General features: G+C 46.2%; 1 protein-coding gene across 1 annotated transcript; it reads left to right on the top strand.

Moving 5' to 3' along the window:
- The first annotated feature begins 37,879 nt into the window (after positions 1-37,879).
- On the top strand, positions 37,880-61,060 carry LBH (LBH regulator of WNT signaling pathway). The gene is made up of 3 exons (XM_054566108.1): positions 37,880-38,119; positions 40,626-40,728; positions 60,643-61,060. The coding sequence occupies exons 1-3, from the start codon at positions 38,094-38,096 to the stop codon at positions 60,829-60,831; spliced, it is 318 nt and encodes a 105-aa protein (XP_054422083.1). The 5' UTR covers positions 37,880-38,093; the 3' UTR covers positions 60,832-61,060.
- The last annotated feature ends 10,614 nt before the right edge of the window (positions 61,061-71,674 follow it).

Raw genomic sequence — 71,674 nt, 5'->3', positions numbered from 1 at the left:
GACTCCTGTAGTTACAGAAGCAGCTTTGTCTGACTTCAAGGTCCCAAGACATGCAATTCCTTTGTCTTTTGATCTGCCCATTCTTCTGGCAGGAGCTCCTGATTTATTTACCCTAGGCTTCTTTTTTTTTTCCCCTCAAACCCATTTGGTTCATAATTATTATCTGCACAATTACCATAATAAAGCAATTGAGTTAGGCTCTTCCAAGCCCTGTGAAACAAAGGCTGGCTCCTGTTACTTGAGCCTTGAGAAGCAGCTGGGGAAACCATCAAAGCCTGCCTCCCCCACCCCAGGTAGCAGGAACAAGGGCTCCTTGTCCTTGCGAGATCATTGGCTGTCCTGGTGACCTGGTCACCTTGTTTCCCCCTAGAAGTGGGTGTCCCTAGTTCTTGACCCAAATCCCCTTGACAGCCACAGCACTGTTTCTGCGTCTAGTCTTACCCACCCCCCAACTGCTTCAACCTCGGTTATGTTTGAAAAACAGCCCGTGCCATGGTAGGAGCGTGCATCAGACTGCTAGGTTCAGAGCTAAGGGCCACCGGGTACTCACTTCGGGCTCATTAGGGAACAGTAACATTTTTGTGCTTTGGTCTTTTTGTCTGTAGAATGGGGATAATAGTGTCTCCCTCACAGGCCTGGCATGAGATTGAAGGAGTCAGAGCACTTATATTGTGTAAAAGAGTATCTGGTATGTAGCAGTCCTTGCTGGCCACTGTCCTGCTTCTATGCCATTTATCTGTGGTCTCTCCACCACGCCTGGGCTCTGATTAGGTCTTTTGTCACCGTCCAATGTCTTCTTCCAGGATGGAGAGTTCACATAGGTCTCTGGCTTCCCTCTTGTCTGTCTAAACGTGGCTGCCTTTGGCTAAGAAGCACTGCTGCAAGACACAAAGCTTGGCACATAATAAGTGTGAAGCCCGCTTCCATGAGAAGGGGCTGTGGTTAGGCCAACACCCCCAGTCTCTTGGCTTCTCTTGTTTATAGCAAGTAGTCTTTTCTCAACATTGAAGAGGAAGCAACATCAACCACAAACATATCAAGAATGACACTCCATGACTGGGTAAAGGAGGATTCTGAGAATTACAATAAGAGGCGAATACTTTTTCTGCAGTGATGTTTTATAGGTTTGCCCTTCACTCTCCTTGATCTGAAATTTGATTCCTTGAAAGCCATTCTGGTTGTTGACCTTTTTCCACCCCAACACCCCTGAGTGGCCCGCTCCATGGCTAATAGCCTCTGAGGAGGCCAGCAGACCTCGGGCTGGGGTATAATAATCTCAAGGGCAGGGTTAACTTGTTAAAAAAAAAAAGTCAGCTTCTTCATTTTCCTCAAAGGGAAAGAATTTAAGAGTGTGTTTCCAAGGTTCATCTGTTCGCCTAATAACAATAATAATTACCTTAATGTTGTTCAATAGGAGATTAGTTTAACAAATTATGGTACAGGCATGGTACATGATGCAGCCATTAAATTAAATGAAGTAGAACAATACACTGTATTTAATTAATCATTACACTGCTCTAAAGCTGTAATGCGGGTGGCTTTGCAAGAGTTACAACTTGGGGGAAAGGGGTTGCCACTAAGGATTTTGGAACCAAGGGGAAATGCCCATGCCTAGCTACATCTTGAAGTAAAATCACGTCCCTGGATGTGAGCCAAAATTGCATTTTCATCCTGGCCACCTAACAGGGGAGGGAGAGAAGACCCCACGTGGACGCGTTTCCTGGAACACCTCTGGAAAGCCAAAGGGACATTGTAGAGATGAGGCTGAGGCTGGAATTACAACTTCTAAGAGACGGCACGTTTCAGAACTAGATGTTCCAAGTAGAGAACAATTATGTGAGTCACCAAATTGAGGAAGTCTCTGAGACTCCCTTGCGGAATCAAGAGTCGGCTGCTCAGGCTGGTTCTGGGCCAGCAACCTGCCTGCCCTCCAGCCACTGCCTTGGGGACCAAACACCTGGGAAGTACCAGAACAGACTCCCTTCCTCTGGAAACATTTGCAGGGATCCCTGAGCTGGAAGGAGAGAGAAGGTTTGGGAAGGGGTTAGAACATGCTACAGAAACAGCACAGGGCAAGAGGCACCAGAACAGGGAGACGCCGCCGCCCATGTGAGCATTTCCAAGGCCCTGCCCAAAGGGGAGTTGGCAGGAGGGCATTTCTGGGTGGGTCGCCCTCACTGCTCTGACATGAGCATATGGCAGGATAGATAGCACCTGGGATGGACATGTCAAAATCATAACCGTACAGCAGAGACTGGGGAGTGTTGATGTCTCCCAAAATGACTATGGTGAGCTTTCTGCCTGGGTCCGAAAGAGCAAGGCTGGCAGGTCCAGGCATGCCTTGCGGAGCTCCCGCTGCAATGGCACCCAGCCCACAATTAGCAAACCACAGGGTACTGGCTATCATTCTCGTTCTGAGGTACCGTCTAATGTGAGTGCCAGTTAACGGAGGAAGAAAGAGAAGCAACTCTAGCAGCCAGTGAGAAGCAGGACGGAGAACAAAGCTCAGCTCTGAGGTGTGGAGGCAGGCCCCTGTCAGAGTGGAGGGTGTTGTGGCTCCACCCTGAGGACAGATCCCTGTCATTCCAGCTCTCAGGAGGCATAGACAAGCAGGCTCCAGGCCCGGGACTCAAGCATTGGGTAGGAGTCTCTAATTTTCTGCCCAAATGTCAGAGCAGTCAATAAAAGAGAAGATTGTACTCTAGTCACTTACCCACTGACATTTCACAGTGAGGGGGGATAGAAATCGCTTTTTAGAAGCTGTCTATTGCTGCGTAACAAGGTAGCCCAGTACTTAGCAGCGTAAGGCAATCATGATTTATTTTCTCCCATGTCATGGCTCAGAAATTCATACACAGAGGATGATGTGAGGATGGCTTGTGTCTGCTCCACCATGTCAGGGGCCTTAGATGGAAGGAGCAAAGCTGGGGCTGGAATGACCCGAGGACTCATCTACTCACGTGGCTGATGTTGATGCTGACTATTATATACTTATATATATAAAAGTGTCATATAGTGTCACTTCTGCCACATTCTGCTTGTTTGAAGAAAGTCGTTAGTCCAACCCATATTTAAAAGGAGGAGGATTAGAGTCCATCTTTTGGAGAGAGGAATGTCAACAAATTTGTGAACCTGTTTTAAAACTATCGCAGGCCTCGTTGTTACATGGATTGTGACAAATAGGAGCACATAAAGGCTGCTTGCTCCCCACTTTCCCACCATAACTAAACTGTTGAAGCTCAAAGACAGTAGGAATTGAAAGGTACCATTAAGACTTTTACTCTCATGACGACGTTCCATCCCCAGGTTCTTTTGTGAGAAGAAAGTAAGATGGGTTTATTCCGGCTCCAGCCAGAAGTACCCAAAGCATTCCCAGAGGGGATTAGCTATGCTCCTAAGAAGACTGTGATGTAAAGGAGGGACGTTTTAGGCTATAAAGAGGGAGAGTGAATAGGAGACATTGTTGGACATTAGACACTCCTTTGGGAAGGCCCCACAAAAAATCAACAGAGGGCAAGGTGAACTGGACAAAATCTATTAGCATGTGAGCAAGAATCTTTTTAATGTCCAGAGTTTGACCTTGGCCTCTGGAATAGCCAGCTATTTAGATTACAATTGACTGAACACAGTTACTTAACTTGAATGAGCCTTAGTTCCCTCATCCTTAAAATGCGAATGGTAACAACTTCCATCTCACAGGGTCTAAGTGAGAATTAAGTTAGCTGATGCAGGTAATGCACAGTGCCTGGCATGTGGCACATCATCTTCATGTTGGTTGTGGTTACCATGTCACCAGTCCCTCTCCTCCGCCACCTCTAAAAGAGACTCCGTTCCTTTCCCTTAATGAAGCTCTGGGGGTTTCTGCCATGCACGGGAAGTTTCTATGAGTCTATGTGAGAGGAGAGACGGAACAAGAGAAAAGGAAGAGGAACAGGGACTATTGAAGATGAAGCACAGGAAAGCTCAGGTGCCATGGATGGGAGAGAAAAGCAGGACTTTCTAAGACAAACCTTTCATGTGGTTCAAAGAACACAATTACGAACTTGAGATCATTTTAAATTAACCTTTGGTTGTTGGGGATATTTCTTTGGTTAGGACACTGCTTGGAATCTAGACCGTGTGGAGATGTTTTTTATGTATTGTTTTTTAACTAAGGCTTAGAACTGTTAATGTAGCTTGCTTTTGTTTTTGCATAGAAATTTCTAGAAGAAATACAAGCAACCAATAACAGTAGTTTTATCTGGGCTGAAAAAGGCTATTTTTTATTTTATCCCTTTGGGTCTATGAAGTTTTTCATCAACCTGGGCACGTATCACTTTCTCAGCCTATTTAACATAAATTATTATTTTTGTAAATAGACATTTATTAAATACCCATTACATATCTGTGTTAGGAATTTTATATGCATTGTACCTGATTCTTACAACAACTTTGCAAGATTGAGTTTGTCATCTCATGCTATGGATGAGCAAATTAAGGTTTGAAAGATGAAGTGAACATGTTAGGGTTCTCCAGAGAAATAGACAGAATTTATACATTATTAATATTAGAATATGTATATAATAGCACATACACACACACACACACATAATAGAATATATACAAGAGATTAATTGATTTTCAGAAATTGGCTTCTATGATTATAGGGAGTGGTAAATCCAAAATCCAGAGGACAGGCCAGCAGCCTGGAAGCTGGGCTAAGAGTCTATGCTGCAGCCTCGAGTGAGAGTCCAGCAGGGCAGCAGGCTGGGAACTCAGGCAGGGTTTGTATGTTGAAGCCTTGAGAATTTCTACTGGAAACCTAAGTCTCTGCTCTTAGGGCCTTCAACTGATTGATCGGGTGGTATGCTTACATTGAGTTGGGTTGTGATTATTGAGGTACATTCATATGCAAAAATTCATTAAGATCTGTAAGCTCTGCTATCTGTATGTTATAACTCAATAAGAAAAGGCAAAAATTTTTTAAAAACCATATCAAACAAAAGAAGCCACTATTTTTCTTCTTTTCAGCTGCAAGAAGGTAATTCCCACAAAAGTCAGGACACTTCTGCCTTTGGGGAGAAGACAAGGGGTTGTAATTAGGAAAAGGCAGGAAAAAGTACTATGCTATTTCTTGACCCAGGAATGTTCACAAGATGGTTACTTACAGTAATACATTAAATTCTTCATAACATTTATGCTTTACACATTTTTATGTATATAACTATGTTTTACAATTTAAAGAAAGAGTTTTAAACAATCACACAGGGAATATTGTTGCTTTCTTGATGCAGCTGCAGATTTCAGGCTCCGGGAAGGGCTGCCAAGTAGGTAGCTTCAGCTCAAAGGGCCAGCTCCTGGGTCAGGCTCTGTGGCTCCTCCCTGCAAAGACCCCTCCTTCACCTGTCCCTCAGCCCATTAGGGCACCTGGAAATTGCCCCTCCCTTACTTCAGAGCTCCTGATTAAGACAAGGTGCATTTTATTGTAGAAAGCTCATTCCATTTCACATAAGAAGCGGCATTTTCTTCCTTTGTCTGATGTGTTGATTAGATTTCAGACAGGATTAGTGGGGTTGATGCCATTAAGTAAAAAGTCATCTCCTTTGGAAACAGCTCAGAAAGTCTGGATTCCATTTTTAAAAGCCTCAGATCCCATTAAGATGACATATTGAGAACCGCGTGGATTCAGATTCAATGGGAAAAGTCAGAACTCCAAGTACCAGCAGACTTGTGTGGATACCTGGGGGTGGAGGGAGGAAGGTGATAAATGAGGACAGCATCATTTGGCTGTAAGATCAGAGAATTCTCAGCCACTCTCTTCCTCAAGAACAAGTAATCAATAAATCATGTACTGCCCATCTGCCATGGAATAGCTGAATAAATTACAGTACACCCACAGCATGAAATAGTGTGCATCCACTTAAAAAGTATAAATTAGAGTTACGCCAATGGAGTTGGATTTCCATCAGGTATTGTTAAGTGAAAAAGGCAAGATACTTTAGCTTTTAAAGCATCTAAAATATAGTCCTATTATATAAAACAATGAGAAACAACCTTCCCATTTATGCACATGAATAGTTACATACATGTATATGTGTCTGTATATGAGTCTACATGTGCTATATGGAGAAAAATGTAAAAAGAAACATACCAGGTTGTTAATATCAGTTAACTCCCCCCTACCCCCTGCCCCCCGCCGCCCAGCAGGATTTTGGGTGGTGGTAGGTGCCGAAGAGGGTGGAGGAGAGAGGAAAAGTGGACCCAAACAAAAGGGAACAATGAGAACAGCCAAGTATGATGTCATCAAATTTATGGGTTTGTGTGAAAGTGAACAAGGGGGCAGGGAGTTATACTACATATTACATCTCTTCTGTCTCTAGCCCTGCCCCAGGCATTGTGAAGAACAGAGGAAGGCTCTGTCCACCACACTCTTTAGGGAAACAAGGCATAAGCCCTTGCAGCACTTGGTGAGCAAGTCAATGTGATCTGACGTTTCAATTCTCTGTCTTCTTTATTCCCACCTATCTTACTGCTTACCTAACAAGCCTTTCCTGAGCCCACAGTAGGTGCTGGGCATAATCACTGCCCTAATAAACATGTTCAGTAGTAGAAAACACAGTATACTTAGAGATGGACACATAGAGGTACAAAAATAAGTAAATATTTATTGAAGTGGGACAAAATAGCTACAATTTGGACAGAGAGAGGTACTCTATGAGATTTTGCCTTTATGGTCTTTGTAAACCACTACATAAAGCTCCAAAGGGACCTTGGTAACTATCTAGTCTAATGCCTATATTTTACATATGTAGAAACTGAGGCCCAGGGACAGTAGGTAAGAGTAGTCACTTCTAGTGTCCAGGAGAGTAGAGACCACAACCCACAGTTCAAGGATGAGTTTTGTTTCTTTCCATCATACTATGAAATCTTCAGGTGAAACTGAGAATAAATAATGCCTGAGAGTGAAGCATTTGATGTTTTTGTCACCTTTCATATAAAGCAGCTGATAGAATAAGGAAAACATGGTGCTATAGATTGAGTTGTGTCCCCCAAAAAGATATATTCAAGTCTTAACTTCTGGAACACATGAGTGTGACATTATTTGGAGATTGGGTCCTTATAGATATAATTAAGTTAAGATGAAGTCATACATTAGAGTGGGTCCTAAATCCAATATAAGTGCTGTCTTTATTTAAAAAAAAGGGGGGGCTGGAATTTGGACACAGAGACACAGGTGCACAGAGCAGAAGGTCATATAAAGTCTAAGGCAGAGACTGGAATGACATATCTACCAGAAAGGAGCCCTCAGGATTGCTGGCAACCACTAGAAACTAGAAGAGGCAAGGTCAGATTCTCCCTAAAGTAACATGGCCTCCAGAACCGTGAGAGAATAGATTTCTATTGTTTTAAGCCACCAAGTTGGTCATGGCAACCACAGGTAGCTAATATATATGTCCTGAAATTAGTTAGATATGGGGTAAAAATCTCATTTTTGTTATTTACTAGATAGATGACCTTGGGCACATCCACCAACTTCTTTGATCTTTGGATTTGTTATCTGTAAAATAGGACAATGGCAGCACCTTACCTGCTATCAGGATTAAACCAAGCAACTCAGTTACAGCTCCTAGCTCCTGACCCCTTGGCTGAACCCGGGGAAAGGGACTGAACGGGCTGGGCTGGGGGAGGGCAGCAGGTCCTGAGTTCCCCTTTCTTCTTCACCTTACAATGCGGTGGGAAGCAAGCCTGGCCAGCTCTTTATGTTTTCGACTGTAATTAACCTCCATTCGTGGCTGGCACGTTGGAAGATAATGATGCCGTTAGCTGAAGTTTGCCCCTCCCTGACGTCAGTCACTACTTCATTCTTTGTCTAGAGAGTGATGCTCCAGAAAGATTGGGCTCAAGCTGATAAGGGAGAGGATTGGTTTGAGACAGGAGACTCAGTGCTGTTCCTGGTTTGGGGACTTGTCCTGTAACCTTGGTATTTGCATCTAGTGGGAATAACACCACCACCTTCTGCCACAAATGGCATTAATAGAAACAGATGAGTTTTTTCAAAAAGCCCTTTGAATAATGGGACAGAGTTAATAAAACAGAACCTGATTTAGTTATAGATAGAGATGGACTTTCGGATTCAGCTCCTAGAGTAGAAGAAAGACAGAACTCTTTCCTTTTTGTATGCACCTGTCAAATCTTTTTTGAACAATTGCTAGGGTCTGAGGACACAGAGAGAATAAGACTCAGTTCACAGTCCTCAGGCCTGACAGTGTGGTGCGGAAAGGCCGGGTCTTGTAAGCTCATGGGCTCACGAGAGCATTCAGAAGCTGTGATCCTGCAGAGAAAGACCTGGAGTTTTCTGGAGCTGGAGATGGCAGGAAAGGCTTTTAGAGAAGGAAATTTATGCCATCTTTTCATTGCCAGCTGTAAGAAGTGATTCTGGTCTCCAGGTTGCCAGAAAGGGTATCTCAAGTTATGGAATCACCTCCAATTTATCCACGCCATGTAAAAAACCCTTTATCGCCTTCTTTGCCTTGTGCTTTCTTAAAAAATAAGGTGCCTGGAAAACTTAGGTCCACATAGAAATTTGCACATGGATGTTTATAGCAGTTTTATTCATAATTGCTAAAACTTAGAAGCAACCACAATGTCCTTCAGTAGGTGAATGAGTAAATGTGGTATATCCAAACAATGGAATATTATTCATCACTAAACAGAAATTAGCTATCAAGTCATGAAAAGACACGGAGGAAACTTAAATGCATATGATTTTGTGAGAGCAGCCAATCTGAAAAGGCAACATACTGTATGATTCCAAGTATATGACATTCTGAAAGAGACAAAATGATGGAGACAGAAACAGGATCAGTGGTTGCCAGGGTTTAGGGTGAGGGGTGGAGGGATGAATAGGTGGAGCACAGAGGATTTTTAATGTTGGGAAAATACTCTATGTGATACCAAAGCAACATATATGAGCCATTATACATTTATCCAAACCCGTAGAATGCACACCAGCAACAGTGAACCCTAAAGCAAACCTCAGACTCTGGCTGATAATGACGTGTCAATGTAGGTTCATAGATTGTAGCAAATGTACCATTCCTGGGCGGGCTGTTGATATGGGGGAAGGCATACATGTGTGGGACAGACGGATATGGAAAATCTCTGCACGTTCTACTCCATTTTGCTGTGAACCTAGAACTAATCTAAAAATTGCAGTCTCTCTTTAAAAATGAGATGCCAGTGCTCATTCCTTGATAAACTGAAAAATGCCTGTCCCAGACCTCCCCTCTTGAGTCACCGAACTCTTCCTGTTCGCAGTAGCCAGCGGGTGGGATTACAGTGAGGGCGGTGTGGGGGAAGAGAGGTCCACATAAGAAGGAAGGAATGCTGGCTGGGTTCCCATGCTTATTAATTTGAAAACACAAAGATGCTCTCCCAGTGTCTTGTGTGAGAAAGGGTCAGGAGGGAGGGCTTGTTAGCATGAGCACACGCCACTGCGTGCTTCAGTGAACTTATTTTTAGCAGATCTATGGCAATGTCACCCTGAAAGTGCCTGGATGGTGGCAGAACACCCTCCTGAGGGTGAAAGGGTCAGTAATTCCAGGGCTGTGGTCTGGGCGGCAGAGAGCGGCGCAGAGATGAGGGAGGGAAAACGTCGCAGTGGCCCTGAATGAACAAAAGCCCGTGTCTTGAAGGCGGTAAAACCAGGGGAAGGGGTTGTTCTCTCTCCTTCTCCCTATCTCCCCCATCGCCTCCTTATCGTTTATGGAGCCATGCTAAGCCCTTCACATGCAGTTCTTAGTTTTTTATTTAGTCTGAAGATGCCCTCACTCCTTTCTGGAGCCGTGGGACGCTGAGCCTCAGTTCCCACCTGTGAAATGGGGGCCGTAACTCCCTGGTGAGGGAGAACATGGAGAATGGAACCAATTCAGCTTTGAGTAGGGAACTCTGGGTGTGGCTTCTGGCTCTTCTGCTCTTCGGGTCGCTTTTACAGTCTGTCTTTTACTCTCACCCCTCAAGCCAGGGTTGCGTCCGATTTTGATTGTTTGGCTGGCACTGGGTAGGAAATGAAGCGTTGCTCAGTAATACCCAGCTCTGCTTCTTAAGTAATTCGGGCCCGAGCCCAGGCAGTGGTGGGCGGTTGGTTCGGGGAGCCAGGGCACTCTGGCTCAGGGCTGCTGGGCCCTGAGTCGCTCCCAGCCCTCCCCTCTTGTGCTCGACATGGGCTCTCCCCGCTGTGGAGAGAACACCTCATGGCAGGGCACAGGCACTGTTCCAGACTTGGCTCCTTGGCGCCTTCCTCATAAGAGCCCTCCAGGCGGGGGCCTCGGCCAGGGGGCCGAGGATCCATGTCCCGGAGGCCAGTGCATCTGAGGTTTTTTCTTGGCTGGAATTCAGAGCCGGGAGAAGGCAGCTGCATCTGGGCCAAGGTGAGCCTGTCTGGCTGGAGGTCTCTGGACTACCAGGAAGGGAAGGGCACCCGGAGCTGCCAGCCAGGCCTGGGGGTGAAGGAGGGCAGAGATCGCTGACTTGCATGGGAACTCTGCCCAAGGTGCTCCTCAATCCAAGATATTAGCCCTGGCCTGAGGGTGGTCAGCCACACAGTCTTAAACCTCCACGGTTTTCACTCCAGTGCCAAGGCCATCCTTTCATTTTAAAGAGTCTTTTAGAGAGAGGGGAAGGGAGGAAGAAAGAAAGGGAAAGAAACATCGACATGCAAGAGAAACATCAATTGCTTGCATCTGCACGCCCCCAATCAGGAACCTGGCCAGCAATTCAGGCCTGTGCCCTGACTGGGTATCAAACCGGCGACCTTTCAGTTTGCAGGATGACACCCAACCCACTGGGCCACACCAGTCAGGGCCATCCTTCATTTTAAAAGGAAGAAGAAAAAAAAAACCCAGTATCCCCTGAGGATTTGCTATGTTCCATGTATTTTACAATATGTGGGAGGCCAAGAGAAACAGAAGGCCTAGCTTAAGGTTATGGGGCCAATAAACTAAAGAGCTAGGACTAGAATTGCCTCCTTTTCTATCCCTGGGTGGTACAGAGGCAGGTACAGTAGGGAAAAGATCACAGACCTTGGGTTCCCATGCAGCTCTGCTGTGTTAGTAATTCTTTGAACCCAGGGCCTGTGCTCACGTCCTGAGAGCTTCGGCTTTCCTCCTTTGTAGACCGGCTACCTGCCTAGTAGGGTGCCTCTCAGAGTAACAGGGATGGTGCTTGCCAAGGGCCTGCCATCATGTCTAACCCACAAGGAGAGGCCCACTAGAGCCAGTTACAACATTCACCGCTTTCTCTTCTGTCACCTCTACTGAGAGCCCCGATGGGGAAGCCCACCCGGGTAAGGACCACAGCGATGAATCTCTGAAACGAATTCCATCATTCCCAAGAGCACCCACCCCCACCACCACCGCATATTCACCACCAGCCCAGCAACAACTTGGCAGGAACACCAGAGAGAAGGCTCAGGACCCTCCGCTACTTTCCTCCTTCCTAAATAGACCCTATCCCCAGACAAAGGAAGGACAAGGCGCTGGCTCAGAGCTAGGGGTGAGGAGAAGGTAACTGGACATGTCTTTGACCCATGTGACATTTCATCCTGCTCCTTCTTAAGGATCTCCAGTGAGCAGAGGGTTGACCGTGCCCCGCCCTGCTGGTGCCGAGGGCTTTGCAGGCGCAGGAGTTTGGCCGAACATTCCCACCACCCCCTTGACAGTCAGCCCTGGGGCTCCCTTTAAAAGCTTTGGACTGAGCACAGCCACCTTGAATGCGATCACATCACAGAGGACCAGCCAAGCCCTGAGAGCCACTTCCCAGTCAGCCTGGGAAACGTTTCTTTTTCTATTTGCAGAATCACAGATGTTGACTTTTGATCTCTTCCTCTCTTCCTCTGGGCCTCAAATCAGCGATGACAGCTATTTCATTTCTTTTTTATTTTTTTCCCTATAAAAAGGAAAAGCCAGGAGGGCTTAAGAAGGTTGTTAACATATTGAAGGGGTTATTACCTATTAGCTCCCAGGGTGACAACAAGAAGACCTGGCCCTCTCCACGTGAAGCTGGTGGCAGCTGTCAGAAGGAGGCTGAGCGGGGCACCTGTTAGGCAGTGTTTCTTAATCTTTCCTGTGTTTGCAAACCAGCCGGGGTTCTCATTACCACACCGGTTCAGATTCAGTAGGTCTAATAAGCTCCATGCTGCTAGTTCAGGACCATGCTTAGAGAAGCAGGTGTGGAATTTCTTCCTGTCTCTACCTTGCTCTAGTCCTGAAATGCGATGATCGATAAATCCTTCATGTGCTGGGTCTGTGCAGGTGAGATGCTGGCCAAGCAAGTTTCTCTCCGCAGACACTTTAATAGAATTAATACCCACACTTAGATTTTTATCATCCCTGCTCTGTCGAAACAGAAGGACATCCAGACATACACAGATGTCTAAAGAATCTGTCCCAATGTGTCACCTGAAGACTCTTAATGGGGGAGGGAGGGTATCTTCGTTCTCTCCATTCCATACCTTTGGCTTATTTGGTTTTTCTTTTTAATGAAATTTAACTCAATCATTATGATGTTATGCTATATATATATATATATATATATATATATATACACACACACACACACATATATATATATATTTTTTGCTATTGCATGAATGGGCAAATCTCTGAATACTAAGAAATATATTTCCTAGTTATTTTTTTTAAATTAAGTTCTATTTATTTTGTGCACATGGGCTTAACTTTAAGAAAATGCATTATATGAAAACTCAAACATAATACTATGGACAATTATCATAAATTAGAAAATAATCCCAGGTTTATAAGAGGATTCCGCAGCCAGTCTGCAGGTGCTGAGCTCTTTCTGGGCATTCAACTATAAAAGTCTTACAATCAGAGATTCTGATTTAATTGGTATAAAGAGGGACTAGGGCACCAATTTTTTAAAAAAGCTCCCAAGATGACTCTAAAGCACATCCAGGTTGAGAACCACTAGACTAAATGATGTCAAATTTCCAACTTAAAACTCTTTGGATGACTTGTTATTCATTTAAATTCGGCACATATCGCCGTACAGAGTTGTATGCCAGGGACTATGTGAGGCTCCAGAGGTAGGAGGAAATCAGTCCCAGCTCCTCTCTTGAAGGCTCCCACAGTCTAGCAAGGAAGATAAAAAACACAGAATTAATTTTATCTGGAGGCCCACAAATAGCAAAACGGGGAAATGTTGCCTGGATCATACAAATAAAAGGAGAGGCAGGAATGGAGGAGGTTGGGTCTACTCCTCCGTTGTCATTAATTCCCCTCTCCCTTCCTCCCAGGAAGAACAGAACAGAGATCAGATAGGAACACAATAAAGTTGCAGGGCAGACACCTGGCTCTCAGATTTAAAATCTGGGGGCGAATGAGTAGGGCTCTGGGAGGCTGCGGCCTGTAGCCTTCCTGACTAGGCAAGTCTTAATGCAGGAATGCACAACCTTACCACAGGATGCAATGGCTGAGCTGGGGCTGATTTCCAGCGGCTCCTCTGCCAAAACTGTCAGGTAACTAAAGTCACCCTCTCTGCCTTCCTCCCATCTCTTTTTCTGAACACTTCTCCAGCTCCCGCCTTTGGGTGCCCTTCTCCCCAGATGGCCTAAGCCAGTCCCCTCACTGGTCTATGCACTTCACCCATCCAGGCTTACCTGTCCCCAGATCACCTGTGCTGCAGGCGTGAATGAGCTGGGCTCAGCTCCATACCGAGATATGAATGGCCAAGAGACCTGCTCAAGAACACTCTAGAAGTCTTTTCTTCCAAATGTCAGGGGGAATTCAAGATGAAATATATTTTAATAAATGCAATGCCAGGCAGCCCGCAAATTAAATTAATCCACTAAACCAATTCAGGCAAATAGATTTTTGCACAAAATTAGCATACACCCTAAGCATGCCCCTTGTTCTCTTCTGGGCCTCAGCCAGTGTGGTCATAAGGGGTCCTCTCCCACAAGGAGACAGCACTTGCCCCGAGGCCGGGCTGGCCAAGGAGGAGGAGGGCTGCTGACTGAGAAGTTATTTCCTCACTTGAAACCTTTTATGAGGATGTAAAGTGAGGTTTGGGAGCAGGACTACGTGAACAGAGGGTAGGGTGTTGGATGCTTTTAACATGCCTCACGGGGAACTCTAAAAACCACTTTGCGACCTGCTTTCAGCTGCTTTCCAATTCTCCAATTCTTCAGAATGTTTAAATTGAATTCAGGAGGCCTACAAGTGGAAGAACGATGATAATCCTGCAAAGCAGTAAGGACGAACAAACATTAACTGGAACTGTCCTCGAATCCTCTCTGTGACACAATCACTCCAAGAGGTAGATAGTACATCTGTTTTACAAATAAGGAAATTGAGACTCAAAGAAGCTGCAATATTTGCCCAATATCCCACAAAAGACAAATGGTTTGCACTGGCCCGGTGGTTCAGCTGGTTGGAGCCTTGTCCCATATACCAAAGAGGTTGCAGGTTGCAGGGCACCTACCTAGGTTGCTGGTTTGATCTCTGGTCAGGGTGTGTACAGGAGGCAACTGACTGATGTTCTCTCTCACATTGATGTTTCTCTTTCCCTTCCTCTCTCCCTAAAATCAATAAACATATCCTTGGGTGAGGACTTCAAAAAAAAGGGACAAGTTCGAGTCCAGGTTTCTGGGCTTTTAGTGTGATGCTTATAGGATGATATCATGATGTGTATTCTGTTCAGACACAGCTTTGCTCTTACTGAGTATCTTCAAGAAAAAAAATGATCTCAAAGAAGAAATGGATTTGGGAGAACTGGATGGGTGGGTTAGCTGTCAGGGCAGTGCTTCTGAGTCACCAGGAGGGGGCAGAAGTCTGCTGTTTTAGATGTTTACATCCTGTCAGGTCTGCCTGGGAATGAGCGTAGTGAGACCTTTTCACTGGGAGGGAACCCAAAGAAGGCAGGAAAGTGCCAGTGTGAACGGCTGGGGAGGCTGGTTTCAGCCGGCGTGCATCCGAGAGGCAGAAGCTTGTAAAGAAAAGCCCTCCCCTCTATGGCCTGCACCCAGAGGCCAACAGCACAATAGCAAGATGTGAACGTGCACAGGATTTAAATACAAACAACGCAAGATTTGGGTCCTCCATCTGCCATTGTCTAGCCTGTGTCACTTTCTCCTTCTGCGTCTGCTTCTGCATCCCTGAAAAGAAGATAATAGCAACTGTCTCGCAGCAGTATTGGAATAATCGGGTAAAAGCACTTTGCAAACTGTAAAATATGCCCACAGGTTAGTTGAGGTGAATTCGAATGCTGCACCCTCTAGTGTCTCTCACGACTAGCACATGACTTGGTGACAAGGTGGCCAAGCACAGCCTACGCTGAGAGGCTGGGGGATGAGACCTGGACTGGCATGAGGTGGTAGGCAGAGGGAGAAGGAGATGCCACGGCTCCCATTCTCTGGTCAGAGCCCCCTGACCTCAGGACACCCCATCCCAGTGTGGTGTGCTTCACATAGGCGCCCTTTCCCCTCGGGTCCCATGTCCTCCGAGGAGAGCCCTGAACCTCCCTGGGCAGGAGCTGAGAGGCCTGAGTTTCAGCGATGTGACCCAGCTCCCTCAGCCCCAGAGATCATGGCGAGTACCTTCACAGCCCCATGGCTCAGAACTGAGATGCTGCCTGTGAAGCAAGACGGGCCACGTTGTCCCTCCCCCCCCCCCCCCCCCCCCGCCACGTACCACTTGTCACAGCAACAGAAGTTTACAGTTCTGCCCAGGAGCACGACTTTCTGTCCCATCTGTGTTTTGGTTCATCACAACAACAATCCTGAGAAGCAGGTAAGACAAGTACAGCTATAACCCATTTTTTTGTTTTGTTTTGTTTTTTAAGATGAAGAAACTCACAGCAAGCTTAACTGATTTGCCCAAAGTCACACAGCGGTTAAAAACAAAACAAAGCTCAGAACGAGCCCAGGCTTACTGCTTTCAAACATCACCTTGCAGTAATGTTCTCACCAGAGAGAGCTTCCCTCTCTCTCTTTAAACTTCTGGTATTGAGATTTTATATATATATATATATCATTTTCAACTTCTGATACATTATCATTATCAAACTGTGCAAAGATCCTCTCTTGTTTTGTTTGATTTAATTTTATTTCATTTCCCATCATCCCCATTTTTTATTTGTACTCCTTCATACTCTTTCTTGCCCCATAAGTGGGCATTCCCTCCAATTTGGTTGGTTCGTTCTTCCTTCCTTCCTTCAGCCAGAGACTTGAGCCAGATACATTTCTGTGTTAATGATTCTTAAAACAAGTGTTTTTGTTGTCGTTCTGTTATTGCTGTTCACAACTCAAGGACTCTCACCTCCGGTCCTTTATCTGCTGTATTCTGGGTAATTTCCCATCTTGTGTTTATATGCTATATTAATCCTCCACTCTTGCTATCCCTAAATATGTTACTTGCTACTTGTACGTACTTTGATCTATTCTTATTAGCTTCTGCGTTATTTTATATTACCCTGAACGTATCATCACCTTGGAGTTATTTCCCTGCTTGCATTGTATTATTTGTTTATTTACTATACATGCTCTCAAGTCCTTCATCCAAGTTGGTGACAGTGAGGTCCCGAATCACTCACTTTAGGTCAGTTTTCAACCATCACATAAATGTCTGAGGAAGCTCCTTCTAAGGCTGACAGTAAATCACTGACACCCTTGCTTTCATCTGGAGCCTTTTACAGCTTTTACATACTCTCTAATGCTTGAATGCTGGAGCAGCAGTGTCCAAGAGAATTTCTACAATAATGGAAATTTTCTATATTTTTGTTCTCTCCAGTGTGTAGACACTAACAACATATGAGCAGTTGCATTGTGGCTTGTGTAACTGAGGCGCTAAAGTTTAATGAATTAAAACAATGCTTTACAAAAATATTAAGATACTCATAAAAATTATTTTTCAGTTCATTAATGGTAAAAATTACATTGTTTTATTCTCACATTAACATTAAACTTCCTTACATTCTAAAATAAGTCTGTCTTGGTCACAACTTTTTTAATATACTGTTGACATGATTAGCTAATATTTTATTTCTTATTTATCTTTTTTATATCTATATTCAAACATGAGACAGCATTATGGTTTTTTTAACCATTTTTATCTGACTTTGTAAAAAAAGTTAAACGAATCTCACAACAAAGAAGAAACTGATTTTTATGTTCTGGAGCAATTCATATATGTCAGGGGATTAGCTTATTCTTACAAGTGAGTGGAACTTATCTATAAAAACACCTGACATTTGTGGGTCTTTGATTATATTGTAATTCTAATTAAACACATGACAATTAGGTTTGCTATTTGTTCTTCCAATTTTGGAATTTCATATTTTTCTAGAATTCTATCAATTTTAGTAAGTCTCCAAACTACAATTCTTCATAATGTTGTTAGTTTAAAACTTTTTGTTGTGTTTGTTTCTTTCCATATTAATTGCATGTTTACATCTTCTCTTTTTTCTCCATTAATTGTCATGTATTTGTATATTTCATAATTTTTTTAAACCAGCATGCTTAATGTCTTGTTGCTGTACTCTATTTTTCTGCTGACCTTATATATATGTTCCTCCTCCTCCTCCTCTTTCTCTTCCTCCTCCTCCACCTCCTCCTCCTCCTCCTCCTTCTTTTTAGGTTTACTCTGGAGCTTTTTTATAGGTTCCTTCCTGCATTGAAAAATTAGCTTCGAGAATGTTTCTAAAAGGGTTTTGGAAATAAGCCATCCAAAGCCTTATATACCTGATACCATTTTTATTTTGCTTGCTTTTAAATGGTAGTTTGGCTAGCTATAAAATTATAGGTTCGAAGTCCTTTTTCATCAACACTTTAAGATATTATTTCATTGTCTTCTTGTATCCAGTTTCATTATTGAGGTTTCGTGTCATTCTGATTCTTTTTTCTTTATGGTTGATTTACTTTTTCTTTATAAATGTTTTGAGAATTTTCTCTTTGTCATTAATATTCTTAAATTTTACTCCAATATATTTAGGTGTGAGTTTCTTTTTTATCTATCTTGTTTAATACTGAGTCCTTTCGATCTGAAGTTTCATGTTTTCTTTATTCACAAGAAGTTCTCGGTCATTTTACCTTTAAACATATCCGTTCTCCATCATTTATTTTCCCATTCTGGTTCCAAAGCCTCTGGTCCTAATCACTACACTATTCCCCATCTCTGAAAAGAGAGTCAACATTTTGTTGCCATTGTCTGTTTACATACTGCCTCCCTTCACCACACTATGAAAGGCAGTGACAATGTCCTACTTTGTCTCTATATTCCTAGTGCCTCAGCGCCCACTGCATGTTGAATGAGCAAATGCACTAAGAGCATGGCAGAGTGGGGCAGCAACCAAGCAGCACGACAGGACTGTGTGTCTACACCCAGGTGCATGACCTCCATCAGGGTGGCAGCCCCTTTAGCAGGCCCCACCCTGTGGGAGTGAGCACCTGGGGCAGCCAGTCCAGCCCAGCCATGCTCCAAGACAATGGCCTAGGACAAGTGCCTGCCGTATCCTCAACCAGCTCTGCATTTGGCCGGAAGCTCCATTCTGACACCTGTGGGGATCCATCTGTGAGCCCACCTGGCTCCTTCTGGACTAGCTGTGGGACCTAGAGCAAGTTGTCCTCCTCTTTGACCCTCAATTTTCTCTTGCATAACTTGGGGATAATGCCACATGCTGTCCAACTTCCAGAGGTCTAAGGAGATGTGTAAGTGCTTTGTAGATGTGAACAGCTGCACACAACAAGGTGCTGCCGTCATCAGGAACATACCACAGTGCACGTAAGAACCTTTAGTCTGGACTCTGTGTGCTGAAGGGAGATCCCACGTGGTGATAGGGAGTCCTTTATCTAATTCTGCTTCCTTAGGGGCGGCCAGGCTCCCCCCAGGTTGGTGGCTTTTCATATCATTGGAAGGAAACTTCTGGGAACCCGAATCAGCTTCCACCCAGATGGAGAGGCAACTTCAGGCTGGTGATTCCATCTACTCTTCACCCTCCCCTCCCACGCCTTCACCTTCTCCCCTTGTACTGGATTATCCTGGTCCGTCCCCCTATTGTCCCCTCCTAGTTTCATTGAGTCCCCATACTGGCCTTCCCTGTTTGTAAGAGGGCTCCCCTCTCTGAGCATTCCTCTTCTCTGCCCAGCGGAACTTTGCTACATCTTTTGACCCTGCTCTCAGCTAGGGTTAAGCTGAGGAATTCAAACTAAGGGTCTCCTGGATGATCCATGATATGGGTTTACTCCTCCTAAGTTATACATTGATACAATCTCTTTCAATAGGGCACCCAAAGTCTTCCTTTGAGGGGGCCCCAGAGGTGGAAATGTCAGGTCCCCTCACAGCCCAGTGTCACAGAGGAGAGAAGGAGATGTTCTAAGCCTTTCAAATAGCCCACTTAGGCAGAGATGTAGAATCTGGAGAAGTGCTTCCTTGGTTTCCAAGGCGCAGAGTTTTCCTGGATGAGATCCTTCTGAACCAAGGCTTTCAGCCTCTTGAACCAACCCCTTACTTTCAGCTTCTCCTAATGGCCACTCCCAGCAAACTTTGAACATTTATCAATTCATGCTTTTTCTACCACCTCCTCAGTTTTTTTTAAAAGTAGATCTGAAGCCCTCTCAATATTCCTCCCTTTATGATCTTATTTCATAAAAATATTTTTTGTCTATAACTTTTTTTTGGTCTTTTTAAATAGTTTTTTTAAAAAAGAGATTTCAAGCATGAGGTAAGAGATTGGATTGGATTATCTTGAGCACCATCCTACCCTAAACTCATTGATTCTGTGAAATTTGCAGCGTGGGTAACACTAATCTAGCACCATTGAAGATCATTAACGATTAAAACTGTCACTGTTTACAGATGACATGATAGTATACATAGAAAACCCCATAGACTCCACCAAAAACTACGTGACCTAATAAGTGAATTTGGCAAAACAGTGGGATACAAAGTCAGGATTCAGAAATTGAAGGCATTTTTGTACACCAACAATTAAATATCAGAATCAGAAATCAGGAAAAAAATCCCATTTGCTATAGCAACAAGAAAAATGAAGTACCTAGGAATAAACTTAACCAAGGATGTCAAAGACCTATACTCAGTAAACTACACAACACTGAAGAAAGAGATTAAGGAAGACACAAATAAATAGAAGCATATACTGTGTTCATGAACTGGAATAATTAATGTTATCAAAATGTTCATACTACCCAAAGCAATTTATAGATTCAACACAATCTCTATTGAAATACCAATGACATATTTCACAGATATAGAACAGACATTTCAAAAATTTATATGGAACCATAAATGACCCTGAAGAGCTGCAGAAGTTTTGAGAAAGCATAATAAAGTAGGAGGGATTATAATACCTGACATTAAACTATATTATGAGGCCACTGTAATCAAAACAGTCTGGTACTGGCATAAGAACAGACACATAGATCAATGGAACAGAATAGAGAGAGCCCAGAGATAAACCCATGTCTCTGTTGTCAATTAATATTTGACAAAGGGGGTAGAAGCATAAAATGGAATAAAAATAGCCTCTTCAACAAATGGCGTTGGGAGAGCTGGACGGCTGCATGCAAAAAATTGAAATTCGACCACCAACTTACACCATACACAAAAATAAACTCAAGATGGAGAAAAGACTTAAATATAAGTCATGGCACCATAAAAGTCCTAGAGGAGAACATAGGCAGGAAACTCTCGGATATCCCACACAGCAATATTTTCACTGATATGTCCCTTAGAGCAAGGGACATAAAGGAAAGAAGCAAATGGGACTTCATCAAAATAAGAAGCTATGCACAGCTAAAGAAAACATCAGCAAAGTGAAAAAGGAACCAATTGTATGGGGAAATATTTTTGCCAATGATACCTTGGATAGGGGTTTGATCTCCAAAATATAAAAAGAACTCACACAACTCCACACCAGGGAGACAAACAATCCAATTAAAAAATGGGCAAATGACCTGAACAGACATTTCTCCAAGGAGGACATACACAGGGTCCAGAGACAGATGAAAGGGTGCTCAGCATCACTAGCCATCAGAGAGATGCAAATTAAAACAACAGTGAGATACCACTTCACACCTGTCAGAATGGCCATCATAAACAAATCAACAAACAAGTGCTGCTGAGGTTATGGAGAAAAGGGAACCCTAGTGCACTCTTGGTGGGAATACAGACTGGTGCAAACTATGACAAACAGCTCGGAATTTCCTCAAAAAACTAAAAATAAAACTGCCTTTCGACCCAGCGATTCCACTGCTGGGACTATCCCCTAAGAATCCCAAGACACCAATTCAAAAGAACCTATGCACCCCAATCTTTAGAGCAGCACAATTTACAATAACCAAGTGCTGGAAGCAACCTAAGTGCCCATCAGTAAATGAGTGGATCAAAAAACTATGGTACATTTACACAAAGGAATACTATGCAGCAGAAAGAAAGAAAGAGCTACTACCATTCATGACAGCCTGGATGGAACTGGAGAGCATTATGCTAACTGAAATAAGCCAGGGGGTGAAAGACAAATACCATATGCTCTCACTGGTAAGTGGAACCTAATTAACAAAACAAACAAGCAAGGAAAATATAAACAGCAACACTGAAAGAAAAAAGAAACTGACAGTAACGAGAGAGAAGGAAGGAGGGGGATAATGGGGAAAAGAAGGGGAAGGGTCAAATCAAGGAACTTGTATAAAGGACCCATGGACAAAGCCAAAGTGGGAAGGATTGAGGGAGGAAGGTGGGGGTGGGTGGGAAAATGGAGACAAATGTATTTGAACAATAGAAAAAAAAATTTTTTTAAGCCCTTCAACTATGTGCCTGATGCCCTTTTACTTAATGAGAAGATACACACTAATCAGTAAGCTCTTGTCTGGTGTTAAGATTCATGATTTACTCTGGCATTATCTGGTTTGAACATTCAAACTAGCCACATTCTCCGTGTGCCATGAAAATCCTATCTTAGTAATGACAGTACTAGATAACACACAATATATCAGGTACTGTCCCAAGTACTTTACATACATTAACTCATTTCTCACAGCCATGCTATAAGAGAATTAATATTTCCATACCTACATTATAGAAGGGGAAACTGAGGCACAGAGAGGGAGTTTAAGTAATTTGCCCAAGATTGGAGTCAATAAATGATAGAGTGGGGATTCACACTCAGCAGTCCGGCCCCTTAACCACTGCCCATACTACCTCCTGAAACTCAGCAAATATCATCGTGCACCCCCTGTATGTGATTTTGCTGTCACACCCCCTCACAGACGACTATTAAAACCTTTTCCCTTACCCCCTCATCATTGTGGCGTGTGTCTGGGCTATACCTCTTGCACACTGGCGACAGTTGGAAGCATTAAGAGATGGTTGAAAGAGATAACTACTATCAGTAAAGAAACTGAAGCCACAATAAGAAATAGGAAGTAAGCAATGTTTGAGTCAAAGTAAGGATGGTTGGCGAGGGGAGCAGAGGAGGAAATGAGGGGTGTTACGAAGGGCTTGGAAATTATAAGTGCATGCCATACAAAAGAAAGTGAACGAAATAGTCAAAATCATAAAGATGTCAATTTCATCTATAGGATTTTAACTGAAGTCCAACAGGGTGTTGTGTTTTATTTTGTTTGGAACTAGACAATCTGATTTGAAAATTGATTCAGAAGAGCTAAGGGCCAAGAATAACTGAGAGGCAACTTTGAAAAAGTACAAGGTGGAGGAACTTGCCCTATCAAAACTTCCTATGAAAATATTTAGTAATGAAGACAATGAGTTGGGGCAAAAGGATAGACCAATGGAGCAGAATACAGAGCCCAGCCTCTGGCTCACCCATGTTTGGAAACAATAAAAGGCAGAGATGATGTTACAAAGCAATGTGGCATGGGTGGCTGTTAAATAAATGAGTCCTAGGAGAACTTTTATCCATGTGGAAAATACAAAATTAGATTTTTATCTTAGATCAGGTAGATGTGATCCAGGTGGATTAAAGATCTGAAACAAAAAGCAAAACTTTAAAACACTAGATGAAAATATAGAAAAATTCTTCATGACCTTGAGATGAAAAAGGATTAAAAACACACAAAATAGAAACAATTGAAACATTGATATTTTTGATTACATTACAATTAACTTCTGCACAAGTCCACTGTAACAAAGTGAAAAACAAGCCATAGCCTGGGATAAATATAAAATGTTTAGAAATCTCTCAAATTAATTAGAAAAAAATAACACAGAAGGGAAATGGACAAAGAACATAAACTATCAATTTGTAGAAGAGGAATGCCAGAAGGTCAATAAAAATACAGGAAGATGCTTGCTCTCGTTATTAATCACAGAAATACAAATCAAAATAATAAAATACCATTAATACCCACCAGATCTGCAGAAATTTATGTCAGCCAATGTCAATGTTAGCAAAGATCCGTTAAGTCACAGAACCTCATTCACTGCTGGTGGGACTGTACGTTGATATGAGTACTTTGGAGGGCAATTTAGCAATAACTAGTAAAATTATAGGTGGTCATATCTGGAAATTGCACTTCTAAGCATATAGTCTTGTATGTGCGCACAAGGAAACATGTATTAAATGTTTGCTGCAGTATGGAAGCAGCCTAAATGTCCGTCAACACAAGAGAATGAGTGAGACTAGATTGTATTATACAATGAAATACAACAGGCACGTGTCAGCATAGATAAAAATCTCACAACTGCAGTGCTAAATAAGAAATGCTTATTTCAGAAGATTGTAATACTATATATACATATATAGTTTAAAAGCCAGCATAATAATACTTTAACGGATACATAAAAATTTACTAAAAATAGTAAAAAAATATAAAAACATGCATGAGAATTCAACAATGCTTAGCTTTGGGAAATGAGAGAGGAGGATAGGTTGGGGAGGAATACAGGGAGAAATTCAGTCATATCTTTAGTATTTACTTTCTTTAAAATAAAAAAAAAACTGAAGCAAATAAGGCAATGTGGTAATATTTGCTAAAGTTGATGTGGACATCATTAATGCTGCTCACCACATGTTTCTCTGTCTCTGTTTTCCAGGTCTGTAGTAGGATCACATTTCCCATCCATTTTGAAATTAGGCATGGCCCAGAGACTGACTTTGACCAATGAACTGGAGAGGACTGGAGTTGTATTTCTGGCTTCATGAGCCAGTGCACAAAAGCTTTGGTCAACACAGCAATGCAGAGATAAAGCTTCTCTCTTCCCCAGTCCCTGAGCAGGCGTGCTATCCCCAGGTGACCCATGAAGGACAGGTAGATGAGTGAGAAATGAATCTTTGTTGCTTTCAACCACTGAGATTTGGGGATGCTTATCACCATAGCACAAGTTCATGCTGACTGATATAACTGGGAAATGGGTCCACAGGGGTCTGCTGTATTAGCCTGTGGTTTTATCTACATGTTAAAATACTACAAATAAAGTTTTCAAACAGTTTTAAAAATGGACTGGATTAATTATATTTCTCAGTTCATGACACATTGTCTTTACTTATATGTACAAGGCCCCCCTCTTATGTTATTAGCTCTTTTCTCGTTAAGTACTTCAGACTTGGGATGGAAGCAAAGTTGAACTACAGGAGCGTCTTCATCAGAGGAGTGAATGATGAGTTCAAACTCCCAGCATGAGTCCAGGTTGCCTCCAGGGTTGTCTGCTAGCCATCAGCTTGTGGGAGCCAGGCACTCAGTTAGAAAGTTTTAGCTCTTCGCCAGAGAAATGTAAACAAGGAATTGTGCTCAGTGCAGTGGCCCCAATTATTGCTGACTCTTTGTATGGCTTTCAGAAAAGTTGTTTCATCCTTTGATCCCAGTTCTCTGGTGTGTCTGAAAGCAGTAGGCTTGTCCCCAGGGAATCCCTTCCCTGCCCCTGAGAGCCAGCACCTGCCCCCGATCCCCATGGATCAGCAACTGTTTTCCCAGATTCAAGTCACCTTTGTAAGACATGCTAGTAAAACTTTCCCACACCTCTTGGATTCCAGCTTCCTTTTCTGGGCTGCTTACAAACCCCTCAGGGAGTAAAAGCCCCAGAAAGAAGTGGAGGGGGAGGGGGCAGAGTGCTGGGAGAAGAAGGAAGAGAAACTCCACGCTCTTGGTCAGTTCTGTTCCGTACTGTGCAGCGAAACACAAGCGGTGCCTGAAGTCACCGTGAAATGCGATGCCTTTGAGAAGTTCCGTGGAAAGAATGACATCATGACCAACCACTCCCCCACCCCACCTTTTTTCCAGTGGGAGTGAGAAATAAATAGACTGACACATTTTCCAGTCAGGGAGCAATTCTGGAGAGCAAGTTTACCTTGGCACAGGCACTCAGGTGGGGCTGTGAGAAACCTTATCTGTGCTTGCCCAGTAAACAAGGAGCCCTCAATCTCCCTGGAGCCTTGGCCACTGAGCAGGTGACCGCAGGAGGCAGGTGAGCAGGGTGAGCTGAGGGCTGGAGAGCCAGCCTGGCCCTGGAGCCAGCTCTGCTGGGTAAATATCGCTGAGATTTGATTGACAGGCTCATTTGCCGATTCGGTTGCCAAGAGAAATGCCATCAAATTCACCAGACTCATAGGTAAAATTGACGTCCCTTAATTTGAGGATTCTCAAACTCAAATGTGCATATGGTCACCTGGGGCTCTCATTTAAATGCAGCTTCTGATTCAGAAGAGTGGGGCAGGGGGAGAAACAGCATTTCTAGCAAGCTGCTGGGGATGCTGATGATGCCCATCTAAGGGCCACACCGTGAGGGAGCAAAAGCTTAATGTTCAGGTGACCATGTGCGTTTTACACAGTCGAAATAGTTACTACATAAGGGGCTCTGCCGGCCTCTGTTACAGGTGCTGCACAGGTGTTTTCTGTCATCTAGCTCTTTTCCTCTTCATGCGAACTCTGCCAGGTGGGCATTATTGTCCGTGCCCTCTCCTCAGCAGGCAAGGAAGTGAAGCTCAAAGAGGTTAACTTGTGCTACATATGTGTCATTTCCAAGAGATTTTATTACTACCGTTCCTTCCCTTCCCAGTAATCTGAAATAACCCAAAGACAAAAGATAATAAACACCCCCTGGTAGGCCTGGGCGTTGTCTGCTTGTGGCGATTGGCGCTTTTGACACCCGAGACTGAGTAATTCCTTTCGTACAGAATCATCAGGCTCAAGCACAGGAATCCAGGAACCCTAGAATTGACATTTGACCTAGTAAGTCCTGATCTCAATAGCGACAGTTGCTCAGAAAGGTGGACGAGTCTGGTTTTCAAACCCTTCTCACGCTGGTGTGTTCACCCCCAGGACATGCCGTTTGAGGTTCTCAATACCAGGAGGAGATACTTCGGTGACTCAGCTTGGAAAGAATGTCTCTTAAGGGCCATTCAGGACTGCAGGAGATTAAAAAAAAACTGCCCCAGCTTGTGGAAACACCAAAGTGAAGGCAATTATAACAAATTGACCCACCTGAAAACAAATAATTAAATACCACGAAGAACTGTGATATGCCCTTGCAAAACCAGACAGCTTCCAAGTAGGAACTTGCATCCTGTCTGGATCTCAGGGAGCAAAGTGGCCTGACTGGCTGGTCTGGGCTACACACTGTACACAGGGCCTAGTGGGAAAAATGGGAGACCCTCCCCTGAGACCCCTGGAAGACCTGCCTTGTGGTGACCATCAACAAGCCAGGCTGCTCCAGGGCTTCATCAGCATTTGAACCACATCTATGATAAGATAAGACTAAGATAAGAGCGAGATTTGCACAGTGGGATCAGGAAGGTCCCATCACAGCTCGGTCCCTGGAAGTTGTTTCCCAGAAGAACAGACTCAGAGCGGCCAGTGACAGGACAAATTGAAGGCTTGCAAAGAAGTCATCTTTCATTGTTGTTGTGTTTTTTGTAACATATTACATCATCCAAGAAAGTATTTGAGGGAGTTTACAGAAACCACCTAAAACAGAGCAAAGTTAAAAAAATAAGAAGAGAGAATATGGAGAGAAGCGAAAATGAAAGGGAAAAGAGGACAAAGTCTGGTGTGCTATCTTCTCAAATGCTATATGGTTTGTGCACTTGGACGAAGATATCTTCAAATCATGCCCTGACTTCCCACCCTAAAAAACAAAACTGTGAGACACGCACACACGGCACTCACTGTGCCTAGGATGTAAAATAATGAAGCAATCACTTCAGAGAAGCACATCTACCCTTGACGCTGAGGCTCCCCATAGGGCCTCATGGGGACAATCAGAAGACACAGTGGAATGTCATGAAGAGTGTCCTCAACACCTGTTCTGTGGGAAACCTTACAGGGTTGTTTCATGGGGATGTTTTCTATACTGCTCCAATGCATGCTGATGGCCATGCCAATGCCTGGGCTGTCAAGAGAAATTATGGAAGACTCCAGAACAACCTTGCTGAGCTGACTTAACCCCAGGATAAAAACCAGGGGCAAGGAACTGCTTTGGGAATCTGCCAGTTTCTAAGCACCCCCTTCTTGCCCTGACTCTCTGGGAATCTGAATTTAGTCTCTCCCCAAGTCTGGTGTGCCCTCACTCAATGCTTTGGGTGACAAATCCCTAGCACTTCCAGCAAAACGGATGACATTGAAGGTCAAGGCAGAGGACACAACATGTAGCCCATTCACAGTTCGGGAGCAACGATCTTCTCACCATGACCTGCCGAGCACAGAGCAGTCTGCTCTCTTAGGACAAGCATTGGCCCAGGAGCTAGAGGACCAAGTGTTGGTCCTGAGTTCACCACTCACTGACTGTCCGAACTGAGAAAAGGCAACCCCTCTTTCTAGGCCTTAGTTTTGTTGCCTGCAAAATGGAGAAGATGGACTAGCCTCCAATCTGTCCCTTCCCTGAGGATTCTACCAGCTGCAGTGCTCTGCAATGCATGGCAAACTGAAGAGAGGCAATAAAGGATCGTTGTGAACTTTGGAGTCTGTGATAAAAATAAAAATGTGTTACCAGGATCCCCTTTCCAGGGAGGACCTGCTGCCCAACTGTGGTGAGTGGGGTCAGCAAACTACCTCCAGCTGTCAGCTCCTTCAAGGTCAGCCTCTGTTGCAGAGAGCCACCTCTCCCAAGGTCATGCCCTTCCCCAGGACAGCCCAAGGGAACAGAGGTCCAGGCATTTTACTGCAATTCAGGACACTCTGACGGGTAATGTTTGTTTCCAAGTTCCACATAGGCTTGGCTGAGATTTGTTGAGCCTGCATCTCAGTTAGACTCCTTTCTCAGCCCAAGCCTCCTTATTCCCTGTTCTGTCCATTGATGTTGGTCCCAAATCGGTCTCTGCATCTGCCTCTGAAGAACCCAACCTGCCACAGGGCCCGGCACCCACAGCACAGAGACTCACCAGGCACATGCCCCTTAGAACAGAAGCCTTAGCTACTGTGGACACAAGAGCAAGAGAAACTAGCATGTGTGACAGCATGTGGAGCCACAGCTGCAACTCAACGGGCAGTCATCACACGGAAGCCCCAGCCGTCTAAACAGGTGGGGCCCTATTCTTCCCACACCAGCCTCCGAGTTTGCTTTCCCTATGGATGGTGCCACTTTTCCCGTCACCCAAGCTCAAGAACTCCAAGCCTTTCCCAGTTCCCTCTCCCCGCTGCTCCCACATCCAAACAGTTGCGAAGTTCCGGAGCCTCCATCTCTGCACTGCCTCTCACCATCGTCCGCACCTCCCGCCAACACTACCTCCCTCTTGGGCCATCGCAGTGGCCTGCTTGCTGACCTCCCTCTCTCCCGGCGCCCCCCTGCTTTCTTGCTGAAAGGTTATCTCCGTGAGCATGGAGACCCCCCCACTGCTCCCTGTCCTTGCTGTACGGAAGGAAGAGAACGCCAGCTCTGTTGGAATCACACCAGTCCCTCACACCTGTTTCCCCTGAAGTCACTGGGAGGTGTTCGTTGCTGCTTGTGACAAATACCCAAACACAAACAAAGGTGGTAGAACACTGTGAATTGGATGAGAGGTTTCTGTTTCTATTTGCATTGAGGTCAGTGTTATTTCCAGAAAACAGAGTGCTTGTTCAACAGCCATGATGCCCCTGGCACGCATGTGCGTGTGCTTGTGTGGACATGCGGAGGTCCCAAGAACAAAAGACCAGAGTGACTTGCTGGCAGCCGATACCAGGATGTTTCTTAATGTTCCTTGCTGAACAAATAGCATTAAGATGCCCATGTCCCCATATGTGGAAGGGTGGGCAGTGAAGGTGAGAGGCCGTGCGCCTGCCCTTGGGGGCCAGTGTAACCACCCTGGGCTGCCTGGCAACTCACGCACCTGTGTGCTTCAGGCCGAGGTGTTGGCGAGTGCGAGATCTGGTGCAAATACTCCAAGAAACAGGCTGTAAAGCAAGAGAGAAGGGATATCAATTATTATATGTGGCATCGTTCTCTTCCAAGACTGGCTTGGTCTCTCTTCTCAGCCAACAAAAGGGGGTTGCTGCCTCTACTGTGTTTTCCTGTTGACAAGGGACAAAATGAAATAATTGATGTGGCGTTCACGTTCCCTTCTTTACTCTTCATCTTCAAGCAGATCTAACAGAGTATAATTTAGTACCATACCTTTCTGCCAAGGCAGACGAGCGCTTACCACCATTGCTCCGTTCCTGAGCGATGAGCTGAGAGGAGGGACTATCAGGCCCGTTTCACAGAAGAGTGAGCTGAGGCCAGACAAGTGAAGAGACCTATTGGTTCTCTTATTGAACATGTCAGACAACATCATATCTGGTGTGTAATTCATCAGTTTTTCTATTATCTTCTTAAATGGGGGCATAAGTAAGCATCATGGAAGACTCAGGCAGGCTCCTGGGGATGAGGCAATAACATGAGAAGGAACTGGTGTGTTTGTGGGAAGGGGACCCTGTCTAGTGGGGGACTGGAAGCAGAGTGAGTCAGGGCCTGTCCTGGTGTGCTCTCCAAGCACCCCCAAATAAAAGAGAGCAGGAGGCTAAAAGTGGGGAACGCCCCCCACCTACACATATGCAACCTCTAGAAAGACTGGAAGCATAAAAAATGCTCAAGCTTTTTTCAGCAAAGACATCAGAGGCATTAAAGAATGCCGTTAGTAAACAGCCTCAGGCGCGCGTTGCCTTCCATCTTCCTGGTTTCCTTTCCTAAAACAGGGCCTGGATGAGAAGGAAGAGGACAGCCAGGTGCTAGCTGGGGGGGCAGGCGGGGAGCGCAAGGCAAGGCTCCCGGGTCGGGCAGGCTACAGAAGTCAGGGCAGGAGGTGTGGGAAGCCAGGTGCCCCACTGTCCTCAGTAGCTGGCAAGCAGTTATGTCACTGGCTTTCCCCAAGCCCCAAATATGCCATGCTGTCTGCTCACCAGGCTTAGAAACCATTCCCGGAAGCCTCTGCTGCCCGGAGGGCCCCATTAAGCCTGTGAAAAGGCATTTCTCACCATCGTGACTTGTCATCGGCTTTGCTCAGGCTGGCGCAGGACTTCTGTGGGGGGTCAGGGCCGCCTCTGCTGGTGCACACCTGGACTCTTCGGCCTGGCCTGGGCCCGGGCAAGAGCACTGGGTGCCCAGGGCAAACTTGTGGGAGTCCCTTTTAGTCTGAAGCTCTGTCCCTTCCTAGTAAATAGGGAGGAAGAAAAAGACCTACTGAGACCTTTATTACTCCCCTCCCATTGGTCACCAGAGTTAATTCACTAAAGTGCTGTTGTCATATTAGAGCTGAGGTCAAGGATTCTCATCAGATCCCTCCATAGGGCTGTGACCAACAGGGAAAGTCATTTCATAGGTGTGTCCACTGATTGCGCTCACCCCAGCCCTTGGAGGGGTTCACTTCTTTCTCCATCTTACCCTGGCTTCACCCATTAACCATCATCAGCCTCCTCGACCAGAGACACTTCACCCCACTTACCCTGCCTGGAATGCCACTGTTGGGCAGAGGCCTGGGAGGTAGGGCAGGCATGTCATTCTCACAATGGTGTGAATTTATTTGTCAGATCAAGTTCGCTTGCCTGGCAGCTGCCTGAGATCAGGAAACTGAAGGATGAACACTTCAGTGGAAAAGAAAGGATGGTTTTGGAGTTTGAGAAGCTGTTACAATGGGAGCACGGGGGTGTGTGTGTGTGTGTGTGTGTGTGTATCTGGGGTTTTTTGGTGTTTTTTTTTTTGTTTGTTTTGTTGTTTTTTTAGATCATTGGGTGCCTGGGGAAGGTCAAAGAGAGGTGTGAAGTAAGGGGGAATAGAAACGGGAAGTCTCAGAAGAATCATTTCATATAAACCCAATTTGACCTACTTAACACTTCTGCTTAGGCCCCACCTAACTGCAGGAGAAGTGCTGATATTTATTCAAATAATGTAGAGGGGAGGGAAACCGGATTGGTTTGGCTAAGAGCAGTGCCAGAAGTTTTTTCCTACTAGAAGTTCTGTGCACAGTCCGTTCTGCACAGTGCAAGGCCCTTTACTAACAAATAAGAATTTCATTTCTTACGCAGACTTGAAGTCGTGGCAACTCCGGTGCCCCCTCCCAAAATCACGCCTGGTTGCCAGCACATCCCCGGCACTTTCTCCACCCTGGTTTACGGTGTTCTTGTTGCTAGGATGGCCCTTCTCTGGCTTCTACTCATCTTTTGAACCCAACTCGGTGGCATCCTTTCCCTTTAGCCTCTCCTGACACTCTTCATTTGTCCAGCAAATATTTCTTGAGTGCCTACTATGTGCCTGCATTCTTCCAGGTGGCGGAGGTACAGCCATGAAGAAATCAGAGTCAATCCTTACTCTTCCAGAGCTTACAACCTGGTGGTCAGCACCCCTCTCCCCAAAACAAGAGTAACCATACTACCCCTATGGTCACGTGCCTCTGCTGCAGCCGTTATCGTACAGCTGGTCTTCCAGAGGGCCGGCCTACGGCCCTTCCAGTCTCCCCAGTGACAGACACCATGCCATGTACCAGAGGCAGCTCCTCATCTCTTTATAAAAATAGCTCAGGGAGTAGCAAACCTGGTTAGAAGGGCAGAGGCCCAAGGTCTTCTATGAGAACTGCAGTTACAGAGCAAGTATGCTATTCTCGCTCAGCTTTATGGTTATGTAGGGGATCACTAGAGCAATTTAGGAAATTTGTCTCAAAGCTGTGTTGGCCTGTCACTTAATGCGTGTGTTTATTCGGGATGGTTTGGGGCGTGAGGGAGATGGGAGAGAACTGAAGTTCTCAATCGATTCCTTGGAAGCACCACCATCTGGCACATACTAGGTGCTTAATAGCCGTTGGTAGAATTGTCGAAAGGGCATAAAGGTGTCGTATGGACCCAGCTATCTGATCCCCCGGCTGGGCTCCGTGTGGGTGTGAAGCACACCTGGGACTCCAGCGAGCCGGTGGGAGCTCGGGTTTCGGAGCTGGCAGAGGCGTCCCGCAGGCGCTGCTCCGCGGTGCACCATGCACCGCTTGCTCCTCTGAGGAGCGGTGGGTGTGAAACCAGCAGGGACCAGCTGCCCCTGGAGGAAACTAGCGACATCCTGTATATTTGAAAAGAAAACCGAAAGTGCTTTTCTTTACAAGAAGCTATTGTAAGTGTTTTCCTCTTTTTTCATAACGGAGTCTCTCTGGTCCAGAGCTGTGGATGAAGTGGCATGGGGGAGGGGGGGACAGAGAGGTATGAAGGAAATGTGGATTGTGCCGTGGTCAGAGCTCTTTGTCTAATCTGGGGAAGATATCAGCCTGTAGGAGAACCCCCCTGCCCCCGCCCCCAGGCGCCCTCTGCTATACGATATGTGTCCTGGTGATAGTAACCTCTTTTCTGGCTGTTAAAGTGCATTCCTGGGTAGCTGTGGAAAGAGAGAAAGCATGCTAGAGTCAGAGCTAGGACAGGAATGTGAGTATTGCCTTAATTGGACACGAGAGCCTTGAACTGGTTCCAGTTTTAGTGTTTTCTTTTAAGAGCCTGGACCCTAAAGATTCCATGGAGTTTTCTTTCTCTGAAAAATCCCTTTGGTTCAAAGGCCTCTTGATAGAAATAAAGAAAAAACCAGGACTCAATCTCTTTGATATTTGGGAAGGCAAGAGTTCATGAGCTGCCAGATCCCAGGATTCTTCTGGGGGTGAGAGGGCTCTGGGTAGAAAGGAGGAGGCCCCCGCGGAGATGGCACATGGCGAGAGGACCCACAGGCTTTTTTATGTTGGGCCGCGGAGCCCTGGCCGTAGGCTGCAAAGCACTTTCCTCTTGAGCACTTATAGGAGCAATTTCTCTAGGCCTTATTAACACCCTGGGAGCTAAAAAGAGACGTCTATTGCCTGCTTTCTTGCTTTAGGAGTCTGAGACACAGGTCACGCAACTCGCCTGAGGACTTCCAGTAAAGCCAAAGAAGGGCTAGAGGACTTGTCCGTGGGTTTGGGTTGCTTGGCGTTGTGGACGGCTAATTCCCTAACAGCAAAGATGGGAAATCACGCCCATACTCTCAGGCCTCGCCCATTCGTCAAGTGCCCAGAACCCAGTAGACACTTCCGGGGACACACCGTAGCCTGGAGGAACTGCGGGGAAGGGGGAGATACGGGGACACTGGCACCGCAGCAGTGCCCAGCAGACCTAGAGCTTCACTACTTGCCTCTGTCCACGCAAAGCTGTAAACGTCAGTCAAGGAGCTCCAGGGGAAAATGGGGCGGTCCGAGACTGAAATGAGTTGAGATGCAATCAACTCTGCTGATCCCCCTTTTTTCCCCAAACACCTTAAAAACAAGCCATGTGTGTGCTCAGTGCTTTCCAACTCACCAAGTGTTTTCATAACATTATCTCATTTCAGCCTCACATCAACCCACACACATTCTTGCCTTTCAGATTTCTTATGTTCTCAAACAAGTTTCACCAAAAATTTGGCTAGAAACTCCCCTTCTCTTTTTCTTCTTCTTTTTTTTTTTTTTCCTTAAACCTCAGGCCTTTTTGATTGATACATTTAAGAAGTTCCCAGATTTCCCAGATGGGAAAGTTGTTTATTTTGCTAACTGTGCCCCACTGAAGGACACCAGTAGTCCAGCACTTTGCTATTGGAACCAATGCTTTTGTTTTTAGTTTATAGTTTAGCAGTTAAAACAAACAAATAAAATCACAGGGGCCAGGGTAAATGTAGTATTGTGGGGAAAACATAGGCATTGGAACCAATAAGCCCTGGAAGCAAATACTAGTTCAGCCGTTTGAGAGACAGGTGGCCATGCCCAAGTCACTTAACCTCTCCGAGCCTCTCTTTCTCCATCTGTAGAATGGGTCAATGGTGATTACATCTTAAAGTTGTCCTGACGCATAAATGTGCTGATGTATATAGGGGTACCTCAGCAAACAGTTACTGAAGCTCCTTATAGCTAACGAAAGGACCAGCTTCACCATGCTTCAGCAAATTAAATGCAATACCATCTTTTTGCAAGCCAGAAGGGAGAAAAAGTGTGGGAATATGTTGTTAAATGAATTTAAATGGGGACTTTTTTACTCAATGAATAATTAGCTACATGTCTTGCATGCTGAGGTATGCAGGCACTTGAGGTAACTCTAATAAGATATAAAGCTCAGTACATTTATTCTTTAAAAAATATTTTTTATTGATTGATTTTTTTTTTTTTTTTTAAGGATAGAAGAGGGGAGAGAGAGTGAGAGAGGAACAGAAACATCAATTTGGGTTCCACTTATTTGTGATTGGTTGATTTCTGACTGGGGATTAAACCTATTACACTGGCTTTATTGGGGCTTGGCTTTATTCTTTTTTTTTCCTTTATTCTTTTTTAACCCTTATTTTAGGTGAGGAAGAAAAGGAGCTGGAAACCTGGATTTATGTAATGTTAAAAAACAAAGCAGTTCTGATTACACTTAGATTTTTATTGAAGCAGAATTGCAATTCAACTCTTTAGTTCCTGGGACAAAGGTGGGAGGCGCGAGGGAGTGTGGAGAGTCCTGACTGGGTATTTCGTTCCCCGATCTGCCCATAGCAGATGCTTGTTAAACATTGGTTAAATATTGGACTGAGGGGGGTTGGAATCCAGATTGTGTATTTGACTTTCTGCTGCTAACTTCTTGGCAAGTGCATTGCAAGATGTAGTGTTGTAGTGGAAAGAACATTTGACCATCCGTCTGAAGGCCTGTGTTCAGGTTCCATCTATACCACTTAATAGCCCGGTGACCTTGGACCTGCCATTTAATCTCTTAGGTGTCTTCTCACCTGTAAAATGAGGAAACTGGATTAGGTGATTTGGAAGGTCTCTTTCAGCTCTAAGTTTCTGCGGCTCTAAGTAACTTCATTCGCTTTTGTTTCTTTTTCTTCATTTATTCAAAGACAATGGAGAGAGAAACCTCATAGGTTGTTGAGAGGAAATGGTCAGCCTGCATGACAAATACCCCGTGTCTTTAGAGATCTGAAGGAAATGCAGCAACCCAGAGCTACTTAACAGAGTAGCTGGGCGATTTGGCAAATCCCCTTATTTATTTCAGCTTCATCTTGCATAATTGTGAACTGGGGGCTGTTAAGTTGTGCTGTTCTAACTCTTCTGTTCTTTTGAAAGCTGAGTGTATGAAAATGCTTTGAAAAACCACAGGGCACTATATAAAGCATCATAATTGAGAAATTGCATTCTTATTAGTTGTATCAAAGTTCAGCCCCATGCTTCCCATATTTGCAAGTGAATGAATGTGTCACTGTGGTCCCAGAAGGGAAACAGCAAGTGTAGATTTGGGATCACAACCCAAGGCCTACTTTCTACTCCAATTTACTGATGCAAGTGAAATTTAGTTTAAATGGGTATTAAGTACAACATGTCCCCTAGAGTAGGCACCAGGTAAGTATCTCAATGTTTCCCAATGTAGGTATTTTTCCGAAGGCCAGATAGCTCTTGGTGGAGGTCTTATTTTCCACCCTCTGCTCCAAAATAAGGCCATTTTGACACTTCAGGGGTATGTGTGTGGGTGGGTGGGTAAGTGGGGGAGGGCCACTTTCTGGAAATTTCACAAAGCAATAATCGTACCTGTCTAACATGGGCCACTGATATGTAAAAATGGTAAGGCAAGTCTTTTCATCCAGGACTTGCCAGGAATTGCTCCTGGGGGCGAAATGGCAGGTGTCTGTCCTGCTTTCTTAGGACCTAGCTCAGGGCCCCAAAAGCCCCAGCCTAAAAACCAGCTCTCCAAGCATTTGGTTAAGTAATGAAAACGTCCCGCCTCGCCTTTGAGAAGCTTCCCCACCTTACTCAAAAGGAATAAACAGTCGGCCTCCCGGCAGTAACCCCGCACTGGGAGCATCCGCCACAGCTCCTGTCCCTAGAAGTGTTGCCCTTCATCAGGACACTACCTCCAGAGGAACAGCATGGATGTGGAACTTGCCCGCACAAGTCAATTTCTCATGTATCTTGTGAGGCAGGGGTGGGAAGAGGCTCCTGAATTTCACTGCTTGGAGGGAGCAACTAGAGGGCTTGTCTTGAAGCTGTATTTTCCTAGAAAGTACGCTGTTTTTACTCTGGTTGTATATATGAATGACTAAAAATAGCGAAATTGTTTTTGATTATTCTGATCAATCCTTTTTAATATACACAGTCAGTCATTATCAATTCTTATCGATTATTTTTATTTGGGTTGGCTTGGGAGAGCTGATGAAAATTATGAGGGTCTGTTACACCCTCACCATTAAGCCTATCATGCATTACTTGAGATAGGATTGTGTATTTCCACTTTTAAGCACATATAAATGGATTTCAATACATTCACTACCTTTCAAAGAGCTGATTGACTTCAAAGCACATTTAATTTTGCCAAGTTTTTGATACCCTCCCTCCTACACACAAACGTCCTCCACCCCCAGTAAAATGGTTTATAAGGTCATTTTATAGAAGTTTTTGGAGCAGAAGTGTGAAGCAATACACTCCAGCCACAGAGGGGCAGACTCCCATCCTGGCTCCGAGGGCTGCGTGCAGACTGACCGCCTGGACAGAACCCCAGCGTTGCAATTTCTGAGCAGTGGGAAGGGGTTCCTCAGACGCTCTTTGTTTCTTCTCCTTGGATCCTATCTGGGAGCCAAAGCTGGTGGGGTGTGCTTGAGCGGCGCCCACCCGCACCCCTGCCCCGCGCCGCCGGCGTGTGTGTATGCGTCCAATGGAAAAACCCTAAGACGACACCACTTCCTTTCTCACAAACAAAACCCTCCATGGACCTCAGCGTTGCAAACTAGCCCTTCGCAGGCTAAGGCGACCCCCGCGGGCTCTCAGTCCCCCCAGCTCCGCGTCCTCTCCCACCTTCCCAATGTCTCTTTTTAAACAGTGTTCTAATCCATGCAGCTTGCAAGGTACAGAGGGGACGCATCTCGGGCGCAGCGATCGAGGTGCCGCGGGCGAGGATGCCAGGGAGAGGCCTAGTTTGGAGGATGAAATCTGAAGCAGGGTCCCCAGGTGTGGGCTAGGGATGGCGACTGACTGAGTGCAGAGGAGACCACAGGCACCAGGCGGCCGGAGTCGAGGTATGACGCCCTCCGCCGGCGCAGCGGGGCCGCCAAGCGGTCACGTCCAGAGAGGGCCCAGCGCTCTTCCTCAGGCCCACTGTCCTCCGACCCCGAGTCCCCAGGGGTACGTGCAGGGAGGGGGGCGCCAACGCGGGCCGGTCTGCAAGCTCTGAGCAGCGTTGTCATTGAACTCCAGTCCCAGTGTGTGCGTGTATGCGCGCGCGCGCGTGCCCACGCGCGTGCCTGCGTGTGAGTCGTGGGCAGGGGGCCGGGCTAGAAGCTGCAGCAAACCACGGCCCTCAAGAAGCAGAGGCGAGCGCGCCCCCGAGCTGCCGCTCGCAGGATCTGCGAGCGCTGAAGCCATTCATGATTTTGGTGACGTTATTCCAGGAGTGGGCGACGGAGGGCGGGGCCTCACGGGGCCGAGCCCCGCCTCCGCCCCTATAAATAGGGCTTCCCGGGCTCTTTGTGGGGCCGCGAGCTCGGTGAAGATCTCAGAGCTCCGTCTGCTTTGCCGACGCAGCTGGCATCGGGGCTGTCTCCGGAAGGCGAACCGGCGAACGCCCAGTGCCCGTATTCGACCGTCTGCTCCCTGCCTGCCGAGCCTGTCTGCGCCCGTGACATCCTTACTCGGGACGCAGTGACCCTTTTTAAATCACAAGGGCGTGGGTCAGCCTCCCCTAGGACTTCATGTCTGTATATTTCCCTATTCACTGGTGAGTATCCTGCGCACCTCGGCGGGCATCCGTCTAGCGGCTGCAGCTGCGAGGCCCGGGCGCTTGCTTGTGCCGGCTCGGGTGCAAGGAGAGCAGGCGGCGCGGGCGCCGGGCACTAACCCGCCTTCCAACCCCGTGCAGGAGTCAACGTCAAGGTTGCAAAGATGGGGGTGGGGGAAGGTGGTGCTGAGAACATCCAGACAAAGGAAGTGAACTGAAAGCCCTCACTTGAAGGACGTCTGGGAAGGTGTATATATGGTGGTGACGGTGTGGGGGGAGAACCAGAGGTCACGCCTAAACCCCGCTTATAAAACTCCGTGTGCGGAGGGCTGCAGGAGGCACGAGCCCCGCCTGGCGCTGGGGGCTCCTGCTTTCCTCGAGCCCCTCCCCTTTTTCTTTTTGTTTGCTTGCAAGTCTCGACGTCGAGGCCGGCGGCAGCGGGGCTGAGCTGGTGCAGCAGCGGCGTTTGCAGAGCCAAGGGCGGGGGGGAATGCTCTCCCCACACGTAACCCGTCCGAAGCCACCAGCAGCAGCACGAGCGCACGTTACACCTTCCCGACGCCTTTCCTCTCCAGAACCCTTACAAACCAACGCGCTTTTGTGGGGGCCTGGGCTGGGGAGGAGCTGTCCTCCCTGGCCCCAGCTAGAAGGAGCCTGGGCAGGGCATAGAGCGGCGGAGATTTACACCCGATGGGGATCGGGGCTGGGAGGGATGCGCTTCGGCACCCCGCTCGTTGCGGAGCGAGGCCCCAGGCCGCTGGGACTTGAGCGCCGGCTGCTGCTTCCTTCCTGCTCCGAGGAGGAGGAGGAGCGGCCTGGAGGGGGGGGCGGCGAGCGCTGGAGGCTCCGGAGCGCGCTCTCAGGTGCGGCCGCGGAGAGCCCGACCGGCCCTGCAGGCTATAGCCTGGCGCGGTCCTGCTCAGCCCAGGCACCGAAAAGTTCATGCTTCTCGCTTCAACTTTTCGGGCCCGCCCGAGCAGCGAGCGTCCCTACACCAGGCGATGAGCCAAGCGAGAGCCCTGTGCGCTCTCGCTCTTCTGGCCCAGTTCTTTGGGGTGGTCGACGGCAACCTCTCCATGACCCAGGAGGAAACTGCCTTTGGAGTCCCAGCTCCTGACCCGAAACTTTCCCCGAAACCCAGCATCTTCTCTTAGACACCCCCGTCCCTTGGGGCTCAACTTCCTTACCACCTCCACAGTGTGTGAGCAGCCAGGTGCCATATGGGTGCCACTGAAGGCTAGCTACTGGAGGCTTTGTGCCGCTGGTCACTCAAAACTTGCCAAGGCTCTGGCCCCTTGGAGCCCATCAGCGTTATTTTCCCCTGAGAAATTAAGATTTGGGGTTATTTTACAGTTGATTAGCGCTTCACAGTTTGCAATACTCACTCCATCTCCAGAGTAGCCTTGTAGCTGTAATTGTGAGGTGCATTATTAGCATTATGGTAACAAATAGGGCACCTGTCGCTTAGAGAAGTTATATGACTTGTTGAAAATCACACAGCTCTTGAGTGGCAGAGATTGAACCAAGAAAATATTGCTTCTGTTTCCAAATCCAATCCCCTTTCTATTCTATAGTAACTATAAAAATGAAGATGAGTTTGGTACCCCTGTTTTCAGAGACATAGCCTCTCTAAAACCTGTTCCACGTTTTAATTTTTTAATACCACGTGTAAAGGCATGAAAATATTGGATGTTGTGTAGCGAGTACATTGACTTCGGTATGTGCTATTTGGCACTATGTTTCGGCACCCTGTATGTGCCCATGGTTTGTGCGAGGATAATGGAACGTTTGTATCCTGCTTACAGAGTACAAAGCACTTTCACATGTCTGCCATTGGTGGGCCAGCCTGGCCCCTCTGGAAATTTCCTTTGCAATCAGAGTCTGGGCATCCTTAAGGCTTTTAATCCAGGGGATGTTTTTCAAGCTGTGAGCTTGCAGCTGCTGTGACCAGGACTGGAGAAGGGGGTTGGATGGCAGATGTGAAGCTTGCAGAAAGCTGACCCCTTGGGGCTTTAAATGGGACATTTTGCAAAAAGAAGCACCACAGAGACAGAGAAATTTAGGAAGGCAGTATTATTAGACTTGGTTTCCCTGAGGTTGACCTGTTATTATTATGTAATAATATTATGCACTTCCCCTGGAGAAGGGTTGAATTGTTTTTAATATAGACAGATGGACTCCGCTACCTACTGTTTTGTTTTTTTTCTAGTTCTGTCACTTAAAAGAAAATCCAGAGTCACTCAGTGCCAGTAGGGAATCTAGTACAGGAGAGGAGGTTTCCCAGAGAGGTTTGCAGACAATGGGCTTTGTTGCTCAAGGTTGAAATCCCCGATACTCTGGACTTGTAAGGCACTTCCTCGTAGTGTGAATTTGTTTTTCCACGAGTTCTGTTTTGCACGCCTCTCATCCTGCCTCCAGACAAGCCCCTGATCTAACAGCAGTGAGCACCAAGAGTAGGAATGAGAAAGCGTGTGTGTGCTGACTTTTGGTGTGGGTCTCTTGGCAGCCCTGACTATCTGAGATCGGCCGAGATGACTGAGGTGATGATGAGCACCCCATCCATGGAGGAGATTGGCCTCAGCCCCCGAAAGGATGGCCTTTCCTATCAGGTGAGTTCAATACCGGGGTCCGTTGAGCTTTTCAAAGCCTAATGGCTTCTGCTGGGCCTGGTGGCAGACTTGATTCTGCATCCGAGTGACACTTATAAGAGCTGTGTGACCTTGGGAAGGTCCCCTAATGGCAGCAAACCTCAGTTTCTTCATCTGTAAAATAGGGGCAACAACATACTTTACCTGATAGAGTTGTGAAGATTTAACATGACGAGAGGATGTATATAAGGCGTTCATAGTCCCTGGGACACAGTAAGCGTTCAGGAAGGATGAACTGATGTTATTAATGAATCGTCCTGGTGGTTATGGACTCTCCCATTCATGGCGGCTAGGGAGGAAGTAATTTGTACAGTCGGTTCAGACAGAAAATCCCAGCCATGCCTTGGCAGTAGAAATATCAGTATGAGGGGCAGCTAATGGGGAGGGGTGGTCTGGTGGAGGAATAGCTGTGTCAAACGCTGCTTTCTTCCTCAGGTCGATGGTTGACCAACTGATTCTAACAGAGTTCGTGTTCAAACTACTTAGTGTTGAAGAGAGTTTTCCCCACAGAGAGGCTATCTCAGCGGTGCCACTGCTGAAATGTAGCTTAGAAACTGTCCTGTGTGTGGATTTAAATACATAAAGGACCAAAAAAAGTGACCCCAGTTGGCTTCAGAACACCTCCAGTTCCCTGTGGGGCAGACCTCCGAGAAGAGTACTTCACTTGTTACATTTGGGGAGGAAGGAGTTTGTTTTTAAGGGAAGACCTTGGCCCAGGGAAACTGTGTAGGATGGCTGGCCGGGGGAAGAAAACTGGGCCTGCGATGGGCCCACTCAGCAGATACTAACTGAACGTCCGCTGCAGGCCGCACACTGTGCAGGCGATCCCCATTCACTCCCGGCCATAGCTCTGAGCGGGGCATTCTGGCTCTGTTCCACGGATGAGGAAACAGGCTCAGACTGAGTAGGTGACTTGGGTCTCGAACTACAAAGCCTTGCTCCTCTGATGGATCATGTGTCTGGACCTCGGGTTGGAACTTGGCTGGAATCCGGGCTCGCTCTGGCTAGTCGTTCCTTAGAACCATTCCAGGGGCATGTTTTGTAAAGGAAGAAACAAATAGAAAGCCGGTGGGAGCGATGGAGGGAGGGTGATCAAAGACTACCTAGATGAAAGCTAAGGCTGGGTGAAGTAGATTGGCAGGTGACAGAGTCACCCACAGACATGATCAGGAGGTTCAAGAAGGCCCCTTTGTTTTTGTGTCAGTGTTGCCAGCTCTGTTTTGCTGGCTGGAAATAAATATTCAGGTGGCCTGGGGGGGTGTGGGGGGAGAAGGGGATACCCTTTCCTGGCAGTTTTATACCCTCCACACCCAGAGTGGGTCTGAGGGAGACAATTGAAGGCCCCACAGCCTGTGGGAGGGCAGAAGTTTCCTGGCTCACCAGCTGGGCTGTTTTCAAATACCAGTTTCCAAGCCACTGAATCAGACTGAATCTCTTTGTGGTTACAGGTGAGATTTTCTTTCAGTTCTGAGTTTTAGATTTCCATCACAGAGCCTTTCCAAACACAGGCGGCAGTATGTGTTGTGTGTGCTTTTTATATTCTCCTTTGGAATATGTCCCAGGATAAAGGGCCGGGTCCTTCAGGGCCCTTTCCTCAACCCTCCGAGGCCTTCGGGCCATTCTGCCGGGTCTGAGGGAGAGGGCAGGTGACCATGAAGGACGGGCCTGCTACACTGGGTAAGGGGGGCTGCCACGGCAGGAGGAGAATCACATCGCTTGGGGCCCCTAAAATGCCTTGGTGTTGCCTGAGAAAAAGGCCCTCGAATCCTCCTTGTGGTGCTGGACTGGGAGGGCCACCACCCAGTTCTCACAGCCCCCAGGAAACTCGCCCCCGCTGCCTGCGTGGGGACTACTGCCTTGTTTCAAACTGCCTGCAATTTCAAAGTCTGTCATGGAATTTCAGGAAGGTCTTCTGGTTGCCTGATGGAGAGAAAGGAGAGAGGTTATCACCTTCAACTAGGCAGCATTTGTTGGCTACTTGATCTGTGTAACGTGCTGTGCTGGGCGCTTGCACAGAGAGGGTTTGGGCCCATGTGGGAAGCCAGTGGCTCCATAACAGCTGGAACACAGGCAGCCTGGTAGAGCAATGCAGGCGCCATAGTCAATCCAGGTATGGGTGGCAATGAGAAGACGTGGATTGAGGTCAGACTCAGGCTGGTCTTAAGTGAAAATTAGGACTTTGAGAAGACACCACCATCTCTAATCTAGTTTTGTTGCATCTCCAAAGAGCCCTTGGCTCGCCCCTGTTGATGTCAGGTGCAGGGCTCTGCAGAGAGCCGGCCTGACAGTTGCCGTATGACGGATATTCTCTGAACCCGCTCAGAGCTAGTGCCTTCCAATTAAACACATTCCCACCAGAGCTCTGGGGATTGGCTGGGACTGCACTTGGCCAGAGCCCGTCCTCTGTGCATGCTCAGGCTGGGCTCGGATCTGGGGGCGGAAGATCTCAGAGCTCTGTTCTTGGCATCCTGCCTGAGGGTAATAATAGTATGTGGCTTTTTACTGAGACCTGCTTTTCCAAGGAACTGAAAGTGGGAAAGAGACATCAATCCCGACTTGGCAGATGAAATAGAATCTCAGGCTTGTCATTTGACCTTGAAACAAGGTCGTAAAATAAATAGGCACACCGGGCTTTGTCAATTATTTTCCCACCTTCCAGGCCCACCAAGAACGCAGCCTTCCTGACTTCTCAGCCCCAGATAAGACCTCTTTCAACACCTGTGGCATGTTGTGCTTTGACATGATGCCGCACTGGGTTTTAAGGATATGGCACCCGCCTTGCCTTCTCATTGCCCAGGCCTCTGAGGGCAGGGGAGGACTTCTTACACTCTCTGTGCCCATCAGCTGTCACCCTTCTTACACCCTTTCCCAAACCAAGGTGCCTGCTGGCTCAGGGCCCTCAGAGTGCAGGTGCTAAGAGGACAGTTGTTTCCGCGACGTCCAGTTTCCCGATTCTAAAGCTAGCCGCCCTCACTTCTGCTGTAGGATCTGCAAAGGGCCTTGTCAGTCTCAGGCCTGTCACAGCTTCACATAGATGCCGTTTTATCCCCTGAAAGGTTCAGTAAGCCCTGTCTCCTGTGCTTAGGAAGTTCGTGCTATTTTGTGAGCGTGTACAAAAATCAACAGAGCCCACGCCTTGTTTTGTCTTAGCATTTATTTAGAGTCAGTTCACTATGAGACATTCATGTGTGCGTACTCACTTGGCATGAATTATAACACCCACTAGGTGGGTGAGTAAATGGTTACTAGAAAGTCTGAGTACATTTCAGGCTGGCTGTGGGTGGCAGGCAGCTCACCGGGGCTGAGGGGGACGGTCTCATTGAGGACATTTACGTCCCTGATGGCTGCAACTCCCTTCCCACACGGCATCTGTGGGCCTCCTGGTGTCCTGCCCTGGGACAGGATATCTGCTGTCTAAGGCCTTCTTCCTTTCCCTAATCCAAGGAGGCAGGTCTGTGGCTGCCTTTCAGGGCCCTCCCTTGGCTCTTGGGGCTGTAAAATTGTGGCACTGCGGAATGCCTCTCTGATTGGGTCTCCTTCCTTGCTGCCCCTGACCGGCCTGGGTCCTGAATGGGGAAGGGTCCTGGGCATTTGCTTGAGGGCACGAATGCTGCCACAGGCCAAGGGCCCCCACACAGCAGGCTGAGGCTTCTGCAGCTTCACCACCCTTGCTAGGTCTGGATGGAGCTCTGGCTCCTCAATTTGCATTTAAAATGGTCCCTTCTAAAGCAGCTGGACCAAGATCTGATAACTTTGCCCTTCCCTAGGTTCTTTAAATTCCTCTCTGATCAGAACACACATCCTTTACCAGAGCCCTTTGGATTCCTTCTGCTGTTCTTGGTCACATGTTCCTGTCATCTGATGTCCATCCCCCAGTCACACAAGCAGCCGGCTCTCCTCCTCAGGGGAGGTGCGTGCTGAAACCAGAGGGGGCAGGGTCTTCGCACGCCACTGTGTTCCCCCCATACCACCACGCCACTGTGCCACCCCCAATGCCACCGCGCACCATGTCCCATGCCTGCCCTTTGATCCGCAGAGCTTCCATGTCTTCCCCCGCATTTCCCAAGACGGGACGGGGGGATAGCCTGGTGTTTTATATGATAGGGAGGAGGGACAGTGGGCAGTGACTTCTTCTTGCCACAGCCTGGTGATTTGCTTCCAGCAGTCCCGAGAGTCTCGGTTCTAGCTCTGCATTAGGCCAGGTCTAAAGCACTATGCTGGCTGAGAGCTAGCCTCTCCCTGCGTCTTCTATCTCCCTGGCCCAATAATAGCTGACTCCTTTCTCTCCCCCTCCTCACTCTTTATCAGAAGCAGCAACCCCTCTCTCAAAGAACAGGCTTGGTTTAATCACCCAAGTCAGGCCGCAGTTTAGAAACACTGTCCTCACTCACATCTGTGCCGAGCCTTCCTTTTTGAAGACCCCCTGAGCCTGGCTTTCCCTGAGCTGTCCCACCTTGAGAAATATACATCTTGAAATATGTGATGGGTTGAGCTTCTTCTTTGAGTTGACCCCCCAGAGAGGTTCCTGCTTTATGTCCCTGCCTCCATTCTCCCACAAGGCCCACTCACGAGGCTGTTCTGGGCATAACTCATCAACCACCTTTGTCTCTTCCTCCTTGCGCCCTTTGTCTCATTGGTTACCCCCAGCTGTGATACCCCACATGTATGTCTGTGGAGCAGCCGCATGGAAGTCTTATAGTCACCAGGAAATCATCTTTCACAACATCAGACTTAAAAGGCCTCAGCTGTCCCTGGAGAGAGATAAAGCTAAAATTCCAAAGCACTTGGCAGGAGACGTCCAGCCATGGACACAACATGTTTCCGGAATCACAGCGAATTTTCTTTCTCCTGTTCCTACCCTCTCCATCCCCCTCCATCCTTTGGTACAAATTGTAGTTATGCAATACAGAGCAGGCAGGTAGGGCCACATGGTTTAGAAGTACCAAGGGTCCGTTTCTTTGAGTGGCGTTGGGCCTGCGTCTGCACAGTCTGCCTCTTTTTGAGTTAGTATTTGCCCTGTTCAGATCAAGTCCACTTTGTATGAGGGACCCAGCACCTTCCTCCCTAGGACCAAATCCTTGACACAAACATTGTGTTCTCTGTTTTGGAATGCCCCTGGGTTAGGGCCTGCAGAGGGCTGGAATCATTCCCATGGGGGATTCCTCCCCCCTCCAGCGCACACGCCGTGGTCACAACAGTGAGTCTGTAGCCCGTCCAGGGAGAGAACAAGCTCTCTTCACTTTCCTAGCCAACACGTTGCACACTAGAACCATACAGCCGGCCTTCTCTCAAAGGGCCTGTGTTAGGCCTGACGCCTCTCAAGTGCTGGTGTGTTCATCACTCCCTAGAGCTAGGTCTGTGTCTTAGACTGCGCTTTGTTCCTACGGTGCTGGACGCAATGTCCTACAATGGTTGTTCACTGAGTGCCGAGTGACTGGATGGACCCTGCCTCCTCTGCTTTCCTGCACTGCGAATGATCCGTCTACCGTGGCTATTTCATGGCATAGATTTTTGGAGGATCAGCATTTTCTCTACGTCAGCTCAGTCTCCCAAGTTGGATAGAAAGGAGGATTGTGCCATTAGGGAAAGGGATGAGTTTGGGTGGCAAATCTTGTGACTGGAGCCAAGAGCTATTCTCGGGTGTCTAGTGAATGTCCTGAAATGATCCTTCAGGCCCAAGTCCTAAAATTAGCCTTGGAGGTTATGAAGACAGGCTCTCATTCACACGGAGCTCAGAGCTGATGGGGCTGCGCTCCTTTCCAGTCTCCTAGTCGTTGCGCCACTTCTGCTCCCTGTCACTTCGCCACCTGCCCTTCTCTTGTCTGCGAGCCCACCTCTGGAGGATTCTTTATCAGTAAATCAAAGCCTGTGTCAGCTTCTTTACTCTTCAGCTTATTCCACAGACCCGACTTATAAAAAAAAAAAAAATTAAAATTAGCCAGAGTCTCTCCAGGCTGTTGCCCAGCTAGCACTTTGATCTCAAGGGATGTTTGGGATCTCCCTCCGTCCCTTCCCCATGAGAATTAATTTCCTCACACTGTCAGAATCTCCTTTTTGGTAAACTATATGGAAGAGGCACCCAAGCATTTAGCTGAAGCAGCATCAACTACTTGCTTCTTGACCAGGGATTTTATTGGAGCCAATGGGAAGGAAGGTCCTGGATTTCTCAAAGTAGAATTAGCCTGAGCAAGGAGGACATTCACGAACCTCAGTCCAGAGGTGGTTGGTGTCTAGGTCTGATTTCCCCCAGATTTGAACCAGAAGATGGTGCCCAGGCAGAATTAACAGAATACCTTGAATTTAATAGTGGTTCCCAGGCAGAATTAATAGTATACCTTCTGCCTTTATTTTGGAGAGTGGAAACACTGGCTTTGCCCATCCTGGATTTGAAGAGCATCCTTGGCTTTCCCAAGGGGGCGGTGTGTGTATGTTATAATTATAAAGGTGATAGTTACTCCTTTTAATATTTAGGAAAATATAGAAAAGTGTTAAAAAAAACCCATATTCTTATTACTGAGCTATTTTGGTATGTTTATTTCCAGTATACTACTATGCATTTATAGATTTTTAAAATTGAGATAATACTATGTATGCTATAGTGAATTTTTTTTCACTTACTATAGTTTTGTGATTGTGTTCTTGTCATTTGCTTTTCTTTGTAAAATGGCATTTCATTTTTGTTATGTACCACTTCTTGCTGGATATTGCTGAATATTTAGGTTGCGGCATGTTTTGTTCTAACGAAAAGCACTGCTTTGAGCCTCATCTAAGATAAACCACTGTACAGGTCTGATTCATTTCCTTGGAATCAATTCCTGGAAGTGGAGTTACTGATTCAAAGAGATTCAACATTATTAAACCTCTTGATTATATATTGCCTTAAAAACAGAAAACAAATAAAAGAGTTTATCAAAATATAAGCTCCCAGCATTGAAAGCTCTAGCAAATAGAATTCGGGGGTGTAAAATCTATAGAGATGGAATAATAGAGGCGCTTTGTGGACTGAGTCAGAAAGGTGTTGGTTATTTTAAAGTGGTTAGGAGATGTTGTACATCTTCTTCTAGTTTGTTAATTGCTTATTTTGAGCAGAGATGATAGCAATTGATGATGTTTAGGAAATTAGCCAACATTGCAAAATAGCTGGTGAACATATTCTTATCTCACAGTGGGCAGGTTGACAAAATTACACACATACATTTGTATGCAAATAATACATATTGCCCTACTTCTCTCCTTTATTCTATTAATGACATTGGAGTACCTCGTGAACTTAAGACCAGCAAAGGATCCTTGGCCTGGAGACCCATGAAGGTTGGATAGATAGATGTTTAATTCCCTGAACCTTCTTGGTATCCCTGGGGTTCCAGGTCTGGTTCATGGAATGGTCATGGTTTAGAAATATTGCTTCCCTGAAATCAAGGATGGACTGAGCTCTTGGAATTACATCTGAACGTAATGGAAGTATTGGGCCCAGTGCTCAGAGCCTTCACCCAACAATTCTAGAAGGCTCCAGGCGCTTTGCAACAAGTAAACAGCCTTGGCCAGTGTTCCAGTAGGGTCCACATAACTCCTGATGGTTTAAAAGGTTAATTTAGGTGTTACACAGACAGACTTTTAAAAAGTTAGTGTATTTTTATGCTTACTGCCTATAATGAGTAATACTAGTTTTCCATTTATGTAGTGATAGTTTTATTTTTCAAAAAATATTTTTTAAATAAGTGAGTAAAGAGAACATATAATTGAGCCATTGTGTGTGCATGGATGGAAGGAATGACTTCCTGAGGCCAGCATCGCTGTTGTTACCACGGAGGGGTTGCTTTGCCTTCAAGAGTTAAATGTATCCTCTTAGATGAAAGCATTCTTAAAGACTAGCTAGTACTAAATTATGATTTCTGTATTTCTTTGGTCATTTGCTCCCTCGGATATAACATTTGAAGGTCAGGGTCGTTCCTGGCTGTGTTCCTTGTCACCCTAATATTGGAGGTTTTCACACCAAATTACTTTTTAGTATGTAGAATGGCCTACGCACCTATTCCTTCATGTTTTAACAAAGTGTTAAAACAGGAGTACAGCTGCTCCTGGGGTTCACAGAAACTTTCCAAGGGATATGACAGCAGAGAGCGTTTTCGGAAAATCAATTTCCACATCTTCAACTTCCTTTGTTGCTTTTCTAAAATTGCATTTCCTGAAGACGGGCTTCACCAGTTTTCTCTTCCTACCTTTTCCATCACAATTGTCCTCCTCCCTCTTATAAGAAAAAGACCTGCCTCTCACCCTCCTGAATATTTTAAGAGGCTTTTCCCCAGGATATATAAACCACAGTAGCATTGAACAAATGAATCATTCAAAAATGTTACTTTATAGAAAGCTCCATAAATCCCACCTATCTATCGCATTAAGACTCCAATCTCAGAAAGTGTATCTTTGCATTTAATAATTATTTGTGCTATGTTTATTGATCAGTTGTATACTAATAGCTGCAATAAGCCAATTCAGAATTTTTTTTTTTTTTTATTAATAAGCTTTCGGGTCATGAGACGTAAAACTTTAAGTCAGTTTAGGTACATAAATGCATCTTTTTATTGCAAAGAAGTATGAAAAGCTAACGACTTAAAACTTTCAAACATAAAAATATATTAAGAAAAATCCTATAGGGAAGTAGACTGAAAATATAGTTTCAAGTGGAGAAAGGAATGAGATTTGACTTAGGAGCTAGTATATGAATTTTTTTATAGATGATTCTTGCTATCAAAGTGTTGTGGTATGGAGCAGCTACTGAGTGCATTTAAAAGAGTGGCAAAAAAAGCTTTATTTTAAAATGTTAAGATTTATAATGTATCAGAAGTTTTAGGTGTCAGTTTAAAAACGTGTTACAGGAGACACAGTTTTCCAAAATTCATTTAGGGGGTATACAAACACAATTTTGGACACATGCACTGTCCTTGGAATCAGAACCAGGGCACTGTGGTGTCTCAGGGTGGGAAGGCACCTTTGCAGTTGGGCCGGGCTCCTGCCAGAGGTGGGAATGCACCCTCTACAGTCGCCTGGCACTGGGCCATGGCAGGGTTCTTGGGTCACTGCCAGTGACATGGGGCTCAAATGCTCTCAGCGTAGCAGGATTACCAACTACGAATCTGAGGAACCGGTTCCTAACCTTGGCTTTGCCACCATCTGTGTCAGCTCAGGAACTCCCATCACCACTTTGGACATTATTGTCCATCTTTAAAGGAGAGCTGATTGTATCGTCTTTGTGAGAACGTCGCAGGGTGAGAGCAAATCTGCCCGGATGATCCTAGATCAGTCCCTGGAGTTCAGAGATCGGCGCTCTTCCTTTTGTCAGCCTTTCACATACTGGAGGCAGCTTCTGTGTTCCCCGTAAATCTTTCAAGGCGATGTCTTTCCCTCTCTTTCTCCCTCCCTTCCCTTCTCTCTAAAAAATAAATAAATACAATCTTTAAAAAATAAAATGAAATGAAATAAAATATATTGACCGTCAACATTGACTTACACGGCCATTGTCCTGAGGGTGTTGGTTTTCTCTAGGCCAGCAGTTCTCACCCTTTTGGGCCTTAGTCCCTTCCACATTCTTAAAAACGATTTCGAACCCCTGGAGAGAATCGTTTATGGGGACTATATTTTCTGACTATATTTTATGTGGGTTATCTTTTTAAATTTTATTTATTAATTCCTTTAAAAATAACAATAAAACCATTACATGTTAATATAAATAATGGTTTATAATCAAAACAAATCTGTCTTCCAAAACAAGAAGTTTAGTGAGAAGAAAGGTATTGTTTTACATATATGCAAATCCCTTTGGTATCTGTCTGAACAGAGGCAGCTAGATCTTCAGATCCCCTTCTGCCTTCAGTCTGTTTTGGCATGTGTTAGAGTAAATAAAGAAAACCTGGCTTATGCAGATAATGTAGTTAGAAAAGGAAGAAATATTTTAATAGCCTTTTCATATGTTTTTCTTTGATATTTCACCTACACTCAACAAGTGCTCATTTCTTAAAGGTTAGTGGCCATGTGGAATCTGAAATCTTATCAATGAACTTCCTGTACATGTACATTAAAATCCATTAGTCTGGTTTGCACTTTGAATAAATCTTTTATCCATGCTTGGTTTTGTAATACAGTGTATTGATCAGCTGGAAAATACAGGTTCACTGAATTATGCAGATCATCCAAATGTTAACGCATTTCATTACAAAATGTCAGAAAGTCATATTTGTTAATATCTTCACTGGCTTCATTAGAAATTTATCAAGTATTAGGAATCTGCCAAGCATACAGTAGTTGATACAAGTTTTCCGAAATTCTGATTTTTGCTTGACAGTTCAATTTTTATCACTGGTAACAAATACCATCAATCATTTTCTTTGAAGTGAGAGGCTCACTTTATTCATTTTTGAGAGCATGTCTGTTAAATAACCAAGTCTAAATAACCATAGTTTGTTAGTCATTTTTTCAAGTAAAAAGAGTGTTCTATGGAAAGGTGGCTAGTTGAGGTTGCAACTCAATCACATAAATGCTTTCTCCCCCTCAAGACAACCACTTGGCGTTGATATGCAGCAAACGTGTTTTATGCTGACTTTCCACTTCATCACGTAGAATATTAAAACAACGGGAACTTGAGTAAATATTTAATAAAATTACTGCTTCATTGCAAACATTAATTTTTTTTAATTGTGAGCATGAGGTGGTGAAGAATACAACGTCCACAGGTACAGACTGTATCACTGTATTCATTAATTCGTGCTAAGGTGCCAGCAATATCACCCACCATTGTTTTTCATACCACTAGCACAAGTATTAATGCAGGGAAAAAGGCAACTAACATCTTAGTGTCATTAAGAAAATATTTAACTGCATGGACACTCCCTCTCTGAAAGAACCTTTGAAGTCAAGCTTTGAGAACCACTGTTCTAGACTGAACAGACCACGTCTGATCAGAGGAGGAAGAACCTTCACCTTCTTGTTAGTGTAGACGGCCTCCATGAGAGTAGTGGACCGCTAGGAATATAGCCATGTTTGCTTCCTTTTTTTTTCAACATCATTACTGCAGTTAGGACCAAATGAGATCTCCAGGACCTACCATCAAGCAAGGCCTTTTGTTTGGGAGGGAAAAAAATGTTTTTAACTAACAGATATGTAAATCAGCTGATGACCTCACTTTGGGACAAGGTGAGTTGGTGGTGATGGATGTCATCCAAAAGTGGAGCTGATTCACAGGTCGCGGGAAGGTGAAAGTGTGGCTGTAGGCTGGGGAGTCATCAGCCTAAGACGGCCAAGTGAAGCCAGGAAGCTCCCTGAGTCTGGAGAAAATCCTAAAATGACTCCAAGGCTCGGGAGGCACAGGGAAGATTAGGTTAGACAGGTCAGGTGAACCTGAGCAGGGTCATGAGAATCAGGAGAGAGAATAAGGCCCAAAATAGGCTGACTGGCCTGGCCGTGTGCCTCAGGGGTAGGTGGTGGTGATTGAGATGGAGCAAAGGCCAAGGCCATGGGGCAGGGCTGTAAGGAAGCCTAGAGACTTGAAAGAGTTGTTTCCACACAGGGGTGGGTTTGGCAGCCACACGGTGGAGGTTAGGAAGAGATCCCCAGACAAACGATGAAGAGGCTGTAGGACCAGGCCAAATCTTCAAGATTTTTGTCTCCAGAACGAAGAATAAGAGAATGTTTGGAAATGGCCACTCTGTCATCCTGGGCTTTCTAAGAAAGAGGAGGTGTGGCTGTGGGACATTTGGGAAGCACCAATGGGGAAGGATAGAAAAGGGGTCTCTCGTCCCCAGAGGCCCAGAGGCGACTCAGAGGTATGTCTTCTTTCCAAATAACAATGATGATTTAGTTGATAGGATGCGGGTATTTTAAACCATCTGTGTCAGATAACTGTAGTCATTTCTCACTGCCCTGGAAAACTTGGAGGAACATTCTTTAACATTCCAAAAGCCTAGTCAGCTCACTGGACCCATAGTTATCAGTAGCAATTAGTGCTAATTAATTGGAATTTGAAACTCTTGACTTGCAGGATGGGTGTGTGTTTGAGAGATGTTTATGAAAGATGGTGTTTATCCAGAGGATTTCCTTTTCTTTTAAGTCAAAGCTGGAGGCTTAAGCATCTTTAATCCAAAGGAAGGAGATCCAACAGTTGCATAAAGCCTCAAATCTCTGCTCAAGTCTCCTATCGGATTAGAAATAACAGAGAAGGGTAAGAGAAGGTGAGGTGGATATTCCATAGCCCTAGTCAGCCCAGGGGAGATTTGAGTGAGGTGAGAGTCTCATGGATGGAAAATGAGGTGACTCACCTCCAAATGGAGACTGGAGAAAGTTCTGCCCCCCGAATCCAGTCAGGAGCCGTTCTAACCCTTTGCTATAATTCTTTCCATTCTTACCAGCCACATTTCACTTTGAAAAATCAGGAAAATGTAAATAAAAATGATGATGATGATGATAAAATAGGAGATATTTCAAAGAGTACAATTCTTGCCTTCACCTATTGTTAGGGGTCAAAAAGTAGGGTGTACTCTTCATTTGAATTAGTTGCTGCTCATTCATTCAGCCCTTGGAGAGCAGGATGCTGGTAGAGATCTGCCCATTGTTACAAACCAGCTCCTCCTAGGAAGGAATAAACACACAAGGCCAATCCATTGTTGTTCTCCAGGAAAAAGAAGAAACTCAGACTTTGGGAAGCCGAGGGGCAGGAGGGGTCTGACTTACCCCTGCCGTAGGCTGAGGGGGAGGTGCGTACTGGGAAGACTTCCAGCTCTAGGGACTTCCACTGAAAGACCAGGATCTGGACAGGGAGTGGCTTCTATTCCAGCTGCTAGCCCTTGCAACTAGGAAAACAGAGGCACTGGGATGGAAACAATGAAGTTAAACCATTTCTCCAAAGAACCTGGCCTAGAATTTGTGAGCACAAGCCCAAGAGAGCTGCTAACTCGCTCCCGTCCCAAGCCATAGCTATCAACTTTCCAATCCCTCACTCTAAACGGTCCTTGGAGACCACAGCTATACCTAATAAGAACCATCATTAGGAATTAAAAGTTTACAGAACATGTTCACACATACTTGTGTTTCATTCTCTCCAAAGCCCTATAAGGTAGAAATTAACATTTAAAATTTTTTTCATTTAATTGTATTTTATTAATTATGCTTTTTCAGTTGTCCTGATTTTTCCCCCTTGCCACCCTCCACCCAGCAACCCCCACTCCCTCAGGCGGTCCCCATACCATTGTTCATGTCCATGGATCATACATGTAAGTTCTTTGGCTACTCCATTTCCTCTACTGTACTTTACATCCCCCTGCCTATTCTGTAACTACCTATTTGTACTTCCTAATCCCCTCACCTCTTCACCCATTCCCCCACATCCCCTCCCAACTGGCAACCATCACACTGCTCTCCATATCCATGATTCTGTCTCTGTTCTTGTTTGCTTAGTTTTTTAGATTTATTTGTTAATAGATATGTATTTATTGCCATTTTATTGTTCATAGTTTTTATCTTTTTCTTATATAAGTCCCTTTAACATTTCATATAATAATGACTTTGTAATGAACTAATTTAGTTTTTGTCTTGTCTGAGAAGCTCTTTATCTGCCCCTTGATTCTAAATAATGTCTTTGCTGGGTAGAGCAATCTTGGTTGTAGGTCCACGCTTTTCATCACTTTGAACATCTATTGCCAGTCCCTTCTAGTCTGCCAAATTTCTTTTGAGAAATCAGCTGACAGGCTTGTGGGAACTCCCCTGTAGGTAACTAACTGCTTTTTTCTTGCTGCTTTTAAGATTCCCTCTTTATCTTTAACCTTTGGTATTTTCATTATGACGTGTCTTCGTGGGGGCCTCTTTGCATCCATCTTATCTGGGACTCTCTGTGCTTCCTGGACTTGCATGTCTATTTCCTTCACCAAATTAGGGAAGTTTTCTTTCATTATTTTTTCAGATAGCTTTCCAATTTCTTGCTCGTTGGAATGCTTGAAGTTGTCCCAGAGGCTGCTTATGCTGTCCTTGTTTTTTTGGATTCCTTTTTCTTCTTGTTCTGATTGGTTGTTTTTTGCTTCCTTATGTTCCAAATCATTGATTTAATTCTTGGCTTCCTCCACTGTACAGTTGTTTCCCTGTAAATTGTTCTTGATTTCAATTAGTGTATCCTTTGTTTCTGACTGCATCTTTTTATGCTGTTGAGGTCCTCACTAAGTTCCTTGAGCATCCTTCTAACCAGTGTTTTGAACTCCACATCTGATAGATTGCTTATCTCCATTTTGTTTAGCTCTTTTTCTGGAGTTTTAATCTGTTCTTTCATTTGGGCCATGTTTCTTTGTCTCCTCATTTTGGCAGCCTATAGTGGGAATTAACATTAATCCCAATGTATAGACGAAGGGTGGGACATGGGCCTCCACTGCTTTGAGTGCTCAACATGCATCATGGAAGTCATTCAACAATACTGTAACGTGGAAATTCCCTCCTCATTTTACTCAGGAGGTAACTGAGGCTCAGAGAACTTGAAATGACTTGAACATTAAAATGACTTAAAACGACTTAGAACTTAAAATGACTCCTGTGGGAGTGGCCATTTTTCATTGTGGGTTGGAGGTTGACTTTTTTCCCCTCTGGAACCAGAGAGGGGAGAGGCTTAACGTGTAGTTTCATACACAGAAGCAGATCACGCTCAGTTCCTTGGGAAGCTACCTGGTTATTCATCTCAGGCCCTCTGCCCTACCTCCCCTGCCCGTGCGTGCCTCTGCTCCAGCCCCACAAAGGGGAGAAGGATGTTGAAGCTCCCAGGGTCTCAGCTTGCAGAGCTGGTAATTAGCCCTTTGTGTCCAGTTACCCACCTTTCATCTCCTCTACCTGCTGGTGTCCGCTTTCCCTATTAGCATCTCTCAGCTCTTTGCCGAACCCTCTGCTCTCTTTGTGGCCAGCTCTGGTTGTTTGTCAGGAATGATGGCTGAGGGACGCACATGCACTCAGGGGAGGGCTGGTCCAACCAGAATCACTCACATTTTCCATCCTAGGTGCCAGCCATCTCTCTCCTCTCCCTACCCCAGAGACAGCCAGGTTTAGGTCACCTGGCTTAGAGGCAGACAGCTGATAGCCAGGCCCCCAAATTTCAGGCCTTTGGAGCCCTGGTATTTCCTTTCAGTTCCCCTCCATGGCTGAAATGGGAGCTGACTGATTGGCAACTTTTATACTTAAGCAAAAAGCCTGCTGACTAATTCCTCATCTCCAGGGGCTCACCCTCCACCCCAGCCTGCTCTGCTCTGAGGCTGCTTGTGCTGGTCCGTCAGCCAGACACCCTGAGTCTTCCTGGACAGCCCTTTCATCGTCCTCATGTTTACACCTTTATGCTTGTGCAACCCAATGCAGTAGCTATTTACATTGAAATATACCATACACTTTTATATTAATAAAAATAAAGAAAATTTAAAATGTTAGCCTCATTTCAAGTGCTCAGTAACCATACACGGCCGGTGGCTACTGTTGTGCAGCTCAGATACGGATCCTTTGCATTAGTGCAGAAAGTTCTACCAGACAATTCTGATCTGTACAGCCTGGAATTCTAGAGCATTGGTATCCGAAGCACATCTCACAGACCGTTTTGTCCTAGAAGTTCCTAAAGTTCCCTTAACTTTTTGAGTGAACATATGCCCAAAACATCAGGGTCTGGTGGTATTTGAGGTCACCTGGAAAAGGATGCCTCCGAAGACATGTCTCCTATCAAATTCACCATTACCAAGTCTGAATGCCTGCTATTTCTGCACTGTGGGACACATGGGACCCAGGATATTCTTGATGTGTGTGATCTTCAAAACATCACTTCATTTGCAAAAGAGGGAACTTGGTGTCTCATAGTTTCATCCAGGCCATCAGCCCTGACAGCCGAATGTGACAGCTGGATGTGGAATCCAGTGCTGGCAGAGGAGGAGGGGGCAGAGCTGAGAGAACCACAGCTGGGGGTGGATGCTTCTAGGTCTGCCCCGCCTGGGGTTGCGAAATGCCTCTCACAGGCCCCACATCGCGCTTTCTGAACCTCTTAGACAGGAGCCTTTGCTGCAGAAGGAAGAGAGAGGATTTTCTCCTTTTTTTTTTTTTTTTTTTGGTCTTTCCCTCATCCAGAGAGCAGGGGCACTTTCGGGTAAGAGGTTTAACCAGAAGCAGTTTCTTTTTGGAACAGGGGCAGTTGCTCATCCCCTGCCAGTTCCTGCAGGCAAAGAGCATGCCGGCCTGGCCTGCTGCTTCAGCCCTACCTGTCATGTGCTTGGCAAGGCTGACTTGAGTCCTTTTTTCCACTGCCTTCCCCACCCCATCAAATAGCAGTTGCAACCTCTCATTTTTCTGCTGCCTACATGATTAAAAAGCATGACTTAGTGGAAAAATCTTGACCTCCTTAGGGTCAGCCTCTTAAGCAGCTGTCGTAGATAAGATTGTGCTGGCAAGATACTCAGCAATACTTTGCAAGCCTTCTGTCTGTATGTAAGGAAATGAGAAGCTGTTTGCTTCTGGGTGCCTTTTGTTTGTCTTTGGGGAGAGCTACAATTTTCAGAGGCATAAACTGGTATTATCTGATAATAGAATAAAGTCTCTGATGGAAAGTTTAGATTATTATAGTGATTTTTAAAAATGTAATTAACAGGCTTTGTCAAAAAATGTTTTATTTATTTATTTATTTTGGATGACGCCTGCTTTGAACAATTCAGGGAGGGAGCAAAGTTCTCTGGCAACTAAGCAGTATCAGAAGTTCAATGCTCAGACTTCCCCCGAGGACTTAAAGACTTAATTGTGCAGCTCCTGGTATGAAAGGCATTGTTTGGAATTGTTTTAATTACTGTGTTAGTATTGCTGCCTCTTGATTGCAGATTGAATGCTTACCGTAGTCCTGTTGATACTGCTCCAGAAAAGACATTCCGATTTGAATTTAGCATATGTCCTCAAAACATTTTATTATATTTGCACTTGCCACGGACTTGTATCCATCTGGTGAGACAGGAAGGTCACCTTGCTTCTCAAAAGGAGCAATGGAGGAAAGGGTGATTGAGAGGATTTGGTTGGGGTTTGATGTCAAGGACATAGTGAGAATCTGGGGTCTGTGGCTTGACACAGTGTGTTATCAAATGAACGCCTTACTTGAAGTTCTTTAGGTCTGAGTTTGGGCCCCAGACCAGCCACTTCCTAGTTCTGTGGCCCTGAGGTCTGAGTTTGGGTTCCAGATCAGCCACTTCCTAGTTCCGTGGCCTTGAGGAAGTCACTTGCCCTTTCTGGGCTTCAGTTTCCTCATCTGTAAAATAGGGATCACACTACTACATACTTCATAGGACTATTGTCAAGATAGAGATTCTGATCAACCAATATGCCTGGCACATCTCCCATCATCGTCATAATTTTACCATCTGGCCCCCACTGCCAATTTTAGTTAAAGACCTATTCCCAGCTTAAAGCAAATGTCATGCTCCCCACCCTTATTGTTGTCCTCTTCTGACTGTTGGCCTTGCTGCTTTTTGTCCTTTTCATAGGTGATTATAGTTAGAATCCGGTTGTCACCTCTCTCAGCTGGGGAGTCACAAGGTAGGCACAGCCCCCGGCTTAAGGTCTGAGGATAGAGACAGGGGACCAGGTCTGTCCTGGGCCAGGTGTCCATCTCTTCTTGGTAGTTCACAGCTCTGTCTCAGGTCCTGAAGGTTCAGAACAGCTGTCTGAACTGGGAAGCTCAGCTTCTGGACCTGGCTGCCCAGAGGGTCATCTTGGGGCCTCCAGTAGCTGAATGGGCAGTTAAAGCCCAGGGCCTTGCCCACCCTTCCTGGTCAGTTTTCTATCTGCGAAATGGGCACGTTCACCCAGTGGCATCCGTTCATTTTTAAAAAGGGTACAGACATTGAAAACAGAAGATCTAGGTTTAAATCCTGGCTCTTCCATGTGACCCTCAAAGCCTGAGGGTCTCACTGCTCCTAGGGCGCGGTGAGGCCCCACGGGGGTGATGCCTGAAGAGCGTTGTCGACGGCAGCATGCTCCCACTCGTTGGGGCTCCCCTCGCTCACTCTCGGAGCCCATGCCTGGAAGGGCACCTTGTGTCGTCACCTGCAGGGAGGGGCTCTGGCTTCACATGAGAAGGGAGGAGGGGTCAAAAGAGGCCACTTGACCCTCTCCCAGTTCAGCACATGCAGGGTCTAGGTGTGCAGACCAGTCCAAAGGCAGAACTGCAGTGTTGGCCACATCAGGAAGAGAAGGCCCGCAGGGAGGCCAACCTGCCCCACGCTCTCTTTCAACCCGACTCCCCCAGCCCCTCCCCTGCCTTGTTTTCCTCCTGGCTGCCACTAGGGTACTTTTTATAAGGCTTGTTAAGTCTTTAATGGTGCCTGGTTGTGCAGCTGGCTTAAGGCTTAATCCCCAGCAATGGGGCTTTATTGGCTAAATGGTTAATAATCACTTGTCTGCACAGCTTTCACTGAGGCTGGTGATTCCTGGGAGCCCTGGCTGACTTGTGACATGGTCAGTGACTTGACTTGGACAGCGCTGCTTGGGGTTGGGGTGCAGTAATATGGGGCGCCTTCATGGCTCCACGGAAGTTGGGAACGCCTGAGACTGTAGGGGAGCACCTCTCTCCCTGGGGAACAGAGGACACCTGTCTGTTGCTGTGGGGTGTCTGGATCTGAGCCGGGTATGGACAGTCCCCAGGGTCTCTTCAAATGTGTGTCCACCCTCTCCTGGTTTGGCCTTCCTTTCTTTTGCCATTAACAAGCCGTGTGACCTCAAGCAAGTCTCTTGACCCCTCTGGGCCTCAGTTTCCTCATCTATCAAATAAAGAGAGGTTGGAAGAGATGGCCTTGAAGGTGCCATGTGATTCTGTGAGCCCCCAACGTCCTAGAGGCTCCTCTCCAGTTCTGGGATGTGTCGCCGAGGGCTGTGAATGGCAAGGGACCAGCAGCCCATTGTATTAAGTACTTCGTCTGCTGGGCAAAGAATTGGGTTAGCGGCTGTAGTCGCTGAGCAGTGTACATGAAGGAAGTACACAGAAGCTGTCAATTTTATAGCATGGTTTGGGGTTTCCTCCTGCTCTGGGCAGAACACACAGTAGGAATTTTTTTTAAGCCTCATTGATGGGGCTCAGGAGAGAGAAGTAAATTCTTTCAGGTGTAGAGCTGTCAAGGAGTCAGGAGTTGTTCTCAGGTGAAAAAGGAGCCTGGGATTTTGTTCCCAGCTGGCGTGTGATTGGGGCCTCACCCTCAGCCCTTATTTGGCCTTTGACTGTACGGTTGCAGTGAGATTGGGACCCATCCAATGGTGCTGGGACACGGGCATGGGAGTCAAAGAGACCTGGGTCTGCCTCTCTTTCCATCACTCATTTCCAGGCTGCATGTTCAGGTGACCTTCTCCAAGCCTGAGGTTCTTTTAAGATAGTATCAGCAACACCTATTTTTCAGTATGAGCATGTTAGTTCAAAATTATAATGTGAAGCACCCGGTAGCTGGCTCATACGAGGTGCTAATCCTGGGAGGAACTTAACCCGTGGGACCTGTCATGTGCTTTTTGGATGGCTAGAGTCAACGCTCGCTAGAAACGGAGATGTGACTTCCTGGGGATGACATCATTTTGAATTCTTTTATCAGAAATAAAATAAAAGGTGCACACAGGGCTACCCCACCTTTTAGACTTGGTGGTGCAGCCCTGAAAACTTTGTGCTTCCAGCTGAGGGGCGATTTCCTATATTTCCCCAGAATGTGCTTCATGGCTCCTGCCTTCCGCCCTCCCCACCCCACCCCACCCCCAGTCTCCCAGATGTGGCATACAGCAGGTGCTCAGTCCTGTGTGTGTATATGAAATGGAATTTCTCTTTTTTGATCTGCATGTGACCGAGGGCTCGCTCTGCTTTTATTTCAGATCTTCCCCGACCCGTCAGACTTCGACCGCTGCTGCAAACTGAAGGACCGCCTGCCTTCCATAGTGGTGGAGCCCACGGAGGGGGAGGTGGAGAGTGGGGAGCTGCGGTGGCCCCCCGAAGAGTTCTTGGTCCAGGAGGATGAGCAGGACAACTGTGAAGAGACAGCGAAAGAAGACAAGGAGCAGTAGAGTCCCCATCGACTCCCACCGGGTCACACCAGACAGCATCTGTACCTGAACTTGTGTTCTTTCCTATTGTGATGGAAGAAGAGAGTGAGCCACGGTCGTTCTGAAATGCCAGATGATGGCTTCCGTTTTGCACCTGCGAATCACTGAGTGGGTCTTCTTTCCTTTCCTTTTCTTTTTTTGAACTGTGTCGAGCAGTGGAGCCCTCTGCGACGCTCTGCAAGGCCTTCTGAGAAAGGAAGCTGCTTAGAGCAGGGGTGGGGGGTGCGGGAAGCTTTGGTCTTTGAGATCAGTATCTGAACTCAAGCAGCTAGAGGCGCTGGTGGGATTCCAGTGGGCTCGGGGGCGGGGGGTGGGGTGGGGGGATGGGGGATGTGCACAGCGAGCAAGGAACACTTGGGGTAAGAAAACAAACGCGAGACAAAAAAGAAAATACATGTTTTAAAGAAAACATTGAGCAGAGACTTGCAGCCGGGAAGCACTACTCAGTGAGCATTTGCTCCTGCTGCTGTTGGCCATCAGACAACAAAGTCTTCATCTCTCTCTCCGGCTTCGCCCACCGCCAGCTTTTGCTTTTATTTCAGGTGTGTTTTCTCTTCCGGGGGAGGCGGGTAAAGGAGGGCAAATGTGACCTGGCTGCCTGCAAAGCCAGCTGGAGGTGATTCTCGGGAAAGGAAAAGGCCTCCCATTCCTTCCCCCACGGACCCGCTGTTCTGGCTGTGGCAGGTTCACACACCTGCAGTAATCTGGAGTATTTTTCTAAGAGGCAGCGCTTTTGAGCTTCTCTCCCCTGTTTATCTTTTGTGCTTCCCCCACCCCCAGCCCCAGCCCTTTCGGAAGCAGTGAGACTACTTCCTGCCCTTGTTGGAGGACCAATGTGGACACTTGGACATGAAGGTCCTCCCCAGCTGCTCCCCCTAGGCTTGCTCTCCGAGCAGAGGCACAGAGCAGGCGGGCTCTCCCAGGCCGGCCCATCCCCCGCCTGCCATGGCTCTGCCCAGCCCCGGGCCACAGCCACCAGGCAAAGGTGGCTCCCAGTGAGCCCGGTCAGCTGCGGTCCCCACTCTGACATAGTCTTGGCCTGATTTTCTGGTGGGAGCTGAGGGGAGAGCAGGAGGGTTTTTCTGCTTCTTGTCGGGGAGGTGAGTTCAGTGCAGGCTTGGAGGGCTGGCAAAGCCTGGGAATTAGTGGATGGGGGTGAGGAGGCTCTTGTGCAGCAACCTGGGGATCGAGGTCGAAACTAAAAGGTGTCACGAGACCCCTGGGTTCTGGATGCAGGTGGGAAGATGGCGTGGTGAGGGAGTGTGGACCCATGGTCCTCGTCACTCCCCACTTCCCGCCTGTCCCTGCAAGGGCCCAGTTACACGAGGAAGCTAGCCTTGGACTTAGAGCTTCTTACAGTTCAGAACCACCAGGAGCAGCAGGAGACAGGACAAAGTTCCAACCACCTCTCTCTCAGAGCAGACTGTGCTGCCAAGAGGTGGGCTCGAGAGCCTCCCTGGAGTTGACCTCTCCCAGTCGGGCACCCACGTGTCCCCTCAGGTGTCCGGTCAGTCCAGGTTGACCCCGGTTTTGGACTTGGTTATAAAGCTGTATTTAATACCTCAAGGGTAGTGTGGCTCTGGGAGACATTGGGCAGGAGGACCAAGGAGTGCTGTTGACACACAGCAGGATTGGGTTTGGGGCAGCCGAGACTCTCCCATCCCCCCGCTCCCTTCCTCTGTGTTGTCTGCTTGTGTTACACACACCGATGGCAATAACTTCTTCCAGCTCCTCGAGGAAGTGGGAGAGGCCTGCAGCCTGCACCGGGGGGTTCTCCCTCTTGCTCGCCCTTTCCTTCTGCTCTGGCTGCAGAGAGCTTTCCCTCCGACTCCCATTCTCTCACAGAAGCATTTCTCATCCTGTGCCTCCCTTGTGGACGGGGTCTTGCCTTTTAATCCTGTGTTTTCGTGTCTCCCTCTCGTGCTCCCCGGTATCATCTGTCCATGTGATGGGAACGTGCTTGTAAACTGCCTAACAGATCTACTTTGTGTATATGTGTGTTTATGGGGGTGGTTTATTTTTGCTGGTCGCTAGACCCCTTTGTACGACCATTTGGAGTCTGAGCAGGCCAGAGGCTGACAGCTAAAGTCAGGACCCTCAGCAGTGAGCCTGTTGGGGGGACCCAGCCGCTCTTGGACAAGTGGCTGAGCTCCTGTCTGGCCTCCTTTTTTTTTTTTTTTTTTTTTTTAAAGTATCTTGTGTGTATTTCTAACTGATTGTATTGGAAAATAAACCTAGTATTTCAGTAGAAATGCCTGTTGTAAGATGAACCTCCTGTAAGTTCTATCTGTTCTTTTTTGAGGCTCAGGGAGAAATTAGCTTTTTTTTCCCCCCCAAAACTACTTTTTGTCACTGTGACAGTTGTAAATAAAGTTTGAAAATGCTTTCCACGCTGGTCTGGTTTCCTTTCTTCCTTCCTGCTCCATTGGAACAGAAAGAACACAAGAAAGACCGAGGTGAAACTCTCGTAGGAGGCTGGGTTGCGGGGGGGGCCCATATAAAGTTCCCTACATGTCCCCTGTGGGCCCTTTGGGGGTGAGTCCATCTTTTTTTTTTTTTAAATCACTTGGCTGAATGAAAGCAGCCTGTTTTTCTATGTTGGTGGTTCTCAACTCTGGGTGTATATCAGAATCACCAAGAAGTCTTTAAAAATATACAAAGACCTGAGTTCTACACCCCAAGACTTGGCTTTCAAGAGGCTGGGGTGAGATTGAAACATTAGTATTTTTTAAAATCACCTGGGGAGATTTTAACATACAGCCATGGTTTAAAACCACTATTCTAAGGGAAGAGAAATACACAAGATGATTCTCATTTTGTACACAAAAACTAGGGGTGAGTGGAAAGGTAGGTATGTAGCTAAAGACAGCGCCAGCGCTCATTGAGACCATGCATTGAGTGCCTGCCACTTAGGCATGGGGAGAGATTGGTGTAAACAACGTAGCAGTGATCCCAGCCCTCATGCACTGCTTCAGTATAAAACTTGATGACAAACATGGTGAGGGCAAGGCAAGAAGGAGGAAAAACAGGGTCCGAAAAGGCATCTGAAGTGACAAGGGGCAGGAGAAGAGGGGAGGGAGTATATAGAGTGTTTCTGGCAGAGAGAAGGCTTGGGATGATCCTGGCTAATGGGGGTGGGGAGAAGGAAATAGCGCAAGGAAGGTTGCTTAGTCTGGGTGAAGAGCTTGGATTTTATTCTAAGTGCAGGGCGTAGAAAAGCATAATTTACATTTTGATATGGTCCGGCTGAATGGAAAAGGAACTAGAGTGGCCATGATGGAAGGCCCAGAGACCAGGAACGAGGCTCCATGGAGGTCAGAGAGACAGAAGGCGGTGCTTTGTGAAAGAATTTTTTGGACATTTTTCTAACCCAACTCTGGATTGTCCTATGTGCAAATTTTCCTCCAACAGCCTGAGGATAGAGTTTATTAGAATATAGCCTCCTTGGATATAGCTCCTAATAAAGTTGTCTTTATTTCCAGATGACATTGTCTATGTAGAAAATCCCATGAAATACACACACACATGCGCACCAGCATGCTACTAGAACTGATATGTGAGTTAGGCCCAGTTGCAGCATCTAAGATTAAGATACAAAAATTGACTATTTCTATAGTATAGTAGCAATAAATAATTGGAAGTTGACATTTAAATTACCACTTACATTATCATCAAAAAATAAACTACTTAGGGATAAATCTGACAAAAGATGTGCAAAATCTCTTCAATGAAAACTACAATACACTGCCGGGAGAAATTAAATAAGACCTACAGAAAAAGAGAGGTATACTATGTTCATGGATCTGAAAATGCAATGTTAAGATGCCATTTTATCCTAATTGATCTATAGATTAAACATACTCAAAATCCCAGTAATCTTTTTGTGTAGAAATTGATAATCTTATTCTGAAATCCATATGGAATGCAAAGAACCTGGAACAATCAAAGCAATTTTGAAAAGTAATTTCAAAAAGACCAAAGCCTCATTTTCAAAGTTACAGAAATCAAAACAATGTAGTACTGGCATCTAAATGGACAAATAGATCCATGGAACACCACAGAGAGTCCAAAAATAAATGCACACATTTATGGCCAATTGCTTTTGACAAAGGCAACTCAGTGGAGAAAGAACAGTCTTTTCAACAAATGGTACTGGAACAATTAGATAGCCATCTGCAAACAGTCCCTGGGGATGAAAACATGAGTCTTCACTTTTGTCTCTCATTGTTTTCATGACATTTTCTAAATAGAAAAGTTATTCATTTAGAAATAAATTCCTTTTCCATGGTTGGCCAATCATTTCAATACTGTCCCTATTCCACCCCAGATCACCCCCTGCATCCTAAAAGAGGAGCACTGGGTGACAGCTGGTGACCTCTGCTGTGTTACTCAGGCTGACTTGCATTCAAGTCCTGCTCTGCCCCTCCATATGTCATTTGCAGCCAGTTTCTTGCTGTACAGGATCCTTAGTGTTTTTTATGAAACAGAGATAAGGCTAGTACCTCCTGCACAGGTGTGCGAACCCTGTAGGGTTGAGCACCCAGTAGGTGCTCCAGGAGTGAGGGTTTTTTCACGCTTTGCCTTGAAGATCTGGTATCTACAGAAGTAGCTCCTGCCTTCTCTTCCCTGCTTCTTGCTCCGGGACATTTGTGCACACCAGAGTCAAGGGGAGCCTCAAGATGAAGGCACCTCCCTACCTGCAAACTCACCTCCCTTAGTCTGCCCCTTTTCTTCATCACTATGGGTGTTTGGGGGGTGGAAAGCAGTGAGAAAAAGAGAATTTAATGCCTTCTGCCCACCGAAATATGGAGGAGGGAAGTGGGAGACATCTCCCATCAAGGTGGGCCTGATGCATGGCTCCTTTTAAAGAGGTGATCCTTGGACAGAGACCTATTTGAAGTGATGGTTGAGCTTTGTGTATTTTGGGGAGAGATTTCAGGTTGGGTGACACCCAGCACAAAGCCCCTTTGGAAGAAATGGACTTGACCTGAGGAATACCTGTGATCTGGCATGGCTGGGGCACAGAGAAGGAGGAGTAGCTGCAGTTAGATACCACAGGGAATCACTACTGCCCATGTGAGAAGCCCACCGAGGAAGGAAGCAGGCTCAATAGGCATCCCGTCCCTGGTCAGGCCCTCCAAAGTTATCTGACTCCTGACAAATGGCAGTCAGTATTGATGGACCAGAGGCACTATCACATCCTGAAGGGACTTCCAGATCATCAAAACAGGATTAAATCAGGTAGAATTCAGTTTGCATGTCTGTCTTCCAATTACTGAAGGGAGGTTGTGGCTAAGAGAATGGGCTCTGAGATCATACCCCTGGATCTACCTCTTACTACCTATGTGCAAGTTACTTGGGAAAGTTGTTTTTGTTTTCTGTGCCTCACTTTTCTCATCTGTGTAATGAGTACCTGCCTCAGAGAGTTGTGGTGAAGTTTAAATGCAATATTACAAGTAACTTGCTCAGAACTGTACCAGGCGCATGGTAAGTGCTCAAGAAACATTAGCCATTTTGGTGGGCAGAATAATGCTCCCCACCCCCAAAGATGTACATGTGCTCATCTCAGGAACCCGTGACTATGTTATGTTACATGGCAAGTGGAAATGAAGGTTGCAGGTGGAATTAAGATTGCTAATCAGCTGACCTTGATTTGGGGAGAGGCTGGATTATCCAGGTGAGTCCAACCTAATCACAATTGTCTTGACAATGAAAGGGGGAGGCAGGGGAGTGTCAGAGCTACCGAGCCATTTGAAGATGCGACCCTGCTGGCTTTGAGGACGGAGGAAGGGGCTGCTGGCCAAGGAATTCAAGTACCTCTAGAAGCTGGAAAAAGCGAGGAAATGATTCTCCTGAACGCTCCCAGAAACACTTTCATTTTAGCCAACTGACACCCATTTCAGACTTCTGACTTCAAGGATGGTAAGATTATAAATTTGTGTTAATCACTAATCTTATGGTAATTTGTTACAAACACAATAGGAAATGAATACAGCCATTGTTATCATAACTATAACGATGATGATGATGATAATGATGACATAGGCTTTTCCTGTGCGGCTTCAGAGAGCTGGGGGGCAATGAATGGGAGGGGCCCCCCCGGCAGGCTGAGGCTACTTTCTAGCAGCTGGGACCACATCTTCCTCAGGTTCTGCGCCTGCTCTGGGGGTCACCAGGCAGAGAGATCTCTCAGATGAAGTGGGCACCGCTGCACTGGGACTGGATAAATTTGAGGCTGGAAAACCTTTATTCTAGAATTTTGAAAATTAGTAATACATTTGTAATATATTCATCAGTATAATCTATGAATCAGAATAATCCTCAGAATACTCTCTTCTCTCCATTTACCTCGATAGAAGGTCCTACTTTGAAATGTGATTCATTTGCAGAACTTCCTTTGCCACTCCCCCACCCCCAATGTGAAGTCCCACTTTTCAAATATCAGTCACCATTTATGGAGCTTTGGGCTATCGGGTTACCTTCCTTTCTTCTAATTCTCACAACACTTTTGCAAAGTATGGGCTTTCACATGTAGATTTTTTTGGATTTTTTTTTTTTTTTTTTTTTTTTTTGTGCACAAACTACATTTAGCAATGATGGAAATCATACAAAGTGGTGAAAGTTGGGGATTTCATCTTTCAAATCCCATCACAGTGGCCCTCAATTATTTGCATTTTTTGTTTCTTTCCAGTTCTAGTCATTGTCTCTTTTACTTACCAGAGTGTACTCAGTGAATATATATATATATTTTTTCCATAAAGTAGGCTTTTTAAATGTTATTTTATAGATGAGGAAGCTGAGGTAAGAGGGCTTCAAAACATACCAGCTTTGGAACCAGAAAGAGCCAAGTTAGAAGTGGTAGTGTGCTGGTAAATGTGTATGTAAGGGCTAGCTTTCCAAAGGGGCCAAAAAAAAAAGTGCCTTGATTTGTAGCATTTTCCAATTTCCATGGTATAAATGCTCCTGTCACGGCTGCTCTTGAGGGCAAGCTATCCAGCCTGTCTGTGCTTCAGCTCCCTTTTCTGTAAAATGGATCTAACTCCAAAACCAGGGCCGTGCCTAGTTCAGAGGGCTCTCTGAACTCTAGTGCCCTTCCCTCTTCCAGAAAAGAGAAATCCTCCAGAAAGAAATGCCTGGGACAGCATTTTTCAAACTGAATCATGAATCCCGATTGGGTTGTGAAATGATTTATTTGTGGGTTGCAACTAGAATTTTTTTAAAGAAGAAAGAAAACAAATAAAAAGGACTATAATAGAACAGGAAAACACCCAAGTGCAGCAGACATGGGAAGGTTACATGTTGTTTCCTGAAATCTTTGTTTCATTCCTACATAGGCGTGGAAGTGTGGACTAGGTCATGAAAAGATATTTTCCTTGCTCTAGGTCAAAGTCAAAACAGTGTGAGAGCCGCTGACTTAGTCAGCCTAACTTTCTAGAAAGTGCACTTTTACCTTATAGAGTTGTGGGGTGAGAGAGAGGCAACTAGCATTGCCTTCTCTGCAGAGGAAATGGGGTTGGGGTCCCCAAGGACAGAGCCTGGGTGGCCAGTGCACGTGTGTGTTCAATGGGGGGTGGGGGGCGGACAACCAGGGAAGGCCACGATGCCCCTCGTCTCCCCCATGGCCAGGGTCAGGCTGCAAGCCACCCTTGGATTGCCCTATGAGCACTGGAGGAGGGAGGTAACCTTGCAGGAGGGAGGTGGAGGAGGAAGCTGCACAGGAAATCCTGGCTGCAAGCTCACCGCTGCTGGAACCCACCACAGCAGCTACCAGACAACCAACAATAGCGCAATTAAATAAAAATAACCCATGGGGTCTGTAGTTCTGCCATGCAGGCGCAGGGGACTGCTGTCTAGAGGGCTGAAATGTCACTAGGCTACAGCTCAGTCGAGCTGCTTGGCACTGCTCTATGCCTTGATTTCCCAATTTCTAAGTAGAGGGCAGTTTCCCAGGTGAAGGTGTTTGGGCTTGAGGCAGGAATGGGGCCCCTCACCCCCAGCGTTTCTACTCCCTTGCTCTCTTGCACAGGGTGACAGGAAAATGCATTCATGCTAAGACCTTAAGTTCTGAATGTACCACCCAGGTGGACTTCCATATTAAAAGAGGGTCCCAGGAGGACCTACCCAAAGTTTGTCTTACACAGGGGGATATTAAGGCCTCCCTGGGAGCCCTCCAAGCCTCTCCCTTGGCTATGGCTGGATCGGACCTTGGGCTGAACTCTAAGCACCTCTAGCTCTTCCCCAAAACCCCTCTCTAGGCTGAAGAGACAGACTCCCTGGGTCCCCACAGTGCCCAAGTGCTGCCAGCTGTCCTTCCTCCAGCACACTGGGGAATGGAGGGAGGAGGCAAGGGTCACACCAAATGTTATTTTATGACAACAGAGTCTACTGAGGATTAGTAGCCAACTCTGAAACACAGGGACTGGTCTCCCCTGTTTGCTTCAGCCTCACGGTTTGCTGGCTAGTAATCTGGTATTAGCCTGCCCATCCCAGAAGCACCCACATCCCTCAAAGACTCACAGAACTCACAAGAACACTGTGTCCTCAGTCGGCCTTACATACATCTGATCTTTTCATCTTACACAGGACAGAATTTGGGTGTGTGTAAACTTGAATGGGACAAAATTTACATCTATAGTTTAATTAAGCACTAAGTGAAAGCTAGCATTCCCTGCTATTAGGAACATAGGCAACAAGGCACAATAGTGTCAGCAGCACCTGTGACTGTCACCTGTAGCAATCACATGGATTTTCATTCTCCCACTATGTTTGTGGCAGGTATCGTGAATTACCGTCTGTAGTCATGGCTACCTCAGTATCACAGGTGTTGCTGGATCAAGTTAGGTAAAACATTAATAAAGGAGGATACTTAGGACTATCACAAATGGGCTTTTTATAAAAAAAAAAAATCTTTGCATAGCTATATCATAGCATAATTGATTTTCTTTACAACTCTCTGCATTTTATTGTATTCAACAAAACATTATTCTACGGAGGAGATTAAAACTCCAAGTTGCCAAAAGGATCCAGATCTGCAGCACAAAAAGAGTAAGACCCTCCTGAGGCACTGGTGCTGGGGCCTGGGCAGAGCTGACAGGGAGTGTGCAAAAGCAAGGAGGCCTTACCCGTACCCCCAGGGTCCCAAAACCGAGAGACAAACCCACCAGCAAACAAACACTGCAGACTCACCTGGTGGATGCTCTGACCAGGGAGCTTATAGAGATGGGAGGCATGTGGGGGGAGACCTGGAAAAGCTACCAAGCTGGCGGCCTCTACCTCGTTTCAGACCCTTGCTGGTCCGCAGCCACCTCTGGCCTAAGAGGAGAGAGCCCTTCTACCTAACCCATCCTGGGCTCCTCCTGCCCGTCTCGGGGCCCTGGGTGGGATGGCTTCTTTCTGGGCCTGCTCCGCCAGCCCCAGTCCCTGGCCTGGGAACTATCCCCGTTGCCTCTGCCTGGGACGTTTCCCAGAACTTTTAGGTGCAAAAACCAGGAGTATGGTGATGGATCGCCCTATTTGGTATTGCCGCCCCCCCCCCCCTTTACCTAGGACTAATTCAACTGCCTGGAATTTTGGTCAACTTATTCCCATAAGCACCTTCTTGGCTTCTTTGTCTGTCTCTGTCTGGACCTGTTTCTTTGATCTTCCCTCTGGCTCTCACTCTCTCCCCTTCTACCCATTTCCCACACTATCTAAGGTCCCCAGCTTCTGGCTGTCAAGTGACTTGAAGTTTTCATTTCCCTGGGTGCCTGTAAAGCACTGCTTGTACTTTGTTTTTAATTGAGGCGTAATTTACGTAAAGTGCTCAATTTCCCTGTGAACAGCTCAATGAAGGTTTATACACCCATAAAACCACCACCCAGCTCTAGATATGAATGTTATCACACCCCAGAAGGCTTCCAAGGGTGGCTGCACTGTCGATTACTCCTCCAGAGACTGACCACTACTGCGACTCCCCACCACCTTCACGTAAATCGGATCCGGCCCTCAGCACCACTGAGGAGCATGCCTGCGCTGCCCTGCGCTGCCCTGCGCTGCCCTGCGCTGCCCTGCGCTGCTGGAAGCTGCTAATGGCCCCAGTGTGTTCAGCCTGCCTGGGGGCAGCTGCTTCAGCAGGATCATGAAAACGTAGGGGAAACATTAGACCTCATGGCTGGAGGGAACAAACAGCCTCATTTTCAAGTGAGGACTTCGGGACTCCCCGGACTCATCAGAGAGGAACAGTTCACTTCCTCGCTCCATTATTTGACCAGCTGTGATGGAGCTCAGGAAAACAGCCCATTCAGGGAGGCATAATTGGGATTAGAATCTAGAATCCCCGGGCAATGCCCTCTCTCTAAACCCTGCTGCCTGCTTTGGGCAAAATCAGGGCTGACTCCTGCTGGCCCGGAGGTTTTTGCTTGGGGCAGGGCTGAGCGGTCATCCTGTGTTCCCAGTGCTTCTCCCGCCCGAGTGCCCCGAGTGCCTGAAACTGCAGGGCTGCAGAACTGCGGTTCTCAATGCCTGCTGCACTTCAGAGTCACAGTGGAACTTAAAAAAATTCTCAAAGCCCAGGTCTTGCCAGCCCAGACTGGTGAAATCAACATTGCTGAGCATGAGACCCAGGTGCCAGGATTTTTAAAAGACTTCTCAGACGATTCCAATATTCTCAGCCAAGTTTTACAGCAGCAGCACTTCTCAAACTTTACATGGGAATCTTTTGGGGCTCTTGTTACAAGTGCAGATTTTATTCCAGCAGATGCAGAATCTCAGGCTCCCCTCTGCAGAGGGGAGCCTGAGATTCTGCATCTAACAAGCTTCCAGGGGA

The sequence above is a fragment of the Pteronotus mesoamericanus genome, unplaced genomic scaffold, assembly GCF_021234165.1.
Source record: "Pteronotus mesoamericanus isolate MK-2021 breed Mesoamerican mustached bat unplaced genomic scaffold, CSHL_Meso_final contig_101, whole genome shotgun sequence".
Classification (NCBI taxonomy): Eukaryota; Metazoa; Chordata; class Mammalia; order Chiroptera; family Mormoopidae; genus Pteronotus; species Pteronotus mesoamericanus.
This window is presented reverse-complemented; position numbering and strand designations above follow the sequence as displayed.

Coding starts and splice junctions, on each gene's coding strand:
- LBH (XM_054566108.1), top strand. CDS start 38,094: ATGTCTGTATATTTCCCTATTCACTG. Junction 38,120..40,625: donor GTATATTTCCCTATTCACTG/GTGAGTATCCTG, acceptor GTCTCTTGGCAG/CCCTGACTATCTGAGATCGG. Junction 40,729..60,642: donor AGGATGGCCTTTCCTATCAG/GTGAGTTCAATA, acceptor CTTTTATTTCAG/ATCTTCCCCGACCCGTCAGA.